At 31.5% G+C, this 72,089-nt stretch overlaps 6 protein-coding genes and 1 non-coding gene across 9 annotated transcripts; 3 read left to right on the top strand and 4 right to left on the bottom strand.

Moving 5' to 3' along the window:
* The first annotated feature begins 6,998 nt into the window (after positions 1-6,998).
* LOC122609729 (cytosolic sulfotransferase 12-like) lies at positions 6,999-8,094 on the top strand. The gene has a single exon (XM_043782676.1). It carries the CDS (start codon positions 6,999-7,001, stop codon positions 7,989-7,991), a length of 993 nt encoding a protein of 330 aa, XP_043638611.1. The 3' UTR covers positions 7,992-8,094.
* Positions 8,095-13,106: 5,012 nt separating this feature from the next.
* Positions 13,107-13,180, bottom strand: TRNAR-UCG. The gene has a single exon. It is a non-coding gene; the product is annotated as a tRNA-Arg (tRNA).
* Positions 13,181-24,263: 11,083 nt separating this feature from the next.
* Positions 24,264-26,416, top strand: LOC122580317 (ACT domain-containing protein ACR4-like). Of its 2 annotated transcripts, none has more exons than XM_043752593.1 (5): positions 24,264-24,383; positions 24,470-24,584; positions 24,779-25,434; positions 25,525-25,629; positions 26,058-26,416. In XM_043752593.1, the coding sequence occupies exons 1-5, from the start codon at positions 24,273-24,275 to the stop codon at positions 26,397-26,399; spliced, it is 1,329 nt and encodes a 442-aa protein (XP_043608528.1). In that variant the 5' UTR covers positions 24,264-24,272; the 3' UTR covers positions 26,400-26,416. The 2 variants fall into 2 exon arrangements, with proteins under 2 accessions (XP_043608528.1, XP_043608527.1); XM_043752592.1 differs by having other exon boundaries at positions 24,291-24,383; positions 25,525-25,628; positions 26,048-26,416.
* Positions 26,417-29,539: 3,123 nt separating this feature from the next.
* Positions 29,540-30,610, bottom strand: LOC122610782. The gene is made up of 2 exons (XM_043783739.1): positions 30,181-30,610; positions 29,540-29,955 (listed from the first exon to the last, which is right to left on the bottom strand). Exons 1-2 carry the CDS (start codon positions 30,608-30,610, stop codon positions 29,540-29,542), a joined length of 846 nt encoding a protein of 281 aa, XP_043639674.1.
* Positions 30,611-34,080: 3,470 nt separating this feature from the next.
* On the top strand, positions 34,081-37,802 carry LOC122578262 (stress response protein NST1-like). Of its 2 annotated transcripts, XM_043750178.1 has the most exons (6): positions 34,081-34,179; positions 34,686-34,808; positions 35,022-36,181; positions 36,494-36,616; positions 36,746-36,895; positions 37,439-37,802. In XM_043750178.1, exons 3-6 carry the CDS (start codon positions 35,111-35,113, stop codon positions 37,571-37,573), a joined length of 1,479 nt encoding a protein of 492 aa, XP_043606113.1. In that variant the 5' UTR covers positions 34,081-34,179; positions 34,686-34,808; positions 35,022-35,110; the 3' UTR covers positions 37,574-37,802. The 2 variants fall into 2 exon arrangements, with proteins under 2 accessions (XP_043606113.1, XP_043606114.1); XM_043750179.1 differs by lacking the exon at positions 34,686-34,808.
* Positions 37,803-38,449: 647 nt separating this feature from the next.
* On the bottom strand, positions 38,450-39,136 carry LOC122610783 (protein DMP10-like). The gene has a single exon (XM_043783740.1). It carries the CDS (start codon positions 39,134-39,136, stop codon positions 38,450-38,452), a length of 687 nt encoding a protein of 228 aa, XP_043639675.1.
* Positions 39,137-55,451: 16,315 nt separating this feature from the next.
* On the bottom strand, positions 55,452-56,213 carry LOC122610784. The gene has a single exon (XM_043783741.1). It carries the CDS (start codon positions 56,211-56,213, stop codon positions 55,452-55,454), a length of 762 nt encoding a protein of 253 aa, XP_043639676.1.
* Positions 56,214-72,089: the final 15,876 nt, after the last annotated feature.

A 72,089-nucleotide genomic window follows, 5' to 3' on the forward strand; every position in this document is an offset into this window, starting at 1 on the left:
TTTAACTTGCTCACGCTAACTAAAAATGTGAACAAATGCAACATAATTTTTAATGAAAACCAAAATCAAAATTTTCGACATCAACTGTAAGGGTCGCAAATTTGGAAACATGGATATGCGATTACAAGTTTTAGAATTTGCAATTCTAAGTTTCTAACTTTCACACCCGAGACTAAAAAAGTACTCGTAAGTTTAATATGGGTTTCTTTAATTAGAGGTTAGATATTATAAAACAAGTAGGGATGTGTATGGTTTGGTCGAAACCAATAAAACCAGTTAGACCAAACCAATTGTACGGTTTGGTCGGTTTGACATCAAAAATTTAAATCGACGGTTTTTTCTCCCAATAAACCGTTCTTACGGTTTGGTTTGCGGTCTTAAAGATTGAACCAACCATTTAAACCAAACCGGACCATTAGATTAAAAATATGTAGTTATAAACATAACTTTATATTTCTACTCAAGTAAATATGTCATCGTATTAATTATATCATGGTATTGTTTTATATCTTACAAGTATACATATCAAATACTTAATAGTTGTGACATGAAGAAAATATAATTTCACTATATCGTAGTATGTTAGTTAGCTATAAGCACATGATTTTATTTATATATTTATAAAAGATAAACCGGCCAAACCAAACCGGTTTAATTGGTTTTGGCTGGTTTGGTTGAAGACACTAATCTGGACGGTTTGGTTTAAAAAAACATTAAACCGTTATTATTGGTTTGGACGAAATTCTTAGTTAAAACCGTTCAATCCAGACCATGCACATCCCTAAAAACAAGTATTAAAGATATAAATAAGACAATATTTTAACTATTAGATCATAATTAAATTGATGTACAAAGATTCACGAAGCAATTGATGTAAGATAATTTTCATGATGCACGATGATTTTCAGTAAACAAGCCTATTATTTTATTTATTTACTGTAATACTTGTTTTAATTAACTAAACCTCTTTAATCAACTTCGTGTACTTTTACAAAAACTAAATACAAGGATGTTCCATGATCATTTATGTAGTATACCAAAAGAAACTTAGGGGGCGTTTGGTTCGCAGAATGTTTTTTAATGAATTGGAATCTGTTAAAAGAATTGAAATATGAAGGAACTGGAAACTGAATGAATTAGAATTTCATGGAATTGGAATTTGAATGAATTATAATTTGTAATTGTTTGGTTGACCAGAATCCAAAGGAATGCAATGAAATCCATAATATAAATAATATCAATAAAAATAATTAAAAATATTTTTTTATGAAATTTAAATAGTAGTACTTTCTATTAAAAAAGTTATAAATGTGTATAAAATATTATTAATTTTTATAAAATAATAAAAAATATTATAATATAATAAATAATTTTATAAAATAATAAACTTTTATCATCTAATATTATTATTTTATAAAGTAAATAACTGTTTATTAAATAATTATTTTACATAAAATAAAAATAAACTATTATAAAATAGAAGTAAATTTATATAAAATTCTGAATTATCGTTGAATAATAATAAATATTAATTTTATAATAATACTAATATATATTAATTATTATAATAATATTAATTCAAACTAATAAAAATAATAATTATTGTTAAATTATTAAATTATTATATTAAATATAATAATAACTGTTATTTATACTAATAATAATTATTTTTAATTGTTATAATTTAGTTATTATAAATATTAATAATAAGTATTTTTAAAATTAATATAATAATAATAATAATAATAGTAATGAAAACTGATAATAGTAATTATTTTTATTTAATTATAATTTGTTTTATTATTCATTATAATAATAATTATTATTATATATAATACTTATTATTTTTATTAATAATAATTATTTATATTTATATTATAATTTAATTTAATAATAATAACTAATTATTATTATATTAATTATATAATTTATAGTATTAGTAATTATTATTATTATAATAATTATTATTATTATAAATAATATTAAGAGAAAAAAAAAATATCTATGAAATAAAACATAATAATAATTTTAGAACAGTAAAATTGTGAATTCCATTGGAATTCAAAACTTTCCATCCAATTTGCTAAGGAATCTTGAATTCCTTCATATGATGGAATTCAAAAGATTCCAATTCCAATTCCTTACGAACCAAACAAGTCATGGAATGAAATCTGAATTCCATTCTGTGAACCAAACAGGATATGGAATAGAATTCAGATTCCATCAAATTACAACGAATTTTGCGAACCAAACACCCCCTTAGATGGAGCTAGAAGTTGGGATTGAAACTAAGAGATTGGAGCTAGAGCCTAGAGTTGAGGGTTAAAGCGACAAGCTAGGCTGTAGTGTAGTTAAGGTCATCTTTTCTAATGCTTTTCAAGAAAGTTTTGTTTTCAAGTCCTTTGTAGCTTTTCTGATTATTATTATTTATAAAAAGAGGGATTTCATATGCACTGTTTTTATCATCCTCGATTTGTCTCACATTAAGGTTTTTTTATCTTATCTTATTTTTTATTTGATCAGTGAAAAAGATAGAGTTGTAAAAAGGGCAAGGGTATAATGTCGTTTTAAGAGTTTTGTACTTTTTAGCATATTTTTAAACCAATAAGATGTTGACATGTGTCACTATAATCTCCTTACAAAAACTTGTCAAAAGTTGCCGATAATGAGTAAGGAACTAAAGTACCAACACTTGCTACTTGCTAGTATTTGCAGAACATAAAAAACAAAAATGAAAAAAAGTAGGGTCATATGATTTTTTCTTTTGTTTTCAATGTTACCCAACGATCATTCCAATCTGTCAAAGGAACTCGAGGCTTGACAAAAATGCCAATAGATATGGTGTAATTGGCACAATGTGCCAAAAAAAAAAATGCTAATGCTATTTGCTGGTTGATTTTGCCAACTACATTGAAAAAAAAAAAAACTCTAATTCTATGTGCTTCTTTATAGGGTTTTTTTTACATGGAAAAACATTTTATAAACCTATATACCTTGACTCTAAAAAGGCCTTACCAAGTAGCCCATGGAGATACTTGATCATATCTCTCCGAATCAATATTTTTAAGATTCTCAATTTAACACGATTTAAAGAAGACAAGAAATGAATAATTTTTGAAGAACTGATGTAAACGTTTTGGTGATGATTGTTTATTTTCATCATATAATATAATATATGTAACTTCTCGTTTTCAAAGCTAGATTGTAAAAGATCTTTCGTTCTTATTAATTATACAATATTAGTACATTACCTACACGATCGAGTGAGACTAGCTATGCAGCACCATTCAGAACACCAACTCAACGTCACCTCACTTTTTATCATTTCATCAGTTTTTAGTCGTTATGGATGTAGAACTATCCAGAACTCAAGACACCACCTTTTTTTCATTTCTTAAATTATATTTAGAAGTTACATAAACTAAATTTATGACTACTTTTTATTCAATATTTATTAATAAAAAGACATTATAAAATATATAATAAAAAGAAAAATAACTCGATAACAGACCTATAAATAAATACATTATATGAATGACTGTAATTTAGTAAACATGTACATATTACAAAGAGTAAAAGATGATATTGCTTTTCAACTTTTCACCTACTTTTCTTTCTCAAATGAAAAAATAAAAAGAAAATAGTGATTTCAATCACAATATAATACTCAAACAGAAAAACATAATTTGATATCAATCATCATAGTTAAAATTTGCAAACGGTAGGTGTTGTAAGTATTTATCGACGATGACCGACTAAAGGCAGTCTAAGATGGCGGAGGATGATGGTCGATAATTTGTGATTGAGAGGTGAGTTTGATGCTTACAAGAATTTGTGGGTTTCATCTTTTTTCATTTTCTCCTCTGTTTTGATTTTTGCTTGTAAATAGTGTATGTATTTTTAGTTTGATGTGGGTCTTCCATGTAAATAAACTAGACTTATGTCCGTGCAATGCGATGACGGTGGGGTTAGTGATGGTGGAGGTGGTGGAGGAGACAGTTGGGGGGGGGGGGGCAGCGACAGTGGGGACGATGATGGGGGCAACGATGGTGGTGAATGTAAAAGTAATAGATATTAAAGGTGGTATTGTATATTTTAAGTTTTGAGAGATCTATACTGTAAATTATTTCATTAAGTGTATTATAGATATATTAGATGGAGATGTTTAAATTAATGAATAAAGGTGGAAGGCATTTTTGGTTTTCAAAGGTCAAAAGTTTAAGGGGAAAAAAAGTGGTTTGTTTTATTAAATAGTATAGATTTTTGATTTATTGGTCCATCATGTTCATTAAAAAACTAAAAAAAGCAAGATACCGAACCTCGGCAAGGAAACCAAAGATCTTGGTGATTCTTGATGTAGTGATCGGTAAAGAATATGGGAGGAATGGATAGTTTTTTGGCGCCGACTGCCAACTAAGTGTTCAGGATTCGGCATCTCTAGTTCATACCCAATGTTCTAATAGTTTATAAAGCCTATTATTGTTGTTTGTTGATGGTGTAAGAGAGTTGGGAATATCATAATGTGTATAGTTCAGTTTTAATCAATTCGAATAATTAAAATTTTGGAAAAGAAAAGGAATAACAAGTTATTTAAGTTATGGTGAATACATCAGTCATATAGCTAGTGCAAGTCATTTAATAGGGATATCGTGGATATATTGTTTTTCAAAATATTACTCTAAATTTTTTTTAAAAAGGGTGTACGTGTAAACTATTTATAGTTAAGTATATATATATATATATACTAGGTTATTTATGTATATGGTAGAGATCTATAGAGAAGGTAGCTTAAAAAGCAAATGTAGAAAATGTAAGTTTTTGATTTTTTTTTTTTAGCTTGTATTTTTTATTTTTTATATTTTTAAACATAAACTCATTCAAAAAAAAAAAAATTTTTTTTAAAAACACAACTTACATATATGTAGATTCCTACGTATGTGTAGACATGTATAAGGTATAAAAACTTACACATGTGTAAGGAAATTTTTTTACCTTTTTAAAGTTTTTTAATTTTATACGGAATGATTTTTCACAAAAAAAAAATAATAAAAATAAAAAATAAAAGGAAAACAAAAAATAAATATCAACCTTTTCTCCTTAAACAACATTCTCATTTGACCTCTCATATATATATATATATATATATATATATATATTGTTTGACGGGAGGATTAATGGCTACCAAATGATATATGGGATCAAGAGATCTTCATCCAAGTACTTTTTTTTTATATATTTATATTTATGTATTGGTTGAAATAAAACAACTTTTAAAATAAAACAAATATGCAATCGTTCTCTTTTAACTATAGTTGTTGTGTATCATCTTTCGCTACTAATTAATAAAGAGTAAGTTACACTTTTCGTTCCTGAAGTTGACATGTTTTTCACTTTTGATTCCTAAACTTTAGAAATTACAATTTTGACCCTAAAGTTGGCCAATTTTTTCAATAATCGTCCTTTGGCCTTACGACGTTAAAATATGGCCGTTAATGTACGCACGTGCTAGACACGTGAGGGCACTAATGTCATTTCACCTTACACCGAGGGACGAAAAGTGAAAAAAATAGCTACTTGAGGGACGAAAAGTAAAAAAATAGCTACTTGAGGGACGAAAAATGAAAATCATACAAATAAATTTATTCTTCCATACTTGCTTCTCCGATCATCTTCTCCTATCATTTTTACCGATGAAATTTTCTGACTATACATTTATTTTTTGATGATACCTAATAAAAACTTGACTTTGAATCCAAATCTAAACCACAAACAAAATCATTTACTCAAATTCATGACATTAAAAGCATAACCAATAAAACAAATTATAGTTCAAACATGTCAGTCATCTTTTTTTTTTCTTTTCTAAATTTTGATTTTAATTGAAAGAGGGACGGTGGATGGTGATGATTCTAGGTGGCGGCGGTGGTTGGTGGTGATTCTAGTCGGCGACGGTTGGTTGGTGGTGAATGTAGACGGCGGTGGTTGGAGGTGACTGTAGATGGCAGTGTTTGGTGGTAATTATAGGCAGCGGTGGCTGGTGGTGATTATAGGCGGTGGTGGTTGTTGTTGATTGTAGTGGCGGTGGCTGTTGGTGATTATAGGCGGCGGTGGCCGGAGGTGGCAGTGGCTTGTGGTGGTTATAGACGACGGTGGCTGGTGTTGGTTACAGACGGCGGTGGCTGGTAGCGGCGACTGTTGTTGGTGGTTATTAGGTGGTGGTGATTGAAGAGACTTAGGGGTAAAGGGGAAATAAATGTCTAGTCGAAAAATTCTATTGGAAAAGACGATCGGAAAGATGATCAGAAAAGAAAGAATGGAAGAATAAATTTATTTGTATAATTTTCATTTTTCGTCCCTCAAGTAGCTATTTTTTACTTTTCGTCCCTCAAGTAGCTATTTTTCACTTTTCGTCCCTCGGTGTAAGGTGAAATGACATTACTGCCCTCACGTGTCTAGCACGTGCGTACGTTAACAGCCATTTTTTAACGCCTTAAGGCCAAAGGACGATTATTGAAAAAATTGGCCAACTTTAGGGTCAAAATTGTAATTTTTAAAGTTTAGGAATCGAAAGTAAAAAGTGTGTCAACTTTAGAGACGAAAAGTGTAATTTACTCATTAATAAATCCTGAAATTCATCATATTAATCATTCACTATGACTTTATTATGTTCATTTGTATATACACCACATAGGAACAAATTCATTCACATATACCAGATCAAGTCTATGAATTGGCTTACAATTAATAGAGACGGTACTAGAAAAAAATTAATAATAAACTAAATTAATAAAGGTCTTGAAAGGAAATATATAAAGAAGGAGACCAAATTTAAAAGTTTATAAAAATTTTTTATAACTTATGATAAAATTTTAATTTCAAAAAGGATGTTGACCCTTTAGGTACCACTTCTGACCCTCAATCATGTCCCTCCATTATAAATTGATCTGTTACAAATGTTAAATCCTTGAACTTATAGCATGCATAAAACTCTAATCTCGATGCAGAAATCCCAACCTCCTAAACCGAACTATCTAAAAGAAGATGAACTAACTCAAGAATGCATGAACTTGATTCCTTCCCTTCCCAAAGAAAAGGGATGGGTTGCAACAACACTATACAAATACCAAGGTTTTTGGCATCCTGCTAAACAGCTGCAAGGAGTGCTTTCATGTCAAAAACACTTTCAAGCTCAAGACACCGATATCCTTCTTGTTACCACTCCCAAATCCGGCACCACCTGGTTAAAGGCCATCTTGTTCGCCTTAGTAAACCGCAAGATTTACCCACTAACCGGCCAAGACCATCACCCGTTATTATCAAACAATCCACATATGCTTGTGCCTTTTTTGGAGCTTAAGCTCTACATAGAGGATGAGAACCCAAATCTCTCATCTTTCACAAATCCAAGACTCTTTTCCACTCACCTACCTTATAAATCTTTACCAAATTCCATCAAAAGTTCACAAGGCAAGCTTGTTTATCTATGTAGAAACCCCAAAGATACTTTCATTTCACTTTGGGCTTTCACAAACAAGTTGAGGTTAGAGGAAATGGGGACTAATTCACTTGAAGAAGTTTTTGAAAAGTTTTGTAGGGGAGTGAGCTTGTATGGACCCTTTTGGGATCATGTGTTAGGTTATTGGGAGGAAAGCTTAAAGAATCCAGAGAAAGTGTTTTTTCTAAAATATGAGGAGATGAAAGAGCAACCAGAGCTTCATTTGAAGAAACTAGCTGACTTTTTAGGATGCTCATTTTCTTTCAAAGAAAAGAAACAAAACATGATTGAAGGCATCTTGAGAATTTGTAGCTTTGATAATTTGAGTAATGTAGAGGTGAACAAGGAAGGAAAGCTTCCATCCGGAGAGGATTGCAACGCCTTCTTTCGTACTGGCAAAGTTGGCGATTGGAAAAATTATTTATCGGCGGAAATGGAAGTGTGTCTCGACAAGATTTGTGAAGAAAAATTATATGGTTCGGGATTGAAGTTTTAGTAAAAAAAAACTGCTAAGTGCTGGCTTTCGCGGACTTTCGAGCCATAATACCTTGACGGTGAATGGAAGAGATTAAGATATATAGACACACTTCCATTTTCTACACACCTAAATGATTGAAAAGGTCTTCCAATCTCTTAATATTGTGCGTGTTTGTATGTTTTTATATATATTTTTGTTTGTATGTTTTCATGGGGAGGATGATCCTACTCCATCAATCAATCCCATAAATAAGATTTCATGTTTTCGGAATTAATGTCAAATCTTTTCTCTAGTTAATATTGACATGCATGATGCATCGTGCCATAGATATAAAAATCAGGAGATTATTAAATGGTTGAGAATCATCTGAACATTAGTATGACTGGGAGATTAGTGGGTACCAAATGATATATGGAATCAAGGGTTTTCATCCAATTAATTTTTTAGATATGAAAATCAGAAACTAAACTTATGTTACTCAATCATTTTTATTCAAACCTTAGAAGGAAAGTAGAAAACCTTTAGTTCAATGAATCATTGATTAGTGTACAATACTTTATGATCAACGACTTTAAGCATCATTCATTTAACCCTTTTCTAAATTCATGTGTAAAATATGAAATATTTGGAGTTTTGCAAGTCGATAAGCAAGTGTCAATTTCATTTGCTTTTATGTAGCATCATTATTGCATTAATCTAACCAAACTATCCTATGATTAATCAAACTATATATCCTATGTTTCCTATAATATGTCTTTTGGATATTCATATAACATACATAATATCACCCATATTAACAAATCAGAGCATTCACTATTAGAAAAATCAAAAATAATGACGGGCAAAATCTGTCCCTAAACGTATTTACCAACGGATTTTCGACAAATTTCATTCGACCCTAAAACCGCCCTCGGTAATATTTGGTGACGGAATTATCGACGGGCTTATAGTTTGCGATGGAATTTCGACGTCACTATCCATCGAAAATTTTCAAACGGATTACCGACGTCACTTTTCAAACTATCCACTACAAAAAATATTGCATTTGTTCACACTTTTAGGTGAGTGTGAACAAATTAAAAAATTTGTCACGCGTTTTAGTGTGTAGAAATATATTGAATTAAAAGTGTATGGAAATTTCTTCACACTAAAAAGTGTATATAAATAAAAGTTCACACTTTTTAGTGTGAACTTTCATAGTTATTTTGTCACACCTCATTTGTTCACGGTAACTTTTTTAGCTACCGTGGACAAATAGAGTGCGACAAAATAATTATGAAAGTTCACACTAAAAAGTGTGAACTTTTATTTCTACACACTTTTTAATGTGGAAAAATTATCACACACTTTTAATTCAATATATTTCTACACACTAAAAAGCGTGACAAAATATTTAATTTGTTTACACTCACCTAAAAGTGTGAATAAATGCAATATGATTTATAATGATCCTATGATTAATCAAACTATATATCCGATCCTATGTTTCCTATAATATGTCTTTTGGATACTCGTATAACATACATAATTCCCTAAAATCGCCATCGGTAATATTTGACCATCCAACAATATCTTTGTGTTGAAAATAGCTTTGGTTCCTATTTTTCCATAATACTAAAAGTTTATCAAAATTAGTTGCTTCTCTATTGCATGTATCCTTAATTAATTGGATTGAGATTCTCTAAAGTTAATCAAACTTTCTAAATAAAATTGAATCAACTTTAATTAGTGGATTAAATCCAATAGTCATAATGTAAACATTAATAACTTTGACTTTTAAAATTGATTCAACTTTACCATAAATCCTATAAATAAATTAAGTCCACCACTTTGACTCTTTGAGAAAGGTATCCATATTTTCAAATTTAAGTGAGTCTATATTCTATAGTTCAGCTATCTTACATTACGTGAACAAATGGAATATTCTGTGATCTTTTGAGCCATGCGCCCATGCATAGTCGTGACTCGTGAGGTATGAAGCACCAAAGCTTCCAATACAAATAAAGTCAAATTATCTGATCTCAATCGGGGCCCTCTCTACTGGCTGTGCATTAAACCCACCTTGTGGAAAAAGCCCATTTCAGTAGTTGACTCCAATAGCAAAAAGCCCATCTGGTTGTTAATTTCCAGTTTAATTTCCACAAAATAACACTTTTAAAGGTGGTCTGGGACTATATGATGAAACTCTATCTGTTTGCACCCATTGATGTTAAAACATAAAACTATATAATTAAAGAATTAATCATTCAATATAAACGACCACGTGTTTAAAAGTTAAAACATTATGGATGAGCATGCGCATCACCTGGTTTTATGTAGTGATGCAAAAAGGCTTATGCGAAAGAGTGTCCAATTCTAACAATAGAAGAAGATAGGTGTTATGCTAGCAATTATCTAGAATAATGACTCGAACATAAAGGTGTTTATGGATAGATTAAACTCGATCGGTACACTACAAGAAATTAGCAAATCGGCAACAATTTTAGCGACACTCTATTCTATGTTACTAAGTTGCGACTCAAATAGCGACATTTTAGCGACATTGGCTTCATAATGTTACAAATTGTGTTGTAAATTACATCACAAATTTTACAACATCTCCAACAAGTCACTAACTTTGTTTGAAAAATTGTGACAATATAAACGACCACGTGTTTAAAACATTATGGATGAGCATGCGCATCACCTGGTTTCATGTAGTGATGCAAAAAGGCTTATGCGAAAGAGTGTCCAATTTTAACAATAGAAGAAGATAGGTGTGATGCTAGCAATTATCTAGAATAATGACTGGAACATAAAGGTGTTTATGGATAGATTAAACTCGACCGGTACACTACAAGAAATTGGCAAATCGGCAACAATTTTAGCGACACTCTATTCTATGTTACTAAGTTGCGACTCAAATAGCGACATTTTAGCGACATTGGCTTCATAATGTTACAAATTGTGTTGTAAATTACATCACAAATTTTAAAACATCTCCAACACGTCACTAACTTTGTTTGAAAAATTGTGACAATATAAACGACCACGTGTTTAAAACATTATGGATGAGCATGCGCATCACCTGGTTTCATGTAGTGATGCAAAAAGGCTATGCGACTATGATGCACGGGGACGCCTGATTGGTCAGGGTACCCGTCCCGGGGACGTTTAGGGGACGGGGACGGCTAGGAATCGGCATGGGGACGTATCGAAATTTGGGGACGGCGGGAGAAGGAGTCTGGGGACGTTTCGGGGGAATATGGGGACGTTTCCTAGCCCATTTAGGGTTTAGAGTTTGTATTCCCTTCAAATTAGAACCAGACCATAAAAAACTCTAACCGACCTGTGGACTTATGCGACATTATATATATACAGCTAACAAATCTCAATTAATATCATACACATCCATATATTATTTTCGACTATCGAAGACGAACAACATCCATATATTGTTGATAATTAATTATTTTTGGAACATGTAGTATGTTTTGAGTTTACATTTTACATCAATATCTATCTATTTTGAGTTTTCTTTAATATATTTTTTATTTTTTATATGTTTTTATTGTCGTACCCTTGCCGTCCCCGTATCTTTTTTTTTTTTTGCCGTTTCCCGTACCCGTATCGTCCCCGTACCCCTTCGCCGTACCCGTCTCGGTGCAACCTAGTTATGCGAAAGAGTGTCCAATTTTAACAATAGAAGAAGATAGGTGTGATGCTAGCAATTATCTAGAATAATGACTGGAACATAAAGGTGTTTATGGATAGATTAAACTCGATCGGTACATAGTGAAATTAATTGTCGGATGAAATACAAGGAAGCAACTTTTGTTTGGATAGCGGGCTGAATGTGGTTGACATTAAATCAGTGGCTTAAATTTGGTGTTAATTCTTTTTTACCTTTTCTTTGATTTGGGTGTAATATGTGATATATCGTTGACTGTCGTTATCTAGCTAGCATCAACTCTTTCTAGCTTCAAACCATATTAGAAGTTGCAATTTATGTTGGTGGCTACACAAATTAAGATTGATCAAAATGTAGAAAAATGTGTGTACCTCTTTATTTAACATCGGAGACATTTTATTATAATCCTTAAAAACAGTAACAACAAAAAATCCTAACGAGTGGCTAAACCAAACAAGAACTATATTCAACCTACAACTAAACCCCTAATTACTAGGACCTTAATTAATTATTAAGGGAAAACAAATATGAACTTTGACATACATGAAACCTTATCCTAACAATTAATTAATGCTTTACGAAGTAGACAGATCTATATGACACAAGAAAGTAGAGTAACTATGAAATATCTATGCAATTGCAACCCATTAAAATCAACTTAAACTACTCGTATATGTTATATTTAGAAAGTAGTTTGAAAATAGTAGGTATAAAGCAAAGGGGGATAAAGACATGTGTAACTGTAGCAAGTGATCAGAGCCAGAACGTGAATTGTCTGTTAAGTTTAATTGGCTCGATGTCATGTGCACCCGGCCGGTGCTATTTCCAAAACAATATCTCATGGGTTATGTCCTTTGTCTTTGCATAGGTCTTTGTGCAGTCAAACCCCCGTTGACTATTATATTATATAGTTAATGCTTTTAAGGGCGAGCAAAAAATGAGATAAGTACCGCAATTTGGCAAAGCAGTAACACCAATCCCTATCATGAGGCACGCGGTATTGGCAAAAGAAATCAACATGCCGATGGAGAGAGACATGGGTAGGCAAAATAGATGTGAGTTTTATTTGATTTACAAAATTTTAACAAGTTGTCAACCTCTTATCACCTTAATTAAGATATGTAACACATATAGATTAGCTTTTGTAAGTCAATAAGCAAAATCTGTTTAGTTGTTGAACATAATATATATGTTTAGTCTCCACTAAACCCTTTCAAATTATCCTCCGATCCAAAAATATACATATGATGATTAACATTCCTAAGTCTAAATATGTCAGGCACAAAAAAAAGAGATCAAGATTTAAGACACATGAGTAAATTAGAAGGAAAGAAAAAGTATTAATCCATAAATCGATTTTTGAGTTGAGTAGGCGTTTTTAGACTTTATGACCATACATTTCTATGGGACCAGTTGCAAGGTGAGAAGATTTTAACAGAAACGAAATAAAAACTTGAAAACGCCGACCACAGTGGGAGTCGAACCCACGACCTTCTGATCCGAAGTCAGACGCGCTAATCCACTGCGCTATGCGGTCGAATGAAATGAGTCATCAACTTATTATATATATTCAAGTAATAAAGTTCTTCATTATACCCTCTATAAATTTACCATTATTTAGTGAAGGCTTACATCACCAATTTCTTCCCTAAAAACATAAGCTTATTTTAAGCTTTATCTTCACCACATGATATTGACATAATATATATCAGACAAAAAGAAAATGATCTTTTGATTTGATAGTTAAAATATTTAAAAGTAGAAGGTTCTCTATAAGAGGTCTTAATTTCAAGCATGGACATATGTGTTTAATCTTTAATCTTATAATTTGGGCCTTTGGGAGTTTGGGGTATCACTTGTTGGTTTGATAAAATTTAGTTTTTGTAAAAAATATACTACTCGTGTACTAAACACAAGAAAATCTCATGGAGTCACAAGAAAATCTCATGGAGTAGTCAAAACCCGTTTTGGGCCGGGCTAATACATAGCCTCTCCATTTATAGAAAGGAGTAGATGAATGTTTTTAGAATGTGAATGGCCACTTAAATGAGAAACGTGACACTCACTTTCTATAAAAATAGAATCTGATTCAAACATCACGTACTCTGCCGTCGTGTGGCGGATCGCATCTGCATTGCAACTTTCTGAAAATTGGCAGAAAAAAAAAAGTGTCTGATGTAAATGTTGCCTCACAAACAACTTCCGGGAATCAAGATTTTGTGTCTTATAAAACATATCACATGAGTGGCCACTAAACAAAAAGGATCCATTTACCGTCCAATCGGAAGTATATTTTTTTTGGAACGGCATTATATTATAAAGTAAAAATCATCAAGCAAAATACTTTGATGATATAGGTACAATTACAAATACAATATCTAAAGAGATAAACCCGAAATACGGCAACGGAAAAGCTCAACAAAGCTTGCAAAAAATTTAGTGGGTTTTAAAACCACTCATCCCGTGAAATATGGAGCTTTCTACATCTAGTCGTAGCCCACAAGTAGTATTGAGCCACAATAAAATCAAACAAAAAGTCTGAGCGATTCTTACCCGGAAAGAAAACTTGATCATTCCGATATTTTCAAATAGCCCAAATTATACAAAAAATGATAGCTTCAATACACATCTTAGCGAAATAATCCGAACATCTTTTATACTATGTAATAATAGTGCTATATATGTATTTTTATTGTAAATAATTGTATCATACTAGGGATGTTTCTAAATATTTGCATTTTCCTACTTAATTTTCTTTGTATTGATGCCAATATTTCTCAACTTGTTATACTTATAATTGTATCATATACTAGGATGTTTCTAAAGATTTGCATTTATTATTTTTGTATTGGTGCCTATATTTCTTTTCTCATTGTACTTATTACAATAAAACTTTTATAAATTAATAGTGTTAGGGCTGAGATATTTTATTAATTTAGTGATTTTAATTTATTGAGTGTTGATTTCCACTAATCTCTTAAGTTGGGTCTAGACAAATTATTACTTTTATTGAGGTATTAATTTATAGAATATTATTTTATAGAGGTTTGATTGTGTAATGAAAATAATGAGAAGAGAAATATAAGACTTCCAAATGAGAGAGAAATATAATAGTCACCTTTCAGGAAGAAATAAAACTTACTTTTACATATACGAGTAATTAATTATTGTTTCATGGTTGACTATTGTATACTACATTAGACTCTAGCTAGTTTGACTGGGACTAGGTACGGTTCGAAAGCCATATCGTAAGCCGTCATTTGTGGAGGTATATGAAACGTGATTGATGAATGATGATATGTTTGATAAAATTAGTACTCGTATTTGTTTACTCATTTGGTCTAGTAATAATCATCTATCAATTAAATGTAAAAAGTTTTTAAAAAATGAAATAATAGAGTTTCTAAAAGTTTTTTTATTTTTTTTTATTTTTAAATGTCAGTATTTTTTTTTATTTGAAAGGTGAATTTCGCTTGAAACTTCTGCAATTCGACAGAGAGAGGTCTAGCATATGTTGTCTTATCCGAATACGCGCTAGAGAGCTCTCTCGAAGTAGAAATGCATATTTCAAATACCCAATGGGAGGAAACCCCCCTACTAATCCGCCTGAAGGTACGACGATTAATAGGGGTAAACCATGTTCCCTCAGACTTAAACATGGGTATACCCAAACCAAGCCCTCATAGAGGGATTACCTATATTATCCTTGTGTTTAAGTGTTTGGTATACATTTAACTAAAATAATCGATAATGTTAATCTATAATACCTAATAATGGAGAGTAGACATTTCATTTTAAACAATTAGGAGCTATCGTCCCTCTTTTTTTTACATCTCCCAATCTCCCAATAATAATAAACCAACTCCCTAAATTCAATCTTAAAAAGTATTAACCCTTGGATGAAAAGCAAGTTTGAATTTTAATCCTTGGATTACTTTGCTTGCATCATCTACCTTTTTTTATATTTATTCCCTAAATTACTAAGTATTAAATGCTTAAATAACTCATATCAAATTAAGAACTTTGAACAATTATAAATTAGATGACATCAATCAATGTTTTACGTCAACCTACATATACCTTTAATATTCATTATAAGTATTTTATTATATGTTATAATTTTTATAATTTTGAGTTTTTGTTTGATATAAAAGATAAGTTACCAATTAATTTTATAATTAAATTAATCAGATAGTTCATTATTAAGTATTGTCAAACTAAAGATAAAATATTGACAAAAATATATATAATAATAATAAATAATTTAGTAAATTTTTGTGTTAGAAAACCACAATGTGTCGTCTTGTAGTTTATAATAATAATAATAATGATAATAATAATAATAATAATAAATACATAAGAAGATGTAATCCAACGTTTTTAGTTATTATGATGATGTAAATTTTATAAAATTTAAAGTCTTATTAATTAGTTTAATTTAAATCAAGACACGTATCATGCTACATTTCGTCCTACGAGATATACAATATTTCTTTTTCGGTTTATTGGTAAATAGATGTTTCACTATTTTAAGCAAGAATACTTTGAACACCTTTATAACTTTTATTTTAAATACTTTTAAATTTGTATGATTCTACTATGATTTCAAGTTATACCTTTTAATTTATTTATCTATTTTTAAATTTTATAAATTATTTTATCAAAGATATTCTTGGTAGACCATGTACAAAACAGTATGTACTATCTATATATCATTGATTTCATAACCCATGATATTTTTATATTCTCATTCATTATATTTATTATTGTTGGTTTTAACCATTTTATTTTATATACCAGAGTTTAGACCCGTGTTCAACATTTGATACAGACATTACGATATTATTAATATTAGATATTTATACATTTAATTCATAAAAGCTTATAGTTTTGAATATATACTGATCTAAGTGTTATACTTTGCAGATATTATTAATATTAGATATTCATACATTTAATTTATAAAAGCTTATAGTTTTGAATATGCAGATTTAAGTGTTATACTTTGCAAATTGTAGTACAATAATCACATGCAACAATAAATTCTTTATTATAAAAAATTTTTAAATTCAATTGTATTCATAATGTGATATTATTATGAAAGATAATTAAGAATTAAACTATAAACATACTTGTGATCATGTATTTGACGTTAAAGTATATGTAATTGATCATGTACTTATATGTGGATTCCGATTAAGTTTTTTTCTTAATTCTATCCCTTTTTTTTTCAAATGTTATTATTCTATACATGATTAGGTTGATTTTTAGATTGCTTTTTAGGTTGATTAATTATTTTTCAAATATTTTTAGGTTTGATTAATCATTTACCATAGAATTTTAGGTTGATTTATTATTTATCATTTATTTATGAAAAATGATTAATCAACCTAACTCATTAACCTAAAATTTATCTAAAACCTAAAAATTTTGACACGTGAATTTCACAATAGGGTGTGCAAATACATGAAAATGAAATAATTTTTTGTTTGGTAAAAAAAAGACATCGAAGACATGGAAATATAGAATTTTTCGGGAAATAGATTACTTCAAGTTTTGATTTTCATCCTATTTTGGAAGAAATGAGTTTCATTCAAAAAAATTTATCCGTGTTTACATATTGAAAAACAATATGATTGTAAGCAAAAATAGTATGAATATGAAAGTCACGTGTTTTGTAAATTTCCATCCAAATCTGAAAAAATTATCTCATCTTTTATCCCTCTTTCATATGTTTTTTGAGAAATACTTTTTTCTTTCAAATTCTATATCTCCATTTTATTAGAAAATGGGTATAAATATGTAGGTCACATACTTACATTCCACTCTTTGATTAAATTGATATAACTTTTTTTTTGAATCATTCTTTAATGTATTATTTTTATATTTATTTGTAAAAATCGAGAAAGAAGGACTCATGGTGGATGGGCTTTTATCTAATTATAAACTAAATAAATGTGGGTTTGAATTAAGTCAATGTTGTGAACTCACAAAATGCCATCATCTTATTGTTGAGTTGATTTTTATTTTTTTAGGTTAATTTATCATTATCTTTTATTTATAATTACATGTATAGTATTATAAAACATCAAAATGTGTAGTATTATAAAACATCAAAATATTATTAGTAATATATATTACCCCGCGTATTACGCGGGTTAATAATCTAGTCTTCTATATATTACATATTTAATTAGACTAAAATACCTCTAAAATTGTTGTCGATGTCATATCAATCGATGTCACCCGTCGTCGCTACCGCCACCACTGACAATTGCTGTCACATTACACAAACACACTTGAATTCTAGTTGTAGTCAAGAGTAAAATAAGTAATTGATTCATATTTTAAATACATTTTTATAAAAAATAAATATTTGTTTAAAGAAAAGAGATATAATGAAAATGAGATAGTAAAAGTATTTAATTAAGGATGTTTTTTTAAAATGCGATTTTTGAATAAAAATGAACCCTCCTTAATCGACAGTGAATAGTTGGTTATTTAAACCGAAACCCATTACCACGAGCGGAAAATGGTGTGAAGGGAAAAACCTCACCGGACTTATCTCTTCAACAATTAAAGATTTATAGAATATAAATTTACATTTGACTAAGATTTAAACTTTCACTTTATAAGTATAACCAATATAACCTAGATGTTTCATCTGTTTAGTTTAATGGATCATTGACTATATAAATATAAACTATATCGTTGTCTATAGAAGAATAAACTAATTTACATGAAATCGAAGGAACTTACTCCTTAATTAACACATTCACACTGGAAAAGAAGCCCACTTGATATCGTTGGAAACCTCGATCTTTGTAAAATTGAAACGTTATACCTACTTACATGTTGTTAAAAATATGCTTCAATGTTGTTTTAACTCATTGATAGACAATTATTTTTTTTAAGAAATCTGGAAATTTTTAAGGAAAGGCCAAGTCTTACATGTAAAAAAAGAAAAAAAATTAGTTGGGCTAACATGTCTTCTTTCACCTATAATAGGTTTCGAACTGTGATGTTGGAAAATTCCAAGCTGGAATATGATTGAATACAGTGATACCATTATTTGTACGCTAATATTTCAGTAAACCGTTCAAATAGAAAAAAAGTTTATAATAAACTGTTGATACGAATTAATTGTGGACTGTTCGTGTTTTGGTTTGGTTGCGACTTGCGAGTACCTTTTTCTATTTCCGTTTTTTCATGCTTTTCTTAAACACTTTTAACGTATCTATCAATATAATAAAACAAGATTGGGTATTTATTACGCGACACATGGTGTAATTTAAAAACGACGCATATACTTTTATAGTTAAGTTATACTCCGTATAGATTAGTTTTATTAAATTTTATATAATGGATAAGTTGATCCTTATCTAATTTGATAACTGATAGTTATGTACAATCGATTTAAATTTAACTTATTTAATCAGTCATGTCCTCATTGGTTTACAAAATGAAAATTGTTTAATATAGAGTAACCTTATAACTATCAAACTATAGAGAAACAAATAAAAATAAACCTCAATAATCATTCTAGATCACACATTCTTTCCATTTTTCTCTCTCTTCAATTAAATAATAAAATTCACCCAAATCATTCAAAATGTTTTATCTCACAAACCGTAAATCGTTAGACGAAACAAAAAACATGAGTAGTCTTAAAATTTCGTCCTCTTTTATTGGAGATCCAATTCGATACACTTTTGATGACTTTTTAACTTTTTGTTTTTTTCCTCTTGTACTTGTGTACCTACACATGTGTAGGATCATTATTTTCACATGTAAATTAGTAAATGAGCATATGTACACAACAACGAAGATTAAGAGCGGAGCCCGTCAATCCATGGCGGATCCATGGTGGCCAAAGGCGGAGCCCGTCAATCCATGGCGGAGTCATGGTGGCCAAGGGTGGAGTCTGTCAGTCCATGGCGGAGCCATAGCGGCTAAGGGCGGAGTCCGTTAGGTAGATCACCCATCACCGGTCACCCCCTTATCACCTATCACCCTTTATAACCTATCACACTATGACCTATCACCTTCAATGACCAATCACCCCTACCAACTTTGGTTTATAAATATCCTTAAGGGCGAAACCCGCTTTGAATCATAATTTTTGTTCAACCTACACATGGGTAAGTTATGTGTAAGTACAAAAAGAAAACGAAAATTATAAAGTCGTCAAAGTATATCGAATTGGATCTCTAATAAAAGAAGACGAAATTTTAAGACTACTCATGCGTTTTGTTTCATCAAACGATTTACGGTTTGTGAGATAAAACATTTTAAATGATTTGAGCGAATTTTATTATTTAATTGAAGAGAGAGAAAGAGAGAAAAAATGTGTGGTCCAGAATGACTCTTAAGTTCTTTTTTTTATGAATTTTCATAATAACTCACCCCTCAAACTATAATATTATTATTATTATATTTGTATATATATTTTACACCGTTTAAATTCATTTATATATAAGACCGACTTGCCGTTAATTTTGTGGATTACATTCTTACCATATAATTTAACCGTTAACTTTGGGATTTAACTTAGGGATAAGTATCTTGTAGTGTAACAAACTTTGAACGAATGTCTATAATAGGAAATAACTAAAGTTGTGTGTATTGTATGTAAACAACTCGAAAATAATGTTTATTGTATGTAAGAAAATGTATTCAACCAATTAAAATCAGACAAGTGGCACCTCTATATGGTTGCCACGTATGTTTTCCTACATACAATAAACATTTTTGTAAGTTATTTACATCCAATATACAAAACTTTAGTTATTTCCTATTATAGACATTCGTTCAAAGTTTGTTACATTTCAGGATAATTATCCCTTTAACTTGTGAGTTTACTCCAACTCAATTCTTAAACTTCAATCTTCATGAATCTGGTATGGTTATTATTATTTCATTTATTCGATCTTATGTAATAATATTATATTATGTATTTTATTTAATTATTAGCTAATAAGTTTGTAGTATATTGTATATGATGATGATTATTTTCATTTAATACTATCAATCAAAATACGCTTTTATGTAAATTTGTATTTATGTATAGTTAGTTTATTTGGTTCATAGATTTATTGTGTTTCATTCTCATTACATGTGTAGCTTGTGTTTGATTTAAACTAATTATCATTTAAATGCTAGTAATATCTTTGAGAAATTCAAGCTAAACGAAAAGGCTATGTATCCATGAAGTATAATATTTTTTGATTCTTATATAGTTTTGTTTCCAATGTCATTTACTCATCAACTCATCATCTACAATGTATATAAAATCATCACCAAGATCTATATATGATAAATCCGTATATCATACAGGTATTAAGACTAATTAAGTTAATATAATATGATAAAGAAACCACTTTACCTTTCTTGAATACTTACCAATCATAAATTACCTAAAGAGTAAAAAATGATGAAAATTAACTAAAATATAATACCAATTTTATCGGATGTCCCGGAAGGGACAAATAATATAAAGTAGGTTTACACATTTGATTCGGTTTTCCATACAAAACGGGAAAAGTGAACCAAGTTGAAACATTTAGTTTTAGAAAACTCAAACTAAATAAACCAGTTTGGTTCCATTTTTGATTTTTTTTTCCAGTCGCTTTAAATTAAGGAAAATGATAATGACAGTCCTAAGGTTGTCATTAACAACTTATTACATGCATAAAAAGTAGTACTTTATATATCAATAACCGCCTCCAGAATTTTCGCAAGACAAAGTACAAATTTTAATGCATCAAATTAACTAATACTGACAACCCTAAAGGCTGTCATTAACAAAACTCTTAAATTAATTCTTAGAATCTTGGTTCAATTTTTACTCATCCATACTTTATCATATCTAGCCTAAGTTATACGTACATTACATTAATTCAACATATGTGACAATAATTAAATAAATCTTAGTGTTAATGTTTCAATTAATTTTAAAAAATATTTAAAATAATGAACATTTCTTAGGTGTAATAGTTTTTATTTGTTTGAATATGAATACAAATATTATATGCTAAACAATGATAAACAACACTCATTCTAGTTAAAAATGAGATTTATGAAATGTAAGATGTAAATTGTCATATATCTATATGATGCTAAAACCTTATAAAAAGAGATTTGATAAAGCGTTATAAGTGACATGCAAGTGTTGTGTGTGGAAAAAAGCAAACATATAGTCTACGCCAAAACATGATGATTAATTTGTAAAGATAAATTATGGGTATCAACAACACTTAAATATAAAACATATAAAGTAAGTATATATGTGAATAAAAAGGCATGTAAGATATAGGGGTGTAAAAAATGAACCGGAAAACTGAAAAACTGGTCCGAACCACATGATTCGAAACCCAAAAAAAATGAAACCCGAAAAAACCGAAAACATAAAAACCGAAGTGTAACGGTTCGGTTACGGTTTTCAATATTCATTACCCGCGGTTAACCGAACCGAACCGAATTTTGATATATACCTACATATAATCATATATATGTATATTTACACATATATGTATTCATATGAATACATCATTCACATATCTCTTTAGCTAAATTTTTGTATTTGTTGTCTAAGATATTAACAATTTTACTAACTTTCTTTCACAATCTATGATTAATTTTGAATATTATAAGTAATTTTCTTATATATATACTCTTTTTAAGAAAAACTATTAACTTTGTTTAAGATATTTATCAAAAACATTAGGAATATCATACAAAAGACATTTTAAGTAGTAAATCATGATACTCTTAGATAGAAACTTGCATTGTATAAATAAAACGTTAGCAAAAAGTAATTCACAATTAGATAAAATGTATATTTATTTATAAAACAAAATATTAATGTAGTTAAATAACTATTATATATATAAAAAAAATTAATTAATGCAATGTAAATTTACTATTGTAATTAAACTTAAACTTTATATTAGCATAACTTTAATAAATGATTAACTGAAAATAAAACCGAAATTAACCGACTTTTTCGAGTAATCGAACTTAATGGTTCAAAATTTATAAATAACCGAACCGAACTGAAACCCGGAAAACGGTTCAAATTTTCTAGCTAACCGAATCAAACCGAACCGTTTACAACCCTAGTAAGATACTAAGTATGTAAGCATGTAAACTCATAAATATCTATATTAGGGGGCAAAGAGCACTATAATTAAACACATCCTAAACGAGTTAAGTACTTTATATCTAAAGGCAGAAATGTAAAACTCACCAAGTAAAGTCGAGTACTCTTCGAATACTCGTTACAAAGTAAGGTGTCGAGTCGGTCGATTACTCCAAATACTCCGAGACTTGGCCACTTTGACCCCGAGTACTCACCGCCCAAGTACTCACAACTCGCTTGTAATTCGACCTGATAACGATTAACGATTTCCGCAACTTTGTAGTAAATATGTACACTATGGTTCCATCAAAGGTTGGGAAGTCCCTAAAGGGGGCAAACTCGACCTCCGCCAAAACACATGTTTTAATGGGATACAAAATTATTAAAAGTTTTCTACATATATTGCATATGTATAATCATAATATATATAGATTTATTTAATTTTAATAATTAGTTATTGACTGAATTATAAATAATATGATTTTTTTTTATTGTCATGAGTCTCATCCATTAAATAAATTGCTTATATATTTGAATTTCTTAAGAACAAAGGCACATCTATTTTCGACTCTAACCTAGCCAATTGAAATCTTAAGGCCGTCAAAGATCATGTAATAAAAAAAAAACTACTAATATAGTAATACTTTTGTACATAACACCCAGATTATACAAAATTTACAAGTTAGAAAAAGACTTAGAACGTACATCACAATCGGTAATTTGGTATGGTTACCGAAATCAAGTTATTTAATTTAAGATATGTTTTCCAAAACCTCTATGATGATAATAATGTGTAAATATCTTTCACTCTTTCCACAAACCATGGGAGATTTTTACGGTTACTTTTCATTAACTGATTTCACGGCAACAACTAAACTACGCCATACATCAACCCATTCTAACATGCGCCAAGACAACCCACCGCCATTATTTACAAATTTTACCGGTTTTTAAGAACTTCCATTTTAAGCACTTAAAAGCAAGCTGTTTATACAAGATAACAGAAACAGAACTTTCACACACTCTTTTCGATCACTTTTATGTGTGTGTAATAGATACCATATTTACATATATATACAACTTTTCAAATATATTCCTATAAACAAATTAAAACAAGATACTACGAATAATAATAGTTAAGAAGGAAACAGAATCTTTAATATTTTGAGCCTTTATTCTTCTTTCTTATTTTTATATAGCCATAGCTATATAAAATATATCAAGACACAATATAATCCATATAACTTTCGCCGTTACAAGTTATACATCTTTCTCATCAACATTAATTATTAATGGGTACGTTTTATTTTTACTCATTCTCCGAATATTCATCTGGGGTATTAATTGCTGTTACATATCTTCGTTAATAGTATAATTATTATGGTTTTATTTTTTGTATAATAATAATAATAATAATAATAATAATAATAATAATAATAATAATAATAATAATAATTTGTTTCATGAAATTTTTTTAGAGACATGTAATATGAGCTATTCTCGACACATGGAAGACGAATATCAGAAGTTTGTTCGACGAATGAACCCGCCTCGAGTCGTTATTGATAATGATTCTAGCCAAAATGCCACCATTATTCAGGTTAATTAGTTTCTAGTTCTTGTCTGTTTCTATATCTTTTTATATAAACATAATTATAAATAACTGATGATTATATCATCAAACAGGTGGACAGTGCAAATAAACATGGAGTACTTTTGGAAGTTGTACAAGTTTTAACTGATTTGAATTTTATCATCACAAAGGCTTATATTAGCTCTGATGGAGGCTGGTTCATGGATGGTAATTATATTGATTTACTCATATATATGTATATATTATATTGTTTTAATTTATAGAATTATACATGTAGTTAGAATAGAACCTGTTATAGTTGGTAGGGTAACAGGGGACTTTCTGTACGGCTAGGCGAAAAAAACTTTTTGATGTTAGTATAAAATCAAGTGACATTAAATTTTTTATTATTTTTTGTATAGTGTTTAATGTAACTGATCAAGAAGGAAACAAGATTAGAGATGAACAAGTTTTGGACTATGTTCGTGTGTCACTTGGGTCGGAAACTAGCTTTACGACATCCGTGACATCGATCGGGTCAAACGACCACACGGTGATAGAATTAACAGGAAGCGACCGACCCGGATTGTTATCCGAACTTTGTGCAGTTTTGACACATTTTAAGTGTAACGTGTCAAACGCCGAGTTATGGACTCACAACGGGCGGGCTGCATCAATAATGCAAGTAACGGATGAGGAAACGGGTGGACCCATTTGTGATGATGAAGAAAGACTTGATACAATTAAACAAATGCTATGCAATGTGCTTAAAGGTAGCAATGAAAGGCGAGATGCGAAAACATGTGTTGCACATTGTGTTACTCATACCGAAAGACGGTTGCATCAAATGATGTTGACTGATAGAGATTATGAAAGGGGTAATGATGATGAAGGTTTAGATGATAAACAAAGGCCTGATGTGAAAGTGGTTGATTGGTATGATAAAGATTGTTCAGTCGTTACTATTCGTTGTAAAGATCGGCCTAAACTTTTGTTTGATACGATTTGTACTTTGACCGATATGGACTATGTCGTTTTTCATGGCAATGTTGATGCTGAAGGACCTGAAGCTCTTCATGTATGTAAATTTTGATGTTTAGTTTATAATTTTCTTTAATTCTTTGTCAAAATGAATATGCTGATTGTTTTTTTTTTTTTTGTCTTGAAGGAATATTGTATCAGACATATTGATGGATCTCATGTGAAATCAGATGCAGAGAGGCAAAGAGTGATCCAGTGTCTTGAAGCAGCAATAGAAAGAAGAGTGTCTGAGGTAAGCAATAGAATTGTGGAGATTTGCATATGTATAGTTATTTACTATCAAACTATTCTCAATTTGTTTGATTATGTTTTTTTGTGGCATCTTGTTTTCTTGCTACAACTTGATTCTTAATGATTATGATAAAGATTTAGTGTCAATTTTTATGCAGATTGATCTTACAATATTATTATTAGAAAATTAACAACCCATTGTTCTGTTTTGTTTGTATTTCATATAGCCCACTAGGGTCAAGGATGGGCCAACTTGGTCTGTTAACATGATAAAATATCTCTTATAAAATTTACGAGTACTTATTATGATTGATATTTTAGATGGTGTTCATATTACGTTCCAAAATCTTTGATTTATACGAGTAATAACAATATATATTTGTATGCATGGATCTGACAACTCAATCTGTTATTTTTGTAATCATTCAGGGCTTAAAGCTAGAGCTATGCACAACAGACAGAGTTGGGCTGCTATCAAATGTGACTCGTATCTTCCGTGAGAATAGCCTCACCGTCACAAGAGCTCAGGTGGCAACCCGTGACAACAAGGCCGTGAATACGTTCTATGTTCAAGATGCTTCAGGGTACCCGGTAGACCTCAAGATTATCGAATCTATTAGGAAAGAAATCGGGCAGACGATACTTAAAGTGAAAGGCAACTATGAAGATTCAAACCAAGTTTCTCAAGATTCTCCCACTAAGTCCCTTTTTAGAGGCCTGTTCAAGTCCAAATCTTTTTGCAACTTTGGCCTTGTTAGATCCCACTCTTAAGGGAGCCACTAATACTAAATTCCCTTTTGCTCATATTTGTTTAAGCATAGATCTGGTAGCTAAGTGGTTCCTTTATCCATTGCTAGAATTTCAAACCAATAGCAATGATGATATAAGGACTTTACCTATCTTTGGTTATTTTTTTTATATGATCTTTTATGACTCATGTTAACTTTGTTGCAATTTCAAAGCAACTTCTGTAAATATTTGCTAGTATTGAACTCCAATATGAAGTTGGATTGACAAAAAGTGATGTCTAATTGGTGTACATATTCGAAGATTTCTACTTGTCTACTTTTACCTATTTTGTAGTGAAGCGTTGTTCTTTATTTTCTTGTTGGATAATCTGAAGTTAGTCTAATTTTTAACGATACAAAAGCTACTGTTTATTTTGTCTCAAAGGAAGCATTTTCTATCCGATTTGATGCCACTAAAAGAACCATATATCATGCTGTGAATCAATAAAAAAAGATAGTTACTTTGAAGTAACATGTACAATTAGAAATCATCTCAATGTATACTAAAGCCTATAATTTCTCTAAAATATGTTGACGACGGATCAACTTAGCTTAATTTGATTTAAAATTGATAATGACTTGACAGTGGTATCAACAACCTGTATAACAAATCCGCTTATAGGAAAAAAGAGTTCGATGGAAAGCAACTTATCAAACTCCTTTTTTGACCAAATGTACTTTTAAAAGTGAAATCAGATGGAAATTGGTCAGAAAAGGGAGTTAAAATGATGTAATGACACTTTAAGAAAATCTAGACCAATCTGTTTCACTTATTGGCACCACGAACCTTTTCCCATCACTCACTAGATGCTACGTTGATCAACACATTGTCGTGAGTCTGTTGAGATGGGGGGTTTCGCCAAGTGGCAATTATGGTTTTTGCTATTTGCTTGTCCTTTTCATCGGCTTGGGCTTTAAAGCTATAACCTTTTCTTTAGCTAATTAAAATTCGGATGATCTTGTTTAGAACGATATATTACAAGTAACAATGTAACCTATAATTATAACTAGAGGAAGTAGTTTACTGTAAGTGAGATATGATATTATCATAACAAATTATCATAATACGAGTACTTTATATTATGTAACAATATAAACATGTTTTTTAATTAAACTAAAAGATCAAATTAAGAAAGAAAATTTATGAATACATCACTTACTATTGGAAATAATTTTAAAAATAAACATGAGAAATGATTATTCTACAAATCTCTCTTTGACAATAATTATAGAAACTATCCGGTTGTTCTTAATGACTTATATAATAAGTATATGTACATACTTACCCTCGAATTTAAACTCATGATTTGTTTTTAATAAATTAATTTACACCTATACTGTTATTTTTTAAAACACATTCATACCCGTCTTTACTTCAATTACATTTACATCAACTTACACCACTTAATACTGTCACCACTAACAGTCGCCACCATCACCAGATCGCCGTCACATTGTACGGATCCAATTTCACTTTTATAGAAAGATGTCTCATTTCTAGGTATGTACTACCAATGTATGAAGTTGATGGCATTTTATTGACGTGGTTTTCTATATGGATGTCATGTGATATCTGATAAGAATGATGCGTTAACATCAATACGATTAGATATTGGAAAATGATTTATAGGCTTAAATTATGAACCTAAAAATATACTTAATATGATGGGTTTAAGTGACAAAATCAAAGATACATATTAGGAGAGAGAAAAAAATGCATATAACATGTTAAATAATTAAGTGTTTATATCCAATTTTAGGTGTAAAATTTATATTTTTTTTTAACTCAGAAGCAAGCGATCAACCATAATACACTTTCATTATTTTCGAATATTTTTATGGTCACCTCTAAAATCGTACCTAACAGAGTAACAGAGATCTCTTTTAAAAGTTTATCATTCTAACCACTAAGCTAGCCTTAGATGTGATATTATGTAAAAGGGTTAAGTGTATCAAAATATAGCTAACTATGATCAAATAGTTATAGACTTATAGTATGCATGAAGTACCAAACTGGATATTGTGTAATAAGAAATTAAGAATTTAGTAAAAATGTTATAATCATGGAACTGTTCAATAAAAAACTTGCATGTAATAACTCATACGGGTTGTAATCATGAAAAATGGCGTACGTGTGGCAACCCATATATGGTTATCCCTCCCAAAACGGGTACCCAGTTTGGATATTTCTGCGATACTCATGATATCCATTTATCCCTTATTTTTATATGTGATTGTTGGAAAAATGGGAGAAAAAATCAATCTATAAGTAATAACCCAGTTTGGACATTGCTGCAGTACTCATGTTATCGCTTATTTTCTATATGTGATTGTTAGAAAAATGGGAGAAAAATCAATCTATAAGGAACAATAATAAAGTTAATTGGCGAGAGGGATCGAACATTAGGTCCCCCATTCTGTTCTGTTTTATTATCATGTGCTTCTTGGCAATAGCCAATAACAATATATGTTATATAATTCTATTATAAACGTGGATGAAATTCGTGTACTTAGGTGTGTTGACTCATCAAATTCACGACAATGGTCCATTACCAAAACTTTCATTGATGAGGAATTTCTTTTAAAACAAGTAAAATTCAAGAAAAGAGGGGACATTGGTCGTATTATAACCTCAGCACCTCGCTGATTAGGCCACTTCTTATAAGAGATGCTTCTTCTCCACTTCTTCCACTATTTATTAGTTTTCTCTCTCTAATAACACCTCCTCGGGGCAGAGATTCCCTCAAGTTATCAGAACTTGATGGGTAAAGTTGCAATGATATTGACCATTAGATCAAAATCAATGGTTGAGATTTAAAGATGAATATTGAATCTTGATCATTGATTTCAATCTAATGGTCATGATCCTCCTAACTTTACCTCTCAAGTTGAGATTAACTTGAGGGAATACTCACCCCCTCCTTATAATACTCACTTCTTCCCCACTTCTTCCACTATTCATTTATTATTTTATTATTTTATTTTTCTTTTTCACAAAATTAATAAAACACACTTTATTAACAAAACAAACAAATTACATTTATAATAAAAAAAAATTACACTAAAAAACAGAAAGTAAATAAATTATGAAAACGACATTATTAGGAAATTAAAAACTAGACATCAACGTTGATGGCCGTGTTCCCGGAGATTCCAAACATGTTCAATCAGAGCATTGCGGAGTTGATGGTGAGCCCTTCTATCACGCAACTCGTTGTACATACGAAGCTGCGTCGAACACCTTTCAGTCCACGTACGGGTTGGGAGTCTAGTATTAGCTATCAACTCTTCTTCAAACTCTGTAATTGCGTGCCCGTTATCTTCAACGATCGTGTTGTGGAGAATCACATAACATAACATGATCTGTTTTATTTTGTTCGTACTGTATGGCCGCGCATATTTTTCAATAATCTGCCAACGACCTTGAAGAACCCCAAATGCTCGTTCGACATCCTTTCTTACAGCTTCTTGGTATCTTTTGAACTTGGTGGTTTTCGGGTCTAGTGGGCACTTGAATGACTTAACAAGAGTATCCCATTCTGGATAAATACCATCCGCTAGGTAGTATCCCTTTTGAAACTACTCCCCCTTAACCGAAAACTCTACTTTAGGAGCCCTGTCTTCAAGCAAATCGTCGAACAAATCTGACTCGTTGAGGTCGTTGATGTCGTTGTTCGAACCAACAGGGCCAAAGTAGGCACGCTAGATCCACAAATTATATGAAGCAACCGCTTCAAGCATGATTGTTGGATGTCCCTTGTTGCCTCGGGTGTACTGCCCTTGCCATGCCACTGGATAGTTCCTCCAACCCCAATGCATGCAATCTATGCTACCAAGCATACCCGAAAACCCATGAACCTCAACACATTTAGCAGTCAACCGCTCGATATCTGCTTCTGTTGGCTTTCTCAAATACTCGTCACTATAGAGTTGTATAACACACTTGCAGAAAGCGTTTAAACACTGGTAGCCCGTATCTTGAGCCATTTGCAAGTATTCATCTAAAGCATCAACCTTAAAGTTATACGCTAACTGGCGTATGATAGAAGTACATTTCTGGAAAATGTTGAAATCGGGACGACCACTAGCATCTGTCGGGCCTTTGTGGAAGAACTGAAAGTGTTTCGGTAGCGGTTCAATGCTTTCAAAGGAGTTTATGTCTCGCACTATGCGCAGAAACATATCCTTTCGCATTCGGAACCTTCTACGAAACATGTCAGGTGGGTAGGTTGGATCTGGCGCAAAGTAATGATCGTATAAAAGCTTTGCGGCAGCCACGTGATCTCGCCGGATCACCCTTCTAGTCAACTTGGGTCTTGAAGAACTTGAGGCTTATTGGCTTTGGTTTTCTTCTTCGTCAAAAATAACGTTAACACACACACCTATGGCTTGGCGATTGAAAACAACATTCATTTGCGTAATAGCATTATTGATTACTTCGTAATCATTTGATTTGTAATCATCACTAGATGATGATGATGATGATGAACCAGACATTTTTAGTAGTAGTGTGTGATTGAAATGCTTTGAAAGTTATAAGAATGTGTATGTTTAGATTGTTGTGTTTTAAAATGGTAGTGTAATATAATATAAATAGGAGGTTGAAAATTAAAAAAATATAACTAAAATTCCGCAAAATAGCCGTTACCTTTAAATTTGAATACAAATTTTTTTTTTATTTAAACGGCTAGTAGACACAAAACAGACCCCACACCACCACTAGAAGCACGTCTAAGAATGGAAGAAACGACCGAGATGCGATGGGAGACGCAAAGGTGCTAATGGCGTCCTCCTGGTGGCGCGCGTCGGACGCCGAGAGACGCAGCCATAAGCACCGGCCTTAGTCTATGTTAAACCATTAAGCAATCTTTTCGTTATTATATATTTATATTTTTTTAAAATAAATTTGTATGCATCATAATATTTTATTTTATATTTGATACATGTCGAGACTTGAATGTAAGGCTCTTTAAAAGATTTGATCTAGTTGATATTGGTTTCGGGTTAAATGTAACATTTTTTTTAAGAACTATTTAAAAAATGATTAAAAGTAAGTGGACCATAAGCATACAATACAAGCTAAAAATTTTTTAAAAATCGTCTTTGAAAACAATTTAAAATCTGGATTCTACGAAATATATTAATATATAAATTTTTTGTCATATAAGCTCGTAACCTAAAAAGTTTGTTAAAAAAGTTTCGTCATATGTCCACCTAAGGGTATCCAGAATTCCAGACTATAAATTTAACGAACTGAATATATGCGAGAATATATGTTATATGGACATATAGCTAGTTTCCTTCATAAACAGAAAGTATATATCCAAATTTTGTTTGGATATGAATATACAAGTATGAGCATGTTATTCGTGCATTGCAGCGGATACCATGTATAAGGTTTTTCATGTCACGATTATTATGTTTTTGACTCTTAATTTTTGGTTAGTTTATGTATTACTTTTATAATTGTATGCCAAAGAAAGATAATAATGTTTGTAAAAAAAAAATAGTTATAGAATACAGAAGAGCATGGATAGAGAATAAGTAGTGTGTAGGAACAAATAAGGAAATTTGTATGTCCTAAAAATTTTAAACTTTCAACACTATCCAATAATTTTTATAAAGAAGACGAGCAATAGTACCCGCGCAATGCGGCGGTGAGATGGTGGGGATGATAGGTCTTATGAGGTGATAAGTCATAGAGTGTGATATCCAAATGCTTTAGCCGTACGGGCTCCACCCATGAAATTAAAAAATTATCGAAAGTATATAAAATGACATCTCTAATGAAATAACATGAAATTTTAAGAACATCCATACAATTTTTATAATTTATCGATAAATTGTTGAGGTAAACGATTTTGAATGAATTAAAGGAATAAAATGATTTATGGATGAAAGAGAAAAAATGAGTGGTTGAGATTTGAAGATAGAGAAGAAAATAAGTGGTTGAGATTTAACGGTATTATAGGTATATTAGGTAGAGATGTTTAATTTAATGAAAAAAGAAGAGGGGTAATTTAGGTAGTTCAAATTATCTTTTGAGATTTTAAAAAAGGGCAAAATGCTTTATAAGATCAATGTTTTAAATATCGGTAAATACCGGCCGGTATTACCGGTACCGGAGACCACGCCGGTATTTTAAGTCCGGTATTTTCACTATTCAATACCGGCCGGTATTTCCGGTATTCCCGGTATTTTCCGGTATTACCATACCGGTATTTCCAGTATTTTCAAAAAATAAATTTTGATTTTTTGAAAATTTTTTTTTATGATACTTTAATGTTATTTTTTGTTACTTGTGAACTTTAAAACCTATATTTTGTTATGAAATACATATATGGTATTATTTTTGAGTAAATTATAATTGCATTTTAACTATTTTTGTTAAATTGTAATAAGTTTTGTAAGATTTTTACACAAAAAATATAATAAATTAAAATAGTCGTACCGGCCGGTATTTCCGGTGTTAACGATAATACCGGTAATACCAGAAAATTTTTCCACGCCGGTATAACTAAAATACCGGTTTTTAAAACATTGTATAAGATAGTAAGTATATTATAGATATAGATAGAAGTATAGATAGATATAGATAGATAGATAGATATGCAACATTAACATTTTAGCAAGGTACATGACCATGCGGGCTAAAAGCAATTGATTCTTAACTCTTAAGCCCATACAAAATGAGGCTAGAGAAGTTTATTGGGCCAGCCGCCAACTGGACTTTGCTATAAACATAGTTATGTATAACTTTTGGTGCATCGAAAGAGAATCCAGACTTTAGAAGTATATCAAAAGATTAAATCGTATTAACAGGTTTGTGATTGATCTTAATTAAGTAAACCCAGCGAGAATTTTAGTTAAGGTTGAGTTGAAAAGAAATTCAAACCTCGAGAAAGAATCTCGGTTGTAAAAAAATCATCCAACAGTCCATTAGTATGAATGGCGAATTAGCAGTTTGCATGTGATCCGATTTCATGCAAGTTTGTTGTTATTATTATTCTTTTGCAAATACCGTATAAAGTTTATTACTAGGTAGAACCGTAGAACTCTTGTAGACCAACGGTTGAGAGCTTTTAATTATTTATCTACTTTTATGTTATTTAGTTTAATTAAAAATTGTGACAACCATCAAGTTTCTTTGAAATACATTAACTACTATTATTACCAATACGTCCTTAAGAATGATCTTTGAACTTACCAATCTCCAATATACTACAAACAAACTAACGGATTCGTTATTTGTGAATGAGTTTATTGTAAAGAAAGTAAACCGCCACCAGCCATCATTTTTCAGGAAAAGTCCTGGTTCTAGTTTTGCCATAGGCAAACTTGAGATGATCGAATATTAACGGGTACGATTACCCTATTATTGTAGAGAAAGTAATCATCTTTTTATTTTAATTTTATATTAAATTCAAAACTTTTTGTTTACGGTAAGGATTTCATCAAGTTTTTCCAATTTTACAAGTCAAATTATGAGATTTTTTATTATTAAATTAAAATCAAAGAGAGAACCCATGTTTAAACCGAGTGACACAGATAACCGACCCATATATTAAAAAAAAAAACCACATTTAAAATTTTGGTAGATGGAACGGTATTTATAACCCAGTAAAGAAACGGGTCTTTTTTTGTATCTTATATATCTAGAATTTTTGCCCAAATATTTTGCAAAGTCTTTCCTTTCTCAATTCCACACGCTTTTCCATCCCATCCATCAATTTTTTCATCATCATCATCATCATCATCACCAGGTATTGTAATTTGTTTTTTGTTTTACTTAATTTCAAAATTAGGGTTTCTTCGTTTGTATCATATTTCTCGATTAAATTAAATTATAGATTATTTATTGGATTTTGGAAACCATGTTATATGTTTTGCCTGTATATTTGTTTAAATTATTTATATTATTATTGGTTCCCCTGATATATATATATATATAAGCATAGGCTATAGTTTGAAATCAAGGTTATTGATGAAGCTGATTTTGAATTGTGGGTACATCAGCATTTTTTTTTGGCCTTAGATTTATGTCTAAAAATCATGTAAAGTTTTGAACTTGAAGTCCATTAGGGTATTTTCTTAAATGTTGGAAAGCTATCAAAATTTTCGAAGAAAGCAGTTATCTGTTTTCGGTTGTTAGTTTAGTAAGTATTTGGAGTTTTTGTTCATGAAAAGTGGAAGACTTTAATAACTATAAAATCGAGTTTTTATGAGCGTCGTTTTAAATTAGAGACCTTTGGTTTTCTTCTTATAACAGAACGTATTCTGGAGGAATCTTGATTGAACGTATTCTCAAGTTTTTCAGCTTTTTGGTGAAAAAGATCTGGGCAAAGGCCTCTACTTTTGTACCCTAAACAACCTGCAAGACATGCCCATATAGGTACTGGTTCGATCTGCACCCCTGTATCATGGTATCAAAACTTAGCTGCTCCGTTTCATATAATTGTGCCAATGTTTATTTCGTAGAGGATAGTTCAGGAACATCATATATTATATCATTGGTGTTGTATTTTATTGGATTTAACGAGCTAATTAATTTGATTCTCAATTATCTAACATATGTTATTGTAATTCCACGCTTTTTCATCTGCAGTGACAAGTGTATGGGAGTACAGAACAAAGATTTTGGAAGTGACTTCTAGAAATATTTTTTATAGTTAATAGCTATAGAAAGTAGATGATATGACGACTTTACGTAGATGCAGGAACAATATAGAGTCTGACAATATAGTTTTGATTGATGTGGATACCTATAACTATGATAATGTCATTGTTATTGATGTACCTGAAAATCTTACAAAATTACGAGGTTCAGTTGATAAAAGTCGTCCTAAGAGGACGTATATTTTAATAGATGACGATGAAAGCCCCAGCGCTGGTTACACTGGAGCGAATGTAGATAGTGAAAGAAATTTTGAGAATGGTGCTTCTTCTAGTAGGAGATATGGTCCGGATATCTCTCCGGTTAAGCTATCAACAGGAAAAAGAACTTATTCGAGAAGAGGTTTTAGTGCACATTTAGAGAGCGAGTCATCTGATGATGAGAGTCCTGATTGTGAGTACATGGAAGATTTTTCAGGGAAGCTAAAAGAAGAGTGGGAAAAAGCATCATTGAAGAGAAAAGCTGATATACACAAGGATCATGGTGGTAGGAAAAATAACAGTAGTTCTTCTAGGCCATCTGAGGATGCTCTCAATGATTTGGGACTAAATAAGAACAAACAAAAGCACTCGAAAGTTTATAATTTTAAAGCTACTTGTCATGAGAAAAATGGGGAATCTTCTTTTAGGAATGAAAAAGCTCGTGAACACAATTTTTCTGATTGTGACCGGAGTGATAATATAGACGTTGATGGTGGTAGTAATGACAAATATAAATATGCTCAGGCTTTTAACTTTAAAGCAACCTACTGTGAGGAAAAAACCGAATCTTTCAGAAGTGAGAATTCCCGTAAGGACGATCTGTCTGATCATGATACAGCAGATAATTTAGATGCTGGTAAAGATGATTTACCAGCTGGTGAGATGCCCATCCCTCAGGATGAAAATATGGTTGAAACCGATGGACAGAGGCCTTCTATCAGTAGTGAAGGGGAAACTGAAAAAGATGATCTTGAAAATGCAGCCACCATTGATGATATCCCTACTGAAAACTCGATAATTGATCAACGTGAAAAGCATAAGGAGACTGAAGAATACAAGCGAGCACTAGAAGAAGAATTGTCAGCCAGACAAATGGCCTTAAAGATTCAGGTACTTTCTAAAGCTTCTACATTTATTAAAGTATACAGAGGTGTAAAATTGGGCTGGTTGTGAGCGGGTTGGGCAATGGGCCAAACGGTAATTTTGGAACAGATTAAAGTGGTTATGGTTAATTTTACTTGGAATACATTTTGCATTTTATATGAATGATCAGTGTCACATATGACTATAACGGTTATATTGTCATGATAACATTTAATTACTTTAGATGAATGGTACCATAAAGATTAAATTATTTTGATAACATTCAATTATTTTAGGTGAATGGTACTAAACGTGAAAATATGACATTTCTTTTTGCAGGCAGAAGAAGCCCAGAACTTGCGTCGTATGCAGAAAAGAAAAAAAGCTGAAAGCTTGCGTTTATTGGACATGGAGAAAAGACAAAAGCAACGTGTGGAAGAAATCCGGGAAACTCAAAAAAAGGTCTGTAGATTTTATCTAGTGTCTCATTGCTGATTTTTTTTTTATTAAATGTATATAATGGCTCCTTTTATTTTTGTGATGATGATTATAACTACCATTGTTTTAATTCTCCATTATATCATTTACCAGGACGAGGAAAATATGAATTTGAAAGAAAAATACCGCACGGAATTTAGAGAGAAGCTTAAGAAGCTGGAAATAACGTGTCTGGATATGGCTTCGTTGTTGCGTGGATTAGGAATCCAAGTTGGTAATGGCCATGTTCCCTTATCACATGAGGTGAGTCGCACTCCTTTATTTTGTGTGTTACCATGTATATCTGTCTTTTATTCTGTGCTGAAATTCAAATACAGAACACAAATAAAAGGTCAAATCTTTTTTCTGTATGTTTTGGGAACCAAAAATATTTATTTATGAACACTAAAGGAAAATCCTACTGATTCTTCGTTGGCTTGTGGATGTGAGGAACGCCAATGGGTCTGAGTGACTGGTGGGGATGAAGGAGGTGCTCAATTTTTATTGTTTTTGAATAACAATAGTAGTGTAGAAATAACAGAAAAAAGAGATGCCAATAGATGAACTTGTCCATCTTAGCAAAATTCATCTGTAGTAGAGTCTATGTTACTATGTTAGCATTTAATGATTGTAAAGGACATAGACGATAAAAATGGGTATATACTTGAATGAGAAAAAGGTAAAAGAATGTCTGGTTCTAATGGTATCTCAAAAGAGTGTACTGCAATTGTATAACTTTGCATGCTTTATATAACGTTTTTAGAATGGGGGTTGTGTATGCTAAACAAAATGTGACAATGATTGCAGGTACGTGCAGCTTATAAGCGGGCATTACTTAGCTTTCATCCAGATCGAGCTTCAGGGTCTGATATGCGTCAGCAGGTCGAGTCCGAAGAAAAGTTTAAGCTTATATCTCGTATGAAGGAGAAGCTGTCATTATAAGGCATTACTTCTGTATAGTTTAGAGAGATTTGTTTCCATAGTTTTCATTTATTATTTCGAGAATGTCATCTTTATTCGGTATTACATCTTCCTTTTTGTAAGGCATGTTTAGCGAATGGAATGTTGCATCCATCACCGTGCCCTTTTCAGAATGAAAAGATCGCCCTCAGGCTGTCATAAGTCCATGACCACATTTACTATCTAATTAATGAAGGTTACATGAGTTGAATGTTGGGTTGTGCTCTACTGTGTAATCTGTTATGTATTGTAATGCTTCATGCCATTTGAAAGTATTTGAGATGATTTTCAGTGCTATATCCTGATGTCCCTTTGTTGGTTATTTCCACATATTCAAACATATCCTGCTTTATTTCATCAAATCTTGCAAGGTCATCTTTAGTGTTGGTGCAAGTTGTAAGTTAAATTTTATTAGCTTATCATTCCTAAGATATCTGCTAGTTTATTTTGCCTCATCCAAAGCATATTTGTTTGTGTATTAAAGGATAAATCTGTAATTATTAATTAATTGTTCACAAAAACCAAAAGCAAATCAACAACGCCAAATTGAATGATCATAATTAATCTGTGTATAATTACATAAACAATATTGTTCAACAGCTGGTGCTGAGGCTTGAATCTACATATCTGTTTTTTTTTTTTTTTTCCCTTTAGATAAGGGTCTGTAGCATTTGTTAACATAAATTGGAGAGTGAATCTATATATATATATATATTACTTTTTTAGTAATGGTATTTGCTAAATCTAAACTTTCAAGACCCAACCACCATGACGCTGTTGATCCCAGTTGTAGACATGATTTAGCTCAATATTGACATCTATATGTATATATATAGAGAGAGAGGGCTGCAACTGAATTCATTTCTCATGAAGTGGGAAATCTGCATAACCGAGCCCTCTACGTGTAGTTGGAAAGATGGTGAAAAGAAAGCTTGCCAAAATCCCAACACCAAGAGGCAAATTCATTAGCAAAACATTCAAATTAGCTCCTGATTCAGGAAACATACAGTTTTGCACATCGGTATCGCTTATAGCAAACACCAAGAACACAACAAGAGAAACCAAAGCATGAACAATGTCTATTCCATTAATTCTAAATCTCTCCAATCCTTCCTCATTTTCATCAGTTACAACCGTCGCCTCTTGATCATAATTACAACGATGGTGATGAGTTCCGTAGTTAAATAGGTACAATCCTTTAAAAGTTGCAATACCATAGTATAGTTTTCCATCTGAGGGATCAATGAAGCTATCCGTGAAGGAAGATAGAAAGCAAAGAAAGGCAGAAACGCCGGTTAGTGATAAGATGAGGTAGCGGTTAGCTGGAAGGCAAGTAGTGCCTCGGTTTGTGAATGATGGAGTAAGTGCACGAAAGGCAAGAACCGTGCTAGTTGGAAGAAGGTTAGCTAGGTTGTTTGCCGCAGCAAAGGTCTTGTGGACCGGGTGTGTGGACTTACCGTGACAGTTTCTTCTCCTTGACTGATGACGCCCGGAATGCAGATGAGGTGACGGTGCTGTTTGTAGGGATTGATCATTATCGGCCATGGTGGAAGGAAAGGGGAGGAGATGAGAAAGTAAGGAGGAAATTTTCATTTTATATAGGTTTTTAACAGGTATAGATAGATAACGTAATATAGAGTGGATTTTGTTACGGTTGTTATGTTTCTTTTGAGGTCATTGCGTCAATATTCGAATATATCGTTAGATCGTTAGAATTGTTATATATATAAGACAAATTGTTGTCATTCAGATATTGACATTATGGCCCTAAAACAATATAATATCATACTCGTCAATTTGAAAAACTAGAAGTTAGAATTATAGACACGAAATCGAAGAGTGTCGGGATTATGTTTTGGGTCATATAATGCACGTGGTTGGTTGGTATTGTTAATTTAAATTTTGTGTAACGAATTTTTTTTTTATTAATTAAACTTTTGTAATCTATCTAAACATTGCTATTTGTCAGAAGCTAAATGTATAATATGTTCAACCATAACGACATGATACACCTTAACTTGTACTTGTTAAGATCTACTTGGATTTTTTTTTTCCTATGGAGATTGAATAATGATATTCTCTTGAAGAGGCTTGCCTGATTCCAATTACATAAGTTATATTTTGTCAATAAATAGTACCCGCGTAATGCGATGTTGGTCGGGCGGTGACAGTGTGGTGATCGGGGCGACTGTTGATAGTGGAGGTGACATCGAGTGGTGTAGATAATTGATATAAAAGTAATTGATGTAAAAGGTTAATGTGGATTTTTAAAAGATGAAAATTTAATAGTATATGTGAAATTATTATAATGGGTGCTATGTGAAAATATTACATTTTTTTTTGTAAAGTTAGTTTCGATTCAGAAGTGCTGAAGGCAATTCTAACCAACAAATCGCTGGACCTCCAACCCCCTTCCTCATGGAAAATACCTTGAGATGAGAAACCCAAGACTCGAACCCGAGACCTTGGGGAAATCTCACCTCCGGAGCATGACCCACCCACCTAAGTGGAGTCCAATGATTAAATGTTATTTTTTTTTAATAATATAGTATTGATAAATGCTGGTACAATGATAAAGAAACAACAATCGTGTCACAAATCGAGTATTGTTTCCTTGTTATATATGAATCATTTAATTAGGTATGATTGATGGGCCATTATATGTCTACGTTCTCTTTCAAATTTTCAACTCAAACAATAAGGCCCGTAAGACTGTAAGAGGAATGGGCCATACCTTGTATTATATATGGAGGTTTGAATAGCAGTATCAATTTTTAAGGCTAAAAAAAGGTAAATTACGAATGATTGGTTTAGGATTTTTAATATATAAATATAGAATCTTTATATAGGAATTGCTTGAATTTTTGGGTTTTTTTTTTAAAATTTAGAGAGTTATTGGATCATTAAAAAAAATAAATGTTTGTTTTCATGAATAATTTTTGATGGATTTAGGGTTTTTTTTTGTTATTTTGAAAATATCTAGAATATGAAGAATAAGATATGAATATATGATGAAGGAAAGAGAGAAAGTATAACAACAATGAAAATGGGGATTAAATTGTGTGGTTGGGGTGTTAAGGGTGGAATTTACGAGATTAGCCATCACATGTGGATCATGTGACATGGTTATAAACAGGTGTTTAAGGGTAGGACTAAAAGTGTTAACAGAGCAAACTATTTTTCCCTAAAACTTTAGTTTATGAAAACTGGGGATGAAACCTGCAAGATAGGTACCACGACATGGACGATTTCTGTAATTAACTATATTTTATATTACTTGCCATGAAAATTTTAAAAAATTTCGAAACACTCAGTGACATAAATAGGATTGTGCTCTAGCAAATTATTAATGATTTATTTTATTTTATTTTTACAAAAAAAAAAAAATTTGATATTACATCTTATCCCTCATTACAAGTAACTTTTTTTTTCTTTTGAACGACAATATATTATAAAATAAACATAATGGCATCTAGCAAAGCACTAAATGGCGTCAAAAAAGTACACTTACGATTATAAAGTCACGGATTAATGAAAAACAATACTATCCTAGACTCTTCTTGAGACTTGAACTGCGAGCTATGCAAAAAGGGTCAAAAGACGCGCATTATTTACGAACAAGACACGAGAAAAACCCTCACTAACAGGGGTCGAGCCACCGGTTTTCTAACCTGTGATGTTTTTTATGCAAACCCATATAAGTCTTTAGGGAATAAGAACTACAAAATGGATAAAACAAACTACCTTTAATAATCATGAGACAAAAGCTATTACGGATACAATAAATGGTTTTGAAATTACTCATCACGCGAGACCAAAACTTTCTTGCCTCTGCTAGTAGCCCATAAATGCGATTGAGAAACTATATTGTCGAAAAGGAAATCTGAAAGCTTATGATTTTTAGCGAAAACATAATCATTCCGATGATTCCAAACAATCCAAATGAAGCAGCAAATTACAGCTTCAATGCAAAAGCTTCTTACTCATCTTAATGTTTAAAACATCTAGTTGGTGCACCTAAAGATGACTGTTGTAAAACTGGAACACTGAGCCACATAATAATTAGATTCCAAAGCTTTTCCGCAATCGTACAAATCGAAAATAAATGTTGAGTAGTTTCAACCTCGGATGCACAAAGTGGATAGAGAATCGAAGGTAAATCTATCCCCTTGTTCCCCAAGTTTGTTCGGGTAGGAATACGATCTTGCAAAACTCGTCACACAAGAATATTAACCTTTTTAGGAACCAAATTACACCGTCGAATGACATTCGAAGCATTAGGTAACGAAGCATCATCAACCCGCATCCTAACATCTTTAACAGAATACCTAATGACGTTTGATAACGACCAATTCCACCTATCCTCATTATTGGCAATAGTAACATTGCTAATGCAAGCCCAAAGATCTTTCTACTCGGTTTCCTCTATCCCACCCCTAATAGGTCTTCGCCAATGCGCAACAAACTCACTTCAGCTCCATCTATCCGAAACTGTACAATATTTTTCTAGCTCTAAAATATACAGCCGAGTACGTAAAGCGTGTTCTATGTGGAATATCACCAATCCAATGTCATGCTAAAACGAAGTTTATTTGGCAATTGCCAATTTTTATAGATAATACATACATGGGGATAATATTAAGATTATTCAACTCAATAGCCACTTTGGAGATTTGGTTCCACACCTCATGGTTTACACGTCCATCAGAAGTATAAGACCAAAAGGATTCAGGTAAATATATATTTTTTAATACATTAACTATAATGAATTTGGAGAGTTTGTTTACATATCTCCATCTTCAATTTAACAACAAGCCTTTATTTAGAGCCTCAAGGGAACCGATTCCAACCCACAGTGTTTACTTGCTAACACTCTTTCTCATTTTATCCAATGCATCTTCCTAGAATTCTCATCACCAACCCAAAAAATTTTTGCACGCATCGATTCAAGTCTTTTTCTTACCATATTAGGCATACGACATGTAATATTGTAATAAGAACCCAACAATCCTAGAACCGACGAAATAAGAGTAACACAACCCCCAACAAACAACAGATTTGCTATCCATTTGGATAGCCGCTTAGAAAACTTATCAAAAATCCGTTTCCAAGAATCAATTTTTGCCATGTTCGCCCGAATAGGAACACCCAAATAAATAAACGGGAAAGACTCCCTCGAGCAACGAACAATTCTAGCAAAACGATCGATCTTCGATCTTCGAACCCCAACACCATAAATTATGGACTTATGCAAATTATTTTTTAAACCAGACGCCAAATGAAAACAAGAAATAGTCATCAAAATATTTTGCAAAAAATCCTTCGCCCATTCCTCCATGAAGAGAACATCATCAGCGTAAATTAAATGAGATAAAGAAATCTCACCGACCTGAATTCCATGGATGACGCCAGCCAACTTCAAATCTTCCAAAGCTACGTAGAGTCTTGTTCGGGTAAAAAAAATCTAGTAATATATATAATACTACATAGTTTAAAGAAAGAAAGAAAGAAAGAAAGAAACTGTTGAGTGCCGCCTTCCGTGGATGATTAAGATGTAGGCAGACTTTACCTCTACCCAACCTAAATGATAAAAAAGGTCCCCCAACCTTTGTAGGAGATGAAGATCGAACCTATGTGCGGTAATATTGCCTTTCCATTTTCTTGCCATGTATAATATCTTTTATCTATAATTTTTTTAAATGTATTATATTTTTACATTTTCTAAATTAATATAATCTACATTTTTAATCACGACCACTTTTTTTCAAATATGTATTCTTCATTTTATAAAAATATTACTACCTTTTATCTTATAGTTTATCTTTTAGTTAGCGTGGACAAAAGGGGTGTTACAAAATAATTATGAAAGTTCACACATAATTATGAAAGTTCACACTAAAAAGTGTGAACTTTTAATTTTACACACTTTTTAGTGTGAAGAAATTTCTACACACTTTTAATTCTACATAATTTTACACACATAAAAATGTGACAAAATTTTAATTTGTTCCCGCTAACTAAAAGTGTGGACAAATACAACATTATTTGTAGTGTAAGAAAAAGAAGTCATGGTCATTATATTACGGAGGATGATTAATCTTTTTTAAGATCCTTATAAAAAAAAAATTCTCTTAAAATCATTGAAACATGACATATGTATCACTAATTCTATTTTTTTTTTAATTTCATGTTGTGATTTTAATATATGTCATGATTTTATACTAGGAAAATGCTAAAAGAAGCCTTCAGGGCTTTATTTAACGCGCATAAAAAGGTTGTATATTTCTAACTAAATGTCGGCCCCTGAATTTTATAGTAAGTGCACAACTAATTAATATACAATAACAAAAGCTCTTTGGGCTTTGTTTAGCAAAAACCCTAATATACTAAATAGATTTTAAAAAAAAAATAGGTTAAGAGGAATATCATTCCTTATATACCACTCATTGTCAACTACATGGTGACTTGTCACATCACACGGATACATGACATTGTGTGTTGACGAGTGATGATGAGGACGCATTTCGTGTTGATGAGAACGCATTTCGGTTCTTGGTACAATTTCTATTAATTTAAGAAAAATTAATAGGCAAAAGTTTTTATTATTTTATTACCCTTATAACTTGGTTAATCACCATAAACTCTCGCTCGAAACTTATAATTTGTCATAGAATTCCAATTGTTTTTATGGATTTTTATGTATTTTTAATGTATATTTAAATTTTGTCCTTTTTTGTTTTTTTAATGATATTTTTAATTTTGTTCCCTTTGAAAGATGATTGGAAGATATATTGGAAGCTAGGAAAGGTATGGGAAATATTTTGTAAATTTATTCTTTATTAGTTGTATACCATCAAATCATACAATGTTAAACTTTAAAACATAATTGGTAGTATATAGTTAAAAACCTAGTAATATACAGATAATCATTCATAGGTAATACTTTATTATATATCATAATTACATACTCCGATAGACAACTCTAAGTAGGATATAAAGTAAATAGATAATTTTAATTTTTATTGAGAAGATAAAGATTAGGACATTTCTCTAGGAAATGTTTTGGGAAGATGAATATTTAAAAGGAAGGTTGCGCACTGCATGATTGACGATTGGCAAAGGTGAACGGCATACGATTTCCGATTAAGTTGGGGAAATCCAAAAGCATTTAATTTACTAATGATGCATGCACTTATCTATTTCAAACCAATGTGCATACTCATTCCTTAAGCACTCCTTATACTACTTATTTTTTCCTCACTTCTTATCCATTTTTTTTACTATTCATTTGTTTTCTCTATGCAAGAACACACCTCCTTATATTACCACTTCTTTCTCACTTTTTTCACTATTCATCCTTTATTTAATTTTTCTTTTTTATAAAACTAAACTATATTAAAAACAAATATAATAAAACTTTTATTAATAATAATAACAAATCTTATAAAATTTTAAACAAAATCTAGATCAAAAATTAGGGTTTAGAAGTAAAACTTTAAAACTATAAAAACTATTTCGTAAATAACTTAAAGTTGAGGGGTTAAAAACGAACTTTAATATTATATTATATATAATATAATACGGATCGAACATCTTCTTCCTATGTCTCTCTCTATATATACACCTATATATATACTACACACACTCACACACACTACATACATATATGTATATATATCCTACACACACACTACATGCAAAATTGCAAAAAGGTTTTCTTTTATAAAAAATTTTAAAAGCTAACAAATTCGAGTTCGGGACCCACTAGCAAGCAAGAATGCGCGTCTATAGTGGAAATAAACGGTCCGGACGCGGGAATAGACGCCGCCGTGCTACTAGCGTCCGTTTTTGGTGATGCATCAGACGCACCAAGGAAGTAGCTATAAGGACTGACCTTATAACCGTCTAGATTATCATTACATTACTATCATTCATTGGAGTGAACTAATTAAATATCCTTATTTTTGGTTTATCATTGCAATTAGCCACTAAATCATTTTAGAATTAAAAATTTTTGTGGTAAGCTAGACCATATGTAATGGAGGCGTCAAATCATACTTAAAAGATAGTTACATCGGTAATTAAGCACTCAGCAATCACACAACAATATAAGGCACTATACGTCTATACTAACAAAAAGCATACTGAAAAAATATCGGAATCACACAGTACCTCATATTATAAGATAAATACAAACTAACCAGCTCGTCCCTTTCCATTGTGGCTATAGCCTGGTTGAGCTACACCACCCCCAAACGCATTGGTGTTCCGGTCCTAGTGGAAGTTGACAACCACGTTGATGTGGTTCGACCATTTACAAATGCTCTAAGAAATGTACGATCCTTTTAACTACTATAATTTATAAGTTTTGCAAGACAAAAATGAAACAATTGGATCAATTTTAACCAAAATCAAATTCACAAACAACCCGCCATCAGTTAAATAACGTTACGTAAATAAAGAAATTACTGTAGATTATATAGATCTAAAAGTACGCTTGATAAAATAATCTCAGTGTAATTAATGCCCGCAACAAAACATTACTCGTATTTGAAGAAAAGAAAGGTCACCCAAACATAAAAACTTGAACATAAAAAACATAACATAACATCATAATTAAACAGAAGTTGGGAACATAAACATTGATCAAAAATAAAGCAACAACCAATTAGTGGATATCCATCCGATCGATCCTCACAACTACATCGCACCATCCAAAATTAAACTAGCCAGAAACCATTCGAAGGGCCGCGAAATAGGCCTTTGGACTGGCTTCAAATGCAGCCCTGGCCATCATTAACGGAGCCCTGCCAGGTGCAACCATCATCTTCACCGCTGGTGGTGCCACACACATACACTTTATCAAACCCGAGTAAATAAAGTAAATGGTGCGAGATAACCCCAAATACAAGAATTTGCCGGCATAAAAGATGCATAAAAACAAGATTTTGACAATAGAGTAAATGCCCATAAACAGGTATCTGACAACGGATGAGATGCACATAAACAAGAAACTGAAAGTGGAAACAAGGCACGAGAAAAAGAAGACGATGAAACAAATACACGCGATAAGGATGACAGCGGCTAAGAGATAGTGTGCGGCTATTGGGAGTATGTCAGTGAATGAAGGGATCAAGTTTCTGAAAAAGGTTTGGATCGCGGCGAAGAATTGTGTAAAGATGTTATAATCGGGAGTAGTAGTGTCCGCCATGTGGTTCCATTGGTCATGGACTCGGTCAACAATAGAGAATCCCCTCAACTTGAATTGGATGCTACAACTCACCATTGTCGCTAAGAGTGCTAGTTCTGTTCTATTCAAATGAGGCGGATCCTTAATTTGGTCTTCGATCTGTTTGCTTAAATAAGTGGCCCTGATGCCCTACTTTTCAATACGTTTTATTATGTTTGTCATGTGATTATGAATAAGATTAAAGTTATCATATCATATCATATTTGGGACTACGGTATCATAAATGGGTAATGTTTTTTAGAACACTAACTAACTTTTAAGTTTAATTTTAACAGTATATTATCAAATATATGTTTCAAATTAGGATTAATCACGGATGACTAACATACTTTTTTGTTTGTACATGGTTGTCCATTACACTTTTTTTATTGATATATATTATCCACAAACTTATAAAATTTGTACATGGTTGATCATTATCTTCAAATTTGCTTCTCTCTCATCTATATATCTTCAAATCTGCTTCCCTCTCTTAAAAAATACCCATATTCTGGCAAAAGAAAACCTATAAATTTATTTCTATACCTTAAAAAAAAACAGATTTTTTCTTTTCACTTTTTCTTGAAATATAAATAGGCCCATATAAATACATATATACACATACGGTGATATAATATAAATAGGCCCATATAAAATCTAAATATGTAAGTAATGGTTTTTAAGGAAAGGGATGATATAATATATATACATACGGTGATCCAAAACTCACATATCTCTATATCTATTTGTGTTTAATTGATGCAAACGTTGTTATTGATTTTGAGGGCTCATCAATTAACTGCCTGCGGCAGATGTTTGGTCGGAAACTGGTAGAACCTGTTAATTGGTCGAAGAAACAAGCAAAACCCTAACACTACATTCTTGAGTTTCTGTTTTAAAAAAAAAGAAAAGATAAGAAAGTTGATCTTTTTATATTTTTGAGTTTTATCTCTTACAAGAAAGGAAAAGTAATGGTTTTTACACTCAAAAACTTTCTGGCCAATATGGCCTGATTTTGATAGAAAAGATTTTTTCCATATCCTTTCTTTCTCTATCTAATCTTATCCTTTCTTTTCTTTTAAAATAAAACTCAAGAATAGAACGTAAATCTAATATGCACCCGCGTCAACAACAAACGTCCTCCACCACCGGTATGTTTCAGTTACCGGAATCTCATCGGTAAGTTTTCCGATTCTTTTTCTCACACGGTCGCTTTAATCACTCAATGAATCCTTCTTTTCTTGTTTTGTATATATTGTGTTTTGGGGTTTAAGATGAAAGAAAGATCTAGTGGTTGTTTGGCCGGATATGTTCTGTTGTATACATAGATATTGATAAATGGTTTGTATAAATTTCACTATATTATGGAAAAGGGTTGATTCGATACATATTTGGTCGGATCTGTTGTATTGTATACATAAAATTTGGGTTTTCTTTGACCAGAATCTGGATTTCTTTTGCCGAAATGTAGGATTCTTTTGCCGGAATCTGTGTTTTTTTAGAGAGTGAAGCGGTTTTGAAGATATGTAGATGAGAGAGAATCAGATTTGAAGATAATGGTCAAACCATGTACAAGTTTTATAAGTTTGTGGGTAATATATATCAATAAAAAATGTATAATGGACAACCATGTACAAACCAAAAAGTACATTAGTCATTCCGTAATTAATCCCTTCAAAATATTATATAACATAACAAGTATTATATATGCATGTTTGGTTTTATAAGGTTAAAAAGTAATGATGTAAATATCACCACCACCGATTATAAATATATTTAAAAACTATTTGCGTAACTTAACGATAACCTAATTATCTAGAACTAACTTAACCATCACTAACGTCATGTGTTAATACAAAATTATATACTACGAAAATTATACTCTCATGTTGAAAAGTAAAGATATTTTGGGCATGAAAAATTACCATTTTACCTTTAATGAATTAATTTACACAATCATTTCACTATCTTCTAAAAGATATCCACCGTCACTGTCACCACATCACTGTCAATGCCATCGTTGTTGCATAGCGTGGCTACCATTCTCGTATTTGCTAAAGTATATTTGTAATTGTTACCATCCAAGCACTATTCACCTCTAATGTGACACGTTCCTTCCACTTTGATCAACAGGCAGTTGGCTAGAGAGCGGGGTTATTCTTCTACCGCGGAGACAAAGTAGTTTCTTGCACTGACCTAGCCCTCAATTCAGAAGCTTTCGTCAACATGTTCCGAAGCTCCTTTCTGGCGGTCAACTTGATGCAGGAGAGTCATGAGTGCAGTTGGATGTTGTAGTGTATTCCTTTGTAGTGAGTAGGGCCTCTTTCTCATTCATCTCCGCTCTATTGAAGGATCTTCATTCCTACGACCGTTTTGTCAATGTATCCGTGGATAAGTAGGATTTTCTTGCATAACGATCTTTTGCCAAGTTCATTATTTCGTAGTCAAATATGAAAATACGTTTTGACGATGTTACCTACCAAATAAAATGGAAATCAACCCTATAATTTTTTAACAATTGCATAAAGACAATAATTAATAAAATAAAAAATGAACTTATAAAAGAAATTTAGTGATTAAGGTTTTCATATAATTTTTTTTTTTAGATAAGCATTATAATCTACTCCTACTTCTAAATTACTCGCATATTTAGGATGTAATTCAAGACTCTTGAAAAAATCCCTATTAATTCACCCCTACAATTGTGGAAGTGAAAATCGAATCCAGATAGATCCCTCAAAGTCAAAGACCTTACCAATGGGCCATCAATCTCATTAACAAGGTTTTCATATAATTAAATTATTATCAAACTTTTGTAGAAATCAAAATTAACCCGACTCCACCGCCATGTAATTAAACCAATTCAAAATGTAACTAGTCAATTTAAAAAGAGTGATCCAGTCACCCCGTTTGTAAAATATTGCCCGTTTAAATCCGAGCACGATTATTACATTGACATGACATGGCTTGACTCTTTCATCCGTTCGTTTGACTGCAATTAGTTTTATATGTATATGATATATATATGATTTGGGATTTATATATTTAATATGTAAATATCACCAAAAGATTGGTATCCATTCCATATATTTTCTTTTTCTGAGTGTGTATACAAACCTATACAGAGAGTCAGAGATGGAAAGAAATAATTTATGGAGTGAAATATGTGGAATAGAAGAGATAGTTAATAAATAGAGATGATTAGGGTTATACATTTAAATACATACATTATTGAATTAGGTATGTAGATTTAGTTGCAGATATAAATATACATATGTATAAGTATAGATTGATTTTACATAGTTATCACAAATAGTCAATGTAATTGGCAAATGGACAATTATTCCCTCACATGATATGCACGTGAGGAGTTTTAACAATCAAAACTAATACATGTTAGTGTCAGGAACTTCTTGCAATGAAATTAGAAAATCAAAGGACTGTTAGCAATGAAAAAAAACACAATGAGCAAAATGCTAATATGAACAACCACAAGAACTATTTGTAACATTTTCTCTCTCTCTCTCTCTATATATATATATATATATATTTTAAAGGTGAATTTTGCTTGAAACTTCGTGTCGCGATTCGACAGCGAGAGGTTTAACATACGTTGTGTTAAACGAATCCACGCTAGAGAGTTCCCTTGAAATAAAAATGTCTATTTCAAATACCCAATGGGAATAAAAACCCTACCAATTAATCCGAAGACACAACGATTAATAGGGGTAAACACTGTCTGTTCAGACTTGAATATGGGTATACCCAAATCAAGTCTTTATAAAAGGACTACCTATAAATCTTAAAGTTGTTATATGTAATAGCTAGTTTATTAAAATATATATATATGTGATACAAATATTATTTCCCTTCTCTATCTAAAGTTAGAATATTCTTTTCCAGGTGACACAAAAGTAAACCTCCGTACACAAGCACTTTGCTATCTACCAATCACTAGTGCTTTCTTCATTACTAATCAATTCATTTGATAATCTCTTTTCCCCTGTAGCCAAAGATGAAACTTTTAAGGGACCAAAGAGGTTTTAGTCCCTTCAAAAACTTTTAATTTTATTACTAATGTTTTAATATATTCATTTAAAATTAATTTTTATATAACATATTGCCCCTCTAGTAAAGGTAGATTAATTTAGTTCTTCTCCTTTATAACAAGTGTTTAAGTTCCGCCAATGTCTGTAGCAAGTCTTCGTCATATACATAGTCTACGAAAAAAGTGTCATGTAATAAAGCAAGATCGAGGGAATATCATTTCTTTATTTCTTATGTATTTAGAAATTATACAGTACTCACTTCGTAAGTATATTCGATTAAATATATAGATGAACTAGCTTATAGATTCATTTGAGAAAATTTTACACTAGAGATCTATAGAAATTTAACAAAATTTTGTTTTACAAGTGAGACATATAACAAATGTAAAATTGAAAATAAACACAAATATAATGAAGCATTTCATTGTAATTAAATCAGTCAACATTGACACTTTTATGACAACTTTTTATTTCGCATAATTCAGAAAACAAAAAAAATTAAAAATTACAGCCAATGAAATACGAGTAGAATAAATCGTCAAATAAAATCAGTCACACCAGAGTAAAATAATTATCTTAGTTTGTACGTCTCACAATATCTCATTTGCCTGAACCCATTTTGTTTGAATAATGTCATTGACTCATTGCATTCCCCATACTATTTTAGTCATCAAATGGAACAAAAAAAAGTATGGACGTTAGTTTTCTCATGCTTAATCGTTTATCTAGCTACATTATTCGTCCTTGCCCATTTTTTGAGTTATAAATGCCTAATATTGGGATGGTTAACACGCTTTAATTACTTCAATAGTAATAAATAGTCTACATGGTCGATAAACTTCTCGGGACGTCCCCTCAATAGTTTTTTTCTTTTTTTTTTAGGTTCTAATACATATATTTGTAGGATTTAGATATATTTTTGAGATTAATTAGTTTGAAGAGTTGCATGTAGAATTGAATTAATTTGTCAAAGACCATGTTACCCTCATAACATGGCATATGAAAGTTGTTGACTCTATCAGTTTCATATTCAAGGAAAAAATCGTAATTTCGTGAAGCTAGATACGAATTGAAACATGCAAAATTTGACCCATGACATGACCAAAATTGTAATTTACTCCAAACATAACTCTATTTATGCATTTAATATAAAGTACTAAATACTACTGATTCAAATCACTTCATTAATAATCCAAACCCATACCCGTATTCACCCCGGCCCTATATATATAAGGATGCGAATCCACCTAGCTTGTTCAACATATACTACCATCTCTAAAACTTAATTCCAACCATGGGCGCCTCCGAAAGCACTGCAAAAACAAATAATGCTCTACTAGTGGAGATAATGATGAAGAGAATAAGCGCCAACAACAATCATCCGGTGGAACCTCATCCATCGAAGATGCCGTGGCATTAGCTGCCGCAGGGGTGGCTGCTATTGGCGTCACTGCTTGGGGCATTTCAAAAATGCTTTCCGAGCAAAACTCATCAGATAGCCACCACCAAAATAGTAATAATAATAATCATGGAGTGGAATCCTTTTTGGCTAATTCTAGTAAAATACTCGAAGCGTTTGGGAAACGCAGTGTTTGGTCTCCTCCACCTATCGGTAGTCTTAAACTAAACACCGATGGCGGATGTCATTCCATACATGGACGCCCCTACGACCACCCTCAAGACGATTCTCGTGTCGAGAGAAGGCCGAGCGGGTACGGAGGAATCCTTCGAGATCATCGTGGCAGTTGGGTCCGTGGCTTTAGAGGTTACATCGGCGTGACTGATTGTTTCACGGCCGAGCTACATGGAATTCATAAAGGCTTAGAGCTTTTAGATAAACTTGGATATCACGGAGCCATTCTTGAATCCGATTCTCTATTTGTTGTGAAATGGATAAATGAAACAGACATCAACAATAATATTAATACTAGTAAGAGCAAAATCGTCCGTGAAAATTGGAGTATTATTGTCGAATGCAGGCGTCTCGCTCACGATAACAATATAGATATCGTTCACGTCAAGGGAGATGATGCCAACATATGTGCTCATAAGCTGGCCGATCTGGCGATAGATAAAGAAGACAAGTATGTGGAAATCGATTACCTTTCACAACTTCCTTACGACATAAAGCGTCTTGTTGATAAAGATGCTCAAACTATTACTGATGGCTACCCCTCCTCCAATTCCCATGCTTATTGAATATTGATCATGAGTTTTTCTTCGATCAAAACTTGAAGCCAAGTCGTCTTTAATTTTCAAGTTTACTTTAATTTTCAAATAAAGGCCGTTGCCTGTGGTGTCCATTAGGCCGGTTCTTAATTACTCGTAGTTTGTTACTAAGTAATTTATGTTACTATATATTAATTTCCTTGTATTTCAGTTATCTTAATTAAGCAATTCCCGATCTAATCTTTCTTTTAATTTGTTTCCTACTTCAATAATCTTGACATTCATATATATGTAGTTCTAATATTAACAGTTGTAAAGGATATAGGCTTGATCAAACATATATTTGTAATATGTGAGTGCATTTGTTTCGTTACCACTATAATACTAAGATCATCTTGTATGTAAGTTTATAATTCCTTAAATTGATAACCAGGTACTCCATGTATAATAGATTGTTCTATTACTGTATATAAATTAAGGCGTCCATGCTTCCAGAGGGAATACCAAAAAAAATAAATTCAGATGGAACAAAATTAAAAAATACATAAAAATTAAGGGAAAATGATCCGTACTACAGACTTTACCTAAGTTTGGGTACTGTCACATTAAAAAAAGTTATATATTAAATCTTTGAATTTAATAAACATACATAACCCCCCCTGAGTTTTACATAAACTCCTCATGAATTTTACATAATCACCCCCTGCTTTACCTAAGATAGGTACTGCATGCTTTACCTAACCTTTCCCAAAAATTAAATATAAAAGGTCAAAATGTTAAAACTAATTAAATATATTTTAAAAATTATTACAAAAATGTTAAAATACATAACAAAATCCAAATTTTGAATGAAACATTGGCCACTATATTACCGCCCCTGCCTCCGCCTAATTCATCAAATTAAGTGAATTTGAAGGATTATATGACTTTGATAATATACATAAATAATCGATAAATCTTTTTATTTAGTATGATGGCAATGGTCATCACCAATAACACAACTCCACGTCATTTCTTGTCTAAATCATGTCTAATCATGCCTAACCCATGGCAATCATGTCTCCTCATGCTTCACCATCCCTTTACTATTTTCCTCCAATCATATCCACTCTTTCTCTTATCCCCCCTTAAATCATTAAATATCTCCCTCTCCTTCCACGTCTAAACGACAATGTTTTCCTAAAACATCCATGTCTAACCCATGCCTAAAGCGTGACGGCGGTGTTTTCCGCTAGACATGGCCCCATCGCCATCGTCCTTATATATGTCATTTTTCATGTGATTGAACATATATGTGAGTTTTAAGCAATACTCAAATGACAAATGTACGTGGGTTTTAACTTGTAAAGATGACCCCTATATGTTTTTTTTTCTCAAATTATAAAGTAGTTATATATTTTCATATATATAAATAATAAAATAAAAAAAATGCATGCAAACTCCTACTTCACATAGTACACCTTTATTGTCGTTTGTTTAACGATTAAGTTTGTTGAAAAGAAAACAATCCTTTGTCCTTTAATTATTTTTATTGTCACCAACATTACCTTTGTTTACCACTACCGTCGTCCTTTTATTAATTTCCACGTCACCTATTTTCCCATTTAAAGCTTTGAGCTACACAACGTTTGATCCAAAAAAAAAAAAGGCACTACACGAGTACACGTACTAACCTATGGTAGCGAGGATGTACGTATACGCATAGTTCTAAACCTTCAATAGGAAGCAATAGGATGCTGACACTCACTAGTTTATTATGTACAAAGGACAGAAAGTTTTATATTATTGTCGAATGATAAAGGGTTATAAATCAAATATTATCTTTCCTACATTAGGGGAAAAGAGTGGTTGTAGAATTGGTTAATATACCCAGTTCTTTATCCAATCAAAACCTTTCAACTCACCACTACCTAATTTAACCCAATTTTTACCTAAAATACTTGAATTACATACCCAATTAATTAAACATACTCAAATTTATTTTCTTTTAATTTTTATTCCACCAATCATTTAACTAAACATTTTATTAAAAACTTAAAAAAAACATTACATAACACTTAAAAAAAACAATACATAATTAAAAAAAACATTAAAATAAAAACAATACATAATAAAAAAAACATTAAAATAAAAAACTAGACTTATTTAAAAATAAAAAAAAAACTAGTCATCGGGATGTCCCAAGTCTTGAGCCTACACGTGTTCAGTGAGGTCATAACGAAGACGATGATGGATGTCTTCGTTTCGCAACTCCGCGTAAAAGGTCTCGTCCCACACCGGTTGGACCGGTTGGTCCATGATGTGAACCGGCGAGATAGCTCTACCATCACCTTTTATCACCATGTTATGCAAAATACACGTCGCGTAAACATACTGACCAATCTTGTCTTTGATCAGTGGTCGGAGAGGACGTCTAAGAATCTTCCATTTTCCTTTTAGAACCCCAAAAGCACGCTCCACATCTTTCCTCGCCCCCCTCTTGTAACTTCTTGAATCTTTTCTCCTTCGGGTCAGTAGGATACGGGTATGCTTTAACAAACGTCGAGCACTTGTTGTAGATGCCGTCGGTTAGATAATAACCATGTTTGTACTGCCGACCATTAACGACGAATGAAGTATCCGGGGCCGTGCCATTTCGCTCCGTGTAATACAAGTCGGATTGGTTCAACACATTGATGTCGTTGTTTGAACCAGGAGCACCAAAATAAGCATGCCAAATCCACAAGTCTTGAGAAGCGGTTATCTCAAGCATAATAGTGGGAACGCCATGGTCGCCTCTCGTATATTGTCCTTTCAAGTGTCTTGGACAATTTAACCACTCGACATGTGCACAATCAATGCTACCAAGCATCCCCGACATGTGGTGGCGCTCTTCGTGAGCTTGGAAAATACGAGCAACGTCGTGTTGGGTAGGCCTACGTAAGTACTCACGGCCATACAACTTAATGATGGCGTCACAAAAATGATCAAGAGAATCGCGGCCGGTTCTCGCGGCCATTTGTAAGTACTCATCGTACTCGTCGGGCGGATTGCCCGTTGCGAGTTGGCGTACCGCCGATGCGACTTTTTGGAGCGGTTTGAAACTACCTCGCCCACGTGCATCGAACCCGTCTTTAAAATATGGAAAATTCGCCTCGATGTCGTCGACGATTTTCAAAAACATACTTTTTTCCATTCGAAATTTCTTTCGAAAGTAAGCGTTATCGTATTTTGGCTCATCAACGAACCAATCATTAAGTAAAATTTGATGACCAATTTCGCATTGGCGCTCTATGGTTCAGCGGTTTTGAACCACGTTGGAAGATGTCGTGTCTTCCATCCACTGAAGTGCGTTATGCAGGAACATACCATCGGATTCGGATGATGAATCCGATCCGACAACGACACAACGAGATTCCGATGAACTAGACATTTTAGGAGAAAAGGGTTTTCTTTTTTTGTGTGTTAAAATGATGTGTGTTTGTTGTGTGTGTTAAAATGAATATAAAAAGTTGTATATGTATATATTGGGAGAAAGGTTTTTTTTTTTTTTTTTAAATAAATCACTATGTAGCCGTTTTTTTTTGGGGGGGGGGGGGGGACCACAGATTCCAACGTTCAAAAGTCATACCCGGCGCTCGGCTTCCTTACTCAATTTGATACCCGATGTTAACCTACCCGAGTCTTAGCCGAACGGTGGAAATGGTGTTACCGATCGGGTTAGGGGAACCCGAGCCCTACCCGACCCCCACTCCTTCCCCCCTTATAAATATCTGTTTCCTCTAATTTTTCTAATTTTTCACTAAATAACTGATAACTCCAAAATATCTCATTTTTAATAATTGATACATTTTCACCTAGTTACTTATAATAACCTTAATAAATATTTACAACATAAATCTCTCAATTTTTAAAATAAATATATCATTTTCTTTTATATTAATCACTTTTAAATTAATACTCACACCATTATCACCACACCACTGCCATCACCACTCACCACCATTCATCCCGACACCATCACCGGTTGTCGTTGTCGCCACACCTATGGATCGTGTGACATATATATAGTACCTATATAGACTATCTCTAAAGGTAAAGGTACCCTTAAACACAACGTCATCTGACATATATCATTTTTAGCGGCAGTTTGTTTATGTCTATTTGGTGCCATTTCCAATTGCAATAGCTTGAATTCAATCTTACGGCCTGATCATCATTATTGATCATTCAGTCTTCTACTCAAATGACAAATAATGTATCTTCTTGGAGTTCCTTGTTAACAAAATTGAACTTGATAAAATTAAGGTAAAACAATCCGAACTTGGATTATTGTTTTACCATTTTACTTACGGGAAAATATATTCTGCTGTTAACAGTAGTACTGTTGCTTTCACAAACATCTCCCCTGATTTTCTCATGTGATAAACAAATAATCACCCCCTTAGATGTGGCGGCAACAACAGCCAGGTAGATGTTGTTAACAACATGATAGCTTCCCCCTTTACTTACATATTTACTAGACAATGCAGGCTTAATATTTTGGGAAGCTTATGGCAAGTTTATACGTATTTTGGTAGCTTTCCCCTTTACTTACATTGTTCTTTCTCTCTTTTGATTAGGGTTTCTACATCAAATGATCATTCAGATCATTTGATTATTCTATTTGCATGTTTATCATAATTCTGTAGTATATGATATCTATACCTATTGTTTAGATGTTCATTTTTGAATTCTATTTGTAAGTGAACATTAATAATAATAATAATAATAATAATAATAATAATAATAATAATAATAATAATAATAATTAAAACGAAATGCATTTTTGGTCCCTCTGTTATCACCTCAATTGCAATCTCGGTCCAAACATTTGTAAAGTGACGATTTTGGAGTCACAAGTGGAACCTTTTGGCAAACTTGCTCCAAACTTAACATACCGTTTATTTTGCTCCGTTAGTCAGTCCATGTGCTAGACATGTGATTGGTAATATAGTCTTTTCACACAAAAAGGACCATTCTTGCAATTAAACTTTTTTTTCAAACACAAATCATAAACGCAATTAATCTATATCTTATTCTTATATGTTACTCACATACCACTGTTTCAATAAATCAAAACCAAAATCCATAAACTTGATTAATTTGTGTGTTTCAGAAAGAAGATTTAACTCAAACATAAATTGTTTGAATTAGTTTTGTTTCAAAAAAGAAGATTTAAAAACAAAGAAAAAAAATAATAAGAAAAACAATTAAACTATAACTCACATGAATAGCTTAAACTAATCAAATATGTTTCAGAAAAGAAAAAAAAATTGATCATACTATTTCACATTAAGTCATAGTCAGATTTGAGTTTTTCACCCTTTTCGTCTTTTCCACCACTAACCACACAATTTCACCATCATAAGAAAAGAAAAGATAACAAAACCCTTTTATCTAATTTTAGGACAACAATAAATAGGAAATCAAGCCATACAATCCAACTACAAACACACCGTATCTTAGATCCTTGCTAGCACTAGAGCACCACCGCCACAACGCCACTATCGCCCTTCAGATTTGCCGTCGTCGTTGCCTTCAGATCCGCTACTGCGACCACCGTTCACCACCGCCGCCGCCGTCTCTTTTCAGATCCGCCACCGCAACCACCATTCAGAATCGTTGATGCCACTTCGGATCTTCCACCGCCACATCAAATTATACTCATGTTCAAGCTTTTTTCAACATCAAGTTGAAGGTTTGGTCATATTTTACATTTGTTTTTTATATTAGATTAGGGTTACATTATTGTAATATTAAGTTTTAGATCTGTTATTGTTGTTGATAATGATGATGGTTGAATAAAAGAGGTTGAGGGATGTAAAGTTGACCAGATGATGAAAAATACATAAACTTTTTGTTTGAAGATCATGAAATTTCCTTTTATTAATGGTTGATGATGATGATGATGATAATACATTAATATTAATTATAAGAATAAAGAAAAATAAAACCTCAGTTAGTTTGCAAGAATGGTCCTTTTTGTGTAAAAAGACTAAATTACCTAACACGTGCCTAGCACATGGACTGACTAACGGAGCAAAATAAACTGAAAGTTAAGTTTGGACCAAGTTTGCCAAAAAGTTTCACTTGTGCACCAGAATCGCCACTTTATAAATGTTTGAACCGATATTGCAATTGAGGTGATAACACAGGGACCAAAAATGCATTTCGTTTTAATAATAATAATAATAATAATAATAATAATACTGATTCATTAGATTGTTGATATTTCTTCTGAAGTTCTATCTTATACTTCTATTAAGAAACAACAATAATGAAAAAGCATGCAATCAGTGAACCAACACACACCCCGTCAGATTCAACACCTTTATGGCTTTATTCGATGGTTTCAACTTTCAACGCTTAGCTTTCTTGAAAATTATCCTTCATTTGTCCTTTTATTTTATTTTTTAGTGTCTTACATGCCTATGTTAGCCACTACCAATCTACCATCGTCCTTTTATTTATTTTCCATGTTACCTACTTTCCCACTACACAAAAGTTGTCAAAATAGAAACGTAAAAATATTCTATAGATAAATTTAACAATATTACAATATCAGAATCAATTCTCTTAACCGATGAAAGGTTTAAAGACCTGTGAACGAACCCAATTAACCCAACAAAATTGTTAGGCGATATCATATCCATTTTCTAGTGGTATAGCAATCAAAGAGTACGTAAATTGAATGGAAATGACAAACTAGTATATATGGACAAAAAATGAATAAAATATAGAGAAAATCGTACCCAAATTTCGTTGCGATTGTATCAAAATAGTCAAATTTTTGCAATTATCACAAAATAGCCTTTTAAATCGCAATAACTTACAAAATCTCATAAAGAACGTTGAAATCGCTACGAGATATTCAAAATCGCTACGAGATTTTCCAAAATCTCTACGAAAGTTTGCAAAATTATTACGAGATTTAGAAAATCGTTACGAATTTCTGCAAAATAGCAATAGGTGGCCAAGGTTTAACGCTTAACGTTTACATTTTGTTTTGATGGGTTTTTTTTTTTTTTTGAACATTCAAAGGATTTCATTAATTATATGAATCTAGCAAGATGCTAGTGTTACATATAAAGTTACAGGAGGAAATAATCGAGTATCAACAGAAAGCAAAACTAAGAAAATCAAAAACATGAAGCTGTTCCATTTGGTCCAATTTGCATCCAGAGAAGGAGATCTATGTAGCAACCAGAGAAAGCTCAACCTTTTGACTTCTTTGATAGCATACTGGAGTGAGGGATTCTTGTTAAAAAAAATGCTTTCGTTTCTTGATTTCCAGATTACCCAACAGAAAGCTAAGATAATGGCCGGTTTGAAAGAGGTTTCTTCTTCGGTGGTCATTTGTAGCAGACGTATGGAGTTGTAGCAAATTTCTGATGCTGGTAGGCTTTGTTGGAGGGAGATGGCACCAGATTTGCACACATGTCCAAACTTGATCCGTGAATGGGCAGTGAAGAAACATATGATCCAAGGTTTCATCTTGCATTTTGCAAAGGGGGGCATAACAGTGATGCGAGAGTTTTCGGTACCTAAATCTATTTTGATCGTGGTTATAAACCACTTGAACTCCCCTATCCGCAATACGAATCGGTGATATTGCCTTCCATTATCCTTTATAATCATGTTGTGCAATATAATACACGCGTGCACAATGTTAGTAATCTTGTCGACCGTCATCGCTCGCATTGGCCGACTCAAAATCCCTCATTTTCCTTTCAAAACACAAAACGCTCGCTCTATATCATTTCTTGCCGATTCTTGAACTTTCTTGAACTTCTTGTCATTTGTTTCAATCGGATATGGCATTGCCTTGACATGAGTCGCCCACCTAGGATAGATTACATCGGTAAGATAGTATCCCCATTTGTAACGACGGTCATTTACGGTAAAAGACGAGTCAGGAGTTGTCGATTGATTCAAGACATTGATATCGGTAAGATAGTAAAAAAATTCTATTAGCAACGTTTAATCTTGTACAGCTCAATAATCTATATACAAATAAATATAAAATTTCAAGAAAAAAAAATATATATCGTAGTTAAAAAAAAAACAAAAAAATAATAAATAGCTTTTTTACTAACCACTCTCTTAAAGCTTTTTCTAACATATTTTGATTTATAATTATTTATACGTAATAAAATACATATTCTATTGAAATAAATTGAGATTGAGATAGAATATACATTTGTGGAAAACTAAAATGATATTTTATAGAAAAAAGTCATCTTTGAAATTGCTTGAAGAATATCATTTTATTAAAGGGAAAAAAAAAGCTTTAAGTTACAATAGTAAATGCTTTTAAATAACTTTTTATGCAAAAAACAAAAAGTCTTTCATCAAGTTGTTACGGGAGAGGATCCTCTTCATAGTTATCAATTCGGTATTTTTTATCCAACTCGAAATTTGATTCTTTAACTCGTTAAGTCAGATCATAATAGTCAAAATATTTTAAGTAACTATCATAGGTATTTTAAGTAAATATAAAATAGATATAAAGAAAATTTTGGGAAAGTAAATATTGAAACTTAAAATTTTAAATACTATTTGCTTTATAATATAGTACGAAAGTAAGTATCCGCGCATTGTGACGGTAAAACGATGAGGGTGATAGACTGATAGACATTTTGGGAAAGTAAATATTGAAACTTAAAATTTTAGACACTATTACTTTCTCAAAATACCATTTCTCTCTAATCAAATCTCAACCACTCATTTTTTTTCTTCTCCTTCATAAATCATTTTATTCATCTAATTCATTCAAAATCTTTTATCTCAAACACCGTACATCGATAAATTATAAAAATTATATGAGTGTTCTTAAAATTTCATGCTCTTTCATTAGAGGGGTCATTCATTATACTTTCGATCAATTTTTAAATCCGAGGCAGGGACCGGTATGGTAGATCACCCCATCACCGCCACCGCCCACCTCGCCATCACCTCCATCACTCACTCTTTCTCTCGTAAATATATAGTATAGATACACCTCTATATGTGTTAACATTTGCGTGCCTTATTTTTCTCTTATAATACACTTTTATCGAAAGTTTGTACTATCAGATAAAAATATGACGGTCTTTGGTTCTCATACTGCATCTTTTGATAGGATTTGATATTATTGTTGTTGTGGCTCAAACACCATTGGCCTTTTTGGCTTAGTTCTCGATTACAAGTGGTCATAAGTTAAGTTCCAAGAGAGAATAACCGATATAATTTAATGAACCCTAAGAAAAAAATAACTATCCGGATTATAATCGATCGTTTTCTGAAAAAGTACCGCTACATCAGCATCCACACGACCCAAACTTTACATAAACAACTACAATAATACTATATCATTAGCAAACATAATTACCATGGTTTTCAGGAAGATTTGAATAATACCCTTTAGCATTATTATCCTCAAATACATTTGTTTCCATCATCATCGAAGATATACCGTTTGATTTCATCATCCTTTTCTCAACCCGGTTTCCTCTAGAACACATACACCGCCACAAACGCGTGAAAATTATACGTATTGCAGAAAAAATGCACCTAAACAAGTATTTGATGACAGACAAAAAGCAACGAAACAAGAAGGATATAGTTGTGCCAAGGCATGAACATAAGCAACTGAAGCAACAAAACAATATTGTAAGGACTATAACCGGTATGATGTAAGGTGTAACTAACGGAAGCCAACGATGAATTTCTTCGTCGCGAGTCTCTGGTGGGAGAAAGTAGTTAAATGCACTTACGAGGTATCCGAAAATGGCTTCGATGGTGGATATGAATTGTGTGAAGGTTTCACTGGCTGTGTTGGTTATGTTTTTGGTTTGGTTTTGTTGGATGTCGTTAACATTGAACAATAATCCTCTTAGTTTTGGTTGAATTATAGTCTCCATTGTTGTCACAACGATTTGTTTTAACTTATTTTCTATCTCTAGTCAATTAATATTGAAGTTTATAGACGAGGATATATTGGAGGATTCTTTGCGATTCCATTGTTTTTAAAAAAGAAGATAACGATGGATCGATGCTTATAGATTATATCAAAGGTATTATAAATTATTATAAAAATATTGGAAGTATTATTTCGCAAGTAAAATTTTGATAATGGATGATAAATAATATCTGAATATATTTTATTTTTATATATAACTAGGTATTTTACCCCGCGTAATGCGCGGCTAGTTATAAAGGTTATTTTATACATTAGTAAATAGGTATTCTATAAGTTTATTATGTGGAAATTGATTATGTTATAGTTCATGATTAAATTCTGGTCACCTTTTGACTTTTCTGACATGTCAATATTACAATCACTCAACCTACCGTAGTTATTAAACACTTCTTTTGAGAACATTTACCCTAAGATAATTTGATATCATCAACAATACCATTTGTGTAAAAATAAATCAAATGTAAATCGATAATGTAGCAAATTCCTACGTGGCAAACTCTAAAAATATTTTAAAAATATATTTATATTATTATTTAATTATATTGTATATAAATATTCAAAAAATATATGGAGGCGAACACGTAAGAAAATTCCTACGTGGCATGTATAGAGCTAGGTTTATAAAGCTAGGTTTCTTATTGTTTTATTAGTTGTATAGATGTGTAGGTATGTATAATACCCAATAAATAAACAATTTTATGACATTAAATAATTAATTAGTAACTTTACAAAAAAATAAATAAATAATAATTAATTAGTAAGATTCTTATTAATCCAATATATTATGGAGAATTAGTGGAGACCAGTTTTTGGAATGACTGGCTTGAAAAGAAAAACCCGGCCCGACGAAGCCTAGGTCCATTAGTATCCGGCCGCAAAATCAAGCTTAGATAGGCCTGGTTCTTGGCTTGCTTAAAGCCCACTTAAAGAATATGCCCTCTAAGCTCTAGTTTGTATAAAATTGCAAAAGTAAAACATTTGCTCTCATACAGTAACACACTAACACTACTTCACTTCTGAATTTCTGATGAAAACATTTTTTTCTATTCGAGTAGCACTGATAAAAGAGAATTAAAACTCGGATCTAAAAAGTAGCAGCCAGCTAGTTCAACTTGTTAAAGCTTATAATGAAACGTGTTTTATTGTTGTTCTAGAAAAAAAAAGTTGGAAAAAATTGACCTAATTCGTCCATTAAACTTTGCTTTCAGGGTGTTGTCAACGCTGGGTGTTCCCAGTAGTGAGGCGCCCGACCACCCACTTGCACACCGCCGCCAACCCGGGACGACCCACACGTGGAAGGTTTTGTGTGGTGGGAACACACATTTTAACAAAGGGAAGTGATAAACGTAACACAAGAATTGATGGATATACCACAATGTACAAATTTCACAATGTACTGTACAAGTATGTGATGCATAGTTGTTGTAAATTTATTGTTTACTGTGATACGAATATCAACTCCCTTTAACAAACCCACCAATTACTATGTTATATATAATTGATTTTTCACTTTTAACCCTCAACTTTCCTTTATGTTTTCAAACTACCTTAAAGTCATATATGTTATATAGATAATATCATTAACATTAGTAGTATTATTACTACTATTATTATTTTTAATAAAAACATAATTTTATTATTAATATTATTATTAGAATTTAAGTTTTAAATAAAATGAATTATGTATTGAGTGATGGGTGAGTGGTGTCAATGCCATCAAAAATTGAGTGGGTGGTGAGTGAGTGATGGATTTACAGTGTGTTCTTAAGATTTTTTTAGATAAGAAAAGAAAAGAATCCAGATGCTTTATTCCATAGTTGAGTTCTTGTTTTTTTTTTTAATGATGAAAGGGAAATGAAATGATATGATTTGGAAGAATTTTTTAATGGTTTTTGTTTTAAAAATCTTTCTCCCATATTTGGGATGATTAAGAAGGATGATATCTCTTCTCTTCTTATCACATCACTTCAATTCTTTTCTTTTAAAATAAAACTCAAGAACATAGTATTAAGATGACATAATATAATTAGTTGGAAGTGACTTGTGAATAGTTTGGTTGCCAACACTCTTAGGGGTATAATAATCACTTTCTTATTCCCAAAATTGTCACATGAGTTTGACTTTTTAATGTTTGAAAATATTTGCTTCCATTGATAGTAGCTGCTTGCAATAATTATGTTAGTGGAAGATCTTGAAAAGGAGAGTAATTCTCCACAACAAACATCAAATATTTATATCATGTCACTTTCATTCTAATGTTTTTAATAAAACATGTTATTAATTACGTGTTGTAATTGATCCATTGGTAAGGTCTATAATCTTAGGAAGATCCACTTGGGTTTAAGTCTCATTTTTCACATTTATAGGAGTAGATTAATAAAGGATTTAATGAGAGTCTTGGGCTTTATCCGAGATGTTTATGTAATTAAGAGTAGATTTAGATTAAAAATGTCGTTAAAAAAAAAATACATAAATAAATAAAAATTTATGTGTTGTAATCATATATTGTTAGTTACAAATTTATTAGTATTATTATTATATTTAAAAAAAAATAGTATTATTATTATGGTAGTAGATGAAACAAATACCTTAACCCACATAAATTACTTTATTTGATAAAATTTCTGTAAAAAATACCCTAACACATATATGATAGTAATAATAAAGATTTAGATATGCCATCAAATTTTAAAAAAATGGATATCTGTAAGCGGGAGGGAGTGGTCACCCATCCTCCCCCAACACTAAGGCTAAAAGAAGTGAGGGAAGATGGAGAGGGGGGATATCCGCCATATGGCAAGAATATTTTGATAGGAAAAGGGGGGAGAAAGGGGCGTTGAAGGGGTGGGGGGGAGGTTTTGGGAGGAAAAAAAATTCCGCCTGGAGGGGGGATGGTGTCACACCCCACCTTAGGCGGAATTGTAGGATATGACGAAAAGATATAACAATAGCACATGAACTTTATAATAGAGTCATGCTAAATGAAATTCAAATAAATGTAAATTCCACAAGCGGAAAGTCTAGACAACACGCCTCAAATATCAAAAGAAGTAGCAAATTGCAAATAGAGTTCAATGTTTCAAATGCAATCTAGGAGTCCATGGAGGATCTCTTTATTGGTCTTCCTAAAGCCCATATGCTCAGTCTCCTTAAGCATTGTTATTACCTGAAAATGAATGCTCGAAAATGTCAACATAATGTTGGTGAGTTCGTAGGTTTAAAAGAATACAAATGAGTTTGTTGTGCATGATATATGAGGTTTGGACAATAGTGTAAATATAAACATGTAGTAGCATGTTTGCATACCAAATACCGATCAATGTCATCATAGTTTTCCAACAACACAAACTCATCACTGCTTGCCAACAACACAATCACATCACTACTTGCCAACATCTCAATCACACACTGTAATACCAACAACTACCAGCTGGAGTATATAGTTGGTCGATAGATTTCAAATAGTCTTCAATAGATATCAACATACATCTATTGCATCATAGAATCAACACAAACAAGCTAGCATACACAATTCATAATTACACGTATTTGTCCAAGAAAACAAACAAGTTTTGGCACAACTAGTAAAGAAATGAAAATTGTTTTGAGCATCATTTTCCCCCAAATAAATAAAATAAAAAGGGGCCACGAAATTCACCTCAACAAGCAAGTAGTTATGCGAGGTCCAAAATGATCACTAGAATCTACACAACACATATATAAGAACAAGTTACAATTATGGACATGGTCAAGAACCGTCCATTATAACCCGTATTTGATGATGTACATATATGGCTACTTTAAAAAATATTCACAACTGATTTGTCATATATTATTAAGTTACAAGTCACATAACTTAATATAGAGTATTTGTTTTAATGATTTATGATTGAATTCTATAAGCTCATATTCGCTGAAATTTTTGGTAACTTTATCTATTTTTTTATTAGGACGAAACGACCAATTCAAGTTTTCAAATCTTAACTACTGCAACTTTAGAGTGTTATAAACTTACATGAATTTTTACTTAATTTATTTCGCACGTTAACTATTTTTAAAAATTCCATAATCACAGACTAGTCAGAAAATTCACTGTTTGCGCGCAAAAAAGTTTTATAAAAGTTCAGGGCCTTCGAAGCTTCAAAAAAATTTCAAATTTTTACTATACACTCTTAACATCTTAAAAATGTTTCTGGAAAAAAATAATCTTCCAGTTCATAAAATCGACCAAGATATGACTATTTGAAGTCGACCTAAATCTGTTCGGAAAACTCAGTTTTGCGCAGTTTTATTATAAAATTCGTTTGACAACCTTAAACTTCATATTTTGACACGAAACCACTTCCACCAAAAAGTAGACTTCATGAACTTAATTTTAGACACCAAAAACGTGACTTAACCATCTTCCATGACCAAGATACGACCTTTCAAAGTTAACAAACCGAATCTGTCCAGATTCTGAAATAACCCAAACTTACTGTTTTAAAGACTATTACAACTAATATTCATATATAAACTTTCAAATCTTTCCAACACCTATAAATCTGTTATTATGATTTTCATGCATTCATAATTGGATTTCTTTAATTACATTAATTATTATGCTACAATAAATATGTAAACTTTTAAAATTAATATGATTTATACTTCAAGCTTTTGATTTAACCCTAAAAAAAACCGTTTCATTCATTATTATAAATTTGCCATAATATATATTCATCAAATAGGTTAATTATAATTAAAATTTAATAAATAAAAAGATATGCTTATATATATATATATTATGAAAAGAGAAAAGATTAGTAATTTACCCTAAGATTGAAGATCACTCCTTAGATACCTTGACAACATAAATAAAATATAATACTATAAGAACTTTAACCATAAATTTATATAAAAGATCTTTAAAATAATAAAAAAAAATTATTTAAACTTACCAAAGTTTGCTTTGACAATGAGATAATTAATAATAAAAAATATATATTTGATCTTGTGTTGTTTTGTTTGTTGATCGACGGAAGAGAAAAAAAAATCAAAAAGGGTTTTAGTTTTTTTATTTATTTAGGGTATAGTTATTATATATATATATATATATATATGGAGATAAGTGTTTTAGTTATTTTATGATTAGACTTAATGCATCATAAAAATTCTAATGGAATTAAAATTCCTTGCTCATCGTAAATTGTTGTAATATATATATGACCGAAATTTTTTTACTAAACATATGATATTTTACTATTACTATTACCATCTTACTACTTATACTGATTATATATTATTTTTATAATTATTGATTTTGTTCACCACTAAATAACGTATAGTAATTTATCAATGTCTAGAAATAAATATGACTAACAACTACAAGTCTAGGAATTACGGGGATAGTTATAGACATCTACGTTTAGGAAGATCAAATATTTAATTCCTAAACTATTGAAATCCAAGTAATAGAAATCCCATATTGTAATTGATCGCCACATTTCTATGTTTGTTATACTATATAGGCATATTGATTAGTCAAGAAATTTGGAATGTAAGTTAGAAATTATAATAAATTACCAGTTTTGGTGACGGATGTCACAGAAGGGGCGCAATCGGCGAGCAGGGGTGGTGTTCCGGGCGAGATTTGGGCGAAAAGTGGGGGAGACACACCCCACTCCGTTTAGCCTAACCAATCAAATTTTTATATCTCAATTTTCCCCAATCTTCCCCAAATCACTGGCGCCACTTTCCTTTTCCCCCAATCTCCACTGCATCATTTCTTTTTTATTTATTTCTAATACTATTTCATTTTATTTTCATTTATTTTTGAAACAAATAACATTACAATACTTAAAAAAACACACATTTGCTAAAAAAAACGAAATTAATTAAACAAACTCGATTATTTTTTAAGAAAGGACTTCATTTATTTATTTTTTTGATCGATTTTTTATAAATTTGGTGAAGAAATTGTGATATTTGTGTTAAAAAGGTGATTTTTATAGTTAAAAAGGTAGAGATGTTAAGAAATAAATAAAAGAAAAAAAATATATTTTTTTAATAATTAGGAACTGGTCAAAAAAGGACATCGGTCCGACCACTAAATTTCTCAACCAATTACACCATTTCTCACTTCTCTCTCTTTCCTCTTTTTTCGCTCTCTCTCTCTCTTCCTCCCCTACCTCTCTTCTTCTTCCCCCCATCGGGGTTCTTCACCGAAAAACTTCTTCTCTCTCTTGCGGATAACCGCCGGCGGCAGTGTGCCCACATGACCCCGCGTGCCCGCATCCTCTTCCCCGCGACCACTCCCTCTCCCCTAACTCCTTATAAAACATATTGACCTCTCTAGTTTTAGAAAATTCAACACTTTTTTATACCCAAAATATCCTTATTTCTTAATCATAATTTTCATATACACCTAATTTATACTTTTATACTATTTAATATATAAAACAACTATCTCTTTAAAAGTTATGGAAAAATTTTCTAATATACCATTAATGATTAAATTATAATATCAGCCATTTATTCAAAATATTTGCAGTAACCTTTTACATCAATTACCTTTACATCAAATTATCTACACCACTCGACGCCACCTACCACAACCATCGCATTGCGCGACTACCGTACTAGTACAATACATATTTATATGTAGTCATTTGTTTATTTAATTATACTCTAACGAATATATATGTTCTTTTAGACTTACAAAATGTATAACGTATCTTTATTATAAAAATAAATCATGCAATACACTTGGAAGGATGATCCAGTATTTCGCTAGCTTACATAGTTACACTATATGGATAAATTAATGTCATGTGTTTAATTATCGAATGATTTATAGAAGAAAATATCATTTCTTTATAATCAAATATTGGTATGTTTAAGCAATGTCAAGAATGATTAGACTTCTTTTCCTAGTTCACTATTGTTTAAGTCAATGATTTGAGATCATGTGAGGAACATAGGAAAATCAATTAATAAAGTTGGAAGCCAATATTATTACTAATCAAATCAGTTGGTGGAACAATTAATAAAGTCTAGAACAATGTTAAGAGAAGAAGAAACAGGGATTTAAAAGCAGCAATAAGTTAGTTAAAGGTAAAATAGGAACACATGGATGGGGCATACACGAAAAGGAGTAATTATTGCAGTAAAATGTGTTATAAAAATTTCACCATGAACATCTACTGGCAGTCTGGCATTACAAACAGTACCTTATTATTTTAATCCGTAAATTGGTATTTTAAGTTTTGTTATACTCCACGCCTCAAACAATTAGAATAAACTAGTATTTATACCCGGGCTTTGCCCCGGGAGAAAAACATAACTCTGGTGATAAAAGTTACAAAAATATTAAGCCGAAAAACAAAATTACCCGGGTGGTGCTCGGGGAGAAAAAAAAATTGCCAAAAGTTAAGAAAATAAAAGTTGTAATAAAAAGTAAAGAAAATGAAACTTTGGTAACAAAAGTTTAAAACCAAAATCTGTGCGGTAAAAAGAAGAACAAAAAGAAAACTTTCAGAGCGAGACTTTAAAAAATGAAAGTTACAGTGAAAAAAATACAAAAAAAATTAAAAGTTTTGTAGCAAAAGTTAAGAGAACCGGTTATACGTTAAAAACCAAAGAAAATGAAACTTTGGTTGATAAAGTTAAAAAACTCGAAGTTATGTGAAAAGGAGTAGCGAAGATGAAACTTTTGAGGAAAAAGTTTAAAACCAAAAGTTATGTGAAAAAAACAAAACAAAAGAACAAAAACTTTAAAACAAAGCTTTCGTGACAAAATTTAAAAACTCAAAAGTTATGTGGCAAAAAGTAAAACGGAGAAAAGTAAGAAACAACGTTTCCGTGACGAAAGTTTAAAAAGTAAAAGTTACGTGGTAAAAATAACAAAGAAAAACACTTTTTTTGCAATATATTTGCTTTAGATGGGTTGTACCTAATGTTTAAGGAGTTGTAATTTAAATATGAAAGTTGACAGACGTTAAAAAAAGGACCTGATTTATTGTATCTTTTATGAATATACTTAACGATCGTTAAACCTATTAATTATTTTTGTTTTATGTATGCTTTGGGGTGGTTGTACCTTGTGTTGGACCAGTTGTACTTTTAGCTACAGTAACTTTCCACTCATAAAGGAAAGTTACTTTTTAGTATATATATATAATATATAATTTCTCTACGTTTTTATTGACCTTTTTCCATCATGAAAAAGCATTTTAAACTTCATCAATTTATATGGAAAAACACACTGGACAATTGTATAAACCATACAATATTGTTTATGGACAATAATTTTTGTAAATATGTCATTTTTCCAAGCAAACACTTTGATAAGCGAAGATTTTCATGATATAAAACCATTTTCAATTAAGAGAAATAGATTTATTTATTTTTAAATTTTATTTTAATATTTATTTTATTTTAACTAAAACATGTTAATTACGCTTTTCATATTATAATAAAGACTATTATGATTGACGCTTGATATTGTGATACTCAACATAATAATTTGCATGTGGTTTTACTTTAACTTTAATTAATAATGATAAAAAAAATAGATCACAAGTTTATATTCCCGCATTATATTTTGCTCCATGCATACAAATATTTAAGAATAAGATAATTAAACTAATGATAAATTTAAGTAACTTCTATGTAATAGCAACATTTTTAATTGACACAATGAAAGTGGCACGATATTCATGAGTTTGTTCATTTTTAAATTTACACAATAAAAGTGGTACCGTACGTATCCATGACTTTGTTAATTCAAGTTCTAATACATATAATTAGAATTATATATAATTATTTAAATAATTGTTTTAAACAATATGTTATGTGTTACTCAAAGATATTTTCAATATTGTTTTAATATATGAGAAATGATAACTCTACAACAAATTATAGGAATCTACAACAATACATGTTTTATACAATTGTACAATGTACAGTAAAATATGTATATTTGTTATAGATGAGTAATAATTGTAGTAAATTTATCGCTCCCCTTAATATATTGATAGATAGACAGATGCATAAAGTGTGCTAAACACAATAACGTGTTTCTTTTATTTA

The sequence above is a fragment of the Erigeron canadensis genome, chromosome 8, assembly GCF_010389155.1.
Source record: "Erigeron canadensis isolate Cc75 chromosome 8, C_canadensis_v1, whole genome shotgun sequence".
Classification (NCBI taxonomy): Eukaryota; Viridiplantae; Streptophyta; class Magnoliopsida; order Asterales; family Asteraceae; genus Erigeron; species Erigeron canadensis.

Excerpts from the sequence above, each read along its gene's own strand:
- LOC122580317 (XM_043752593.1), top strand. The coding sequence starts at position 24,273 with ATGAGCTATTCTCGACACATGGAAGACGAATATCAGAAGTTTGTTCGA. Across the intron at positions 24,384-24,469 it reads AAAATGCCACCATTATTCAG|GTGGACAGTGCAAATAAACA; the intron begins GTTAATTAGTTT and ends ATCATCAAACAG. Across the intron at positions 25,435-25,524 it reads AAGGACCTGAAGCTCTTCAT|GAATATTGTATCAGACATAT; the intron begins GTATGTAAATTT and ends TTTGTCTTGAAG.
- LOC122578262 (XM_043750178.1), top strand. The coding sequence starts at position 35,111 with ATGACGACTTTACGTAGATGCAGGAACAATATAGAGTCTGACAATATA. Across the intron at positions 36,182-36,493 it reads AAATGGCCTTAAAGATTCAG|GCAGAAGAAGCCCAGAACTT; the intron begins GTACTTTCTAAA and ends TTCTTTTTGCAG. Across the intron at positions 36,896-37,438 it reads ATGTTCCCTTATCACATGAG|GTACGTGCAGCTTATAAGCG; the intron begins GTGAGTCGCACT and ends CAATGATTGCAG.
- LOC122610783 (XM_043783740.1), bottom strand. The coding sequence starts at position 39,136 with ATGGCCGATAATGATCAATCCCTACAAACAGCACCGTCACCTCATCTG.
- LOC122610782 (XM_043783739.1), bottom strand. The coding sequence starts at position 30,610 with ATGCGAAAGGATATGTTTCTGCGCATAGTGCGAGACATAAACTCCTTT. Across the intron at positions 29,956-30,180 it reads GCAAGGGCAGTACACCCGAG|AATGGGATACTCTTGTTAAG; the intron begins GCAACAAGGGAC and ends GTATTTATCCAG.
- LOC122609729 (XM_043782676.1), top strand. The coding sequence starts at position 6,999 with ATGCAGAAATCCCAACCTCCTAAACCGAACTATCTAAAAGAAGATGAA.
- LOC122610784 (XM_043783741.1), bottom strand. The coding sequence starts at position 56,213 with ATGGAAAAAAGTATGTTTTTGAAAATCGTCGACGACATCGAGGCGAAT.